The sequence below is a fragment of the Ursus americanus genome, chromosome 18 (assembly GCF_024610735.1).
Source record: "Ursus americanus isolate L20-20 chromosome 18, mUrsAme1.1.p, whole genome shotgun sequence".
In the NCBI taxonomy this organism is placed as follows: Eukaryota; Metazoa; Chordata; class Mammalia; order Carnivora; family Ursidae; genus Ursus; species Ursus americanus.
In genome coordinates this window covers 34739839-34811927 of record NC_142144.1, presented here as the reverse complement: position 1 = coordinate 34811927, position 72089 = coordinate 34739839, and the positions used below count along the sequence as shown (strand labels likewise).

At 42.5% G+C, this 72089-nt stretch overlaps 4 protein-coding genes and 2 pseudogenes across 4 annotated transcripts; all 6 read right to left on the bottom strand.

The window, feature by feature from the left end:
* Window positions 1-10824: 10824 nt before the first annotated feature.
* On the bottom strand, window positions 10825-11719 carry LOC123781200 (olfactory receptor 13C7-like; annotated as a pseudogene).
* A 1802-nt stretch (window positions 11720-13521) lies between these two features.
* LOC123781188 (olfactory receptor 2S2-like) lies at window positions 13522-14481 on the bottom strand. Its single transcript, XM_045780585.2, has one exon. It carries the CDS (start codon window positions 14479-14481, stop codon window positions 13522-13524), a length of 960 nt encoding a protein of 319 aa, XP_045636541.1.
* Window positions 14482-29495: 15014 nt separating this feature from the next.
* On the bottom strand, window positions 29496-31814 carry LOC123781187 (olfactory receptor 13C7-like; annotated as a pseudogene).
* Window positions 31815-33016: 1202 nt separating this feature from the next.
* On the bottom strand, window positions 33017-33976 carry LOC123781186 (olfactory receptor 2S2-like). The gene has a single exon (XM_045780584.2). It carries the CDS (start codon window positions 33974-33976, stop codon window positions 33017-33019), a length of 960 nt encoding a protein of 319 aa, XP_045636540.2.
* Window positions 33977-58388: 24412 nt separating this feature from the next.
* LOC123781145 (olfactory receptor 13C7-like) lies at window positions 58389-59348 on the bottom strand. Its single transcript, XM_045780530.2, has one exon. The coding sequence runs from the start codon at window positions 59346-59348 to the stop codon at window positions 58389-58391; it is 960 nt and encodes a 319-aa protein (XP_045636486.2).
* A 7707-nt stretch (window positions 59349-67055) lies between these two features.
* On the bottom strand, window positions 67056-68012 carry LOC123781144 (olfactory receptor 13C7). The gene has a single exon (XM_045780528.2). It carries the CDS (start codon window positions 68010-68012, stop codon window positions 67056-67058), a length of 957 nt encoding a protein of 318 aa, XP_045636484.2.
* Window positions 68013-72089: the final 4077 nt, after the last annotated feature.

Below are 72089 nucleotides of genomic sequence, written 5' to 3'. Positions count from 1 at the left end.
CGCAGGTGGAGAATGTAGTGGTCAGCAAGAGAGGGAGAGCAGATAATGATGCTTCTACTTTGGGCTTTGTCATTGTCAGGATTTCCTAGGCTGCTAGATAGAGAACTTATTCTAAACAGGTTAATCCCACAATGAAGTGTAATGTTCATACAACTGAGAAGTTGAAGGGGGAATTCAGTCCCGGGCCCATCTGCTCTGCATCCCCTCCCCCACTCCCACATTCCTTCCTGGCATCAGTTGACTGGGTTTCCAGGGAAGTTACCTGTTGGAAGAAGCAGGCAGCTTCTGTTTCACACCTGGTCCTTTCCCACAGTCCAGCATCTAAAATGTTCTGCTTTAACCTATTTGGGTGACTACATTCTTGACCTGTTTTCTATGATCATCTGGGATGTTTGATTTGGTCATGTCAGTAAAAACTTTCATTGGAGACTGTAATATCTTAAAGACTTTAGGGATCATCCTAACCTGAGATAAATGGTCACTAGTTGTAATGAGGTGGAAAGTAATAGGCACATAAGCAGAGCTCTGAAAGCCTCCATTTGTCAGTGGGCTGTTCTAGACTCTTTAGTTACTTTCAAAAGCATGGAGTGAGTTGAAGGCTGGTTTTCTTTGCTTCCAAGATCTTTAGATCAGGGAGGCTACATGTTTGCCTCCAAGCCCTGAGCTTGGACCTTCCCTCCCAGCTAAGAGGCTGGGCCTTCTCTAAGGATGGGAAAGTGGGTGGAGCTGGGTTCATCCCAACCTATTGGCAAGAGGGAGAAAGGCTTTGAAAGAGGGCACTTGGAAGGTAGTTAAATGTCCTGAGGCTTGCATTCAGGGCTTTTCCTTCTTCTAAAGGAAAATATCTTATTTTTCTTGGTACTATATGATCATTGTAAATATATGATATCGATATAGGTCTCTCATAGTTCTTATATATTTTCCACAGGTATTGTAAAGTTTTTGTGACTGCTGAATTATATACAAGCACTCCAGGGTACTTTGTTACTATGTCTCATAGTTTTGGCATTTGAGTTAAATTTTTTTCTAGTTAAACAACCTTATGTGAATAGTTTTCTTTTTTTTCCTTCATTTTAATATTTACGTTCTTTATTTTCCTCATCTCATCTAATTAGCTAGACTGCAACATGATGTAGGCATTGGAAGCTGGTGACCTAATCCATGTTGTAGGCATGCTGCTTGCTGTTGTTTTGATACTTTCTTTCATGTCAAGTATGATTTCTTCTATTCAGGTCTGCTACTTTAAAAAGCCCAAAATCAATGTTAAATTTTATCAAGTGACTTCTCATCATTTGTTAATGCGATCACTTTTCTATTTGAATCTATTAATAAAATGGTTGCAATAGATCTCCTACTCTTTCCTAATGTTAGAAACTTTGAAGCCCCTGAAGAAACTGGGTAGTTTGTATCATGTATTTAATGTACAATGATTTAAATCTTCTCAGGCTCAGTAAGTGGCTTTTTTCATTTGATTAACTTTCTTTTTTAAAAAAATATGTATTTATTTGAGATAGAGACGGTAAGAGAGAGGGGGGTAGTGACAGAGGAGAGAGATTCTTAAGCAGACTCAGTGCTGAGTGCAGAGCTCCATGCAGACCTCAGTCTCACCACCCCAAGATCACGACCTGAGCCAAAACCAAGAGTGGAATGTTTAATTGACTGCTCGACCCAGGCACCCCTGATCCACTTGCTTCGTTCATTCATCATTCTTTAATTCTTTCGAAAGTCTTCAACCTATACTTGTCTACTGGTATTTTCCCTTAAAATTTCAACAAGCATATTAAGACTTTTGTTGTATTTCAGTATCAGTGAGTGCAATGAATTACCCTCATAAGATTCCCCTTCCCGCCACATCCTTCATAAGATGAGACCTTCAGTGCGATGTAATTATACTTTACTTTCTTAATTTCTAGCTTAATAAAGTCATCTAGAGAGAGGAGGAGTTAAGATGGCGGAGGAGTAGGAGACACCGTTTTCAGCCGGTCCTCCGAGTCGAGCTGGATAGGTACCAGACCAGCCTAAACAACCACGGAACCAGCCTGAGACGCAGGAAGACGCATCTGGATCTCTACAAATGAACATCTCCAGCACTGAGTATTGAGGTACGAAGCGGGGAGCCATGAAACTGTGCACAGATATCGGAAGATAAACGGAAGGGGGAGGGAGCCGCCGCGTTCTGGCGCCGGGAAGCGGCAGCCACTTGCACGGGGGAGCGGGCGGGCTCGAGGTCGGCACCCGCAAAACAGCAGACTGAGACCGTGAGCCGGGTGCGCGCCACCAGGCATCTCGCGGAACACCGGAATCCCGGTGCGCTCACTGGATCCAGACTGAGACCGGGAGATCCCGGAGCGCGCGCGGGGCTGCTGGCGGCTGGCGGCATTAGGAACACAAAGGACAGAGACGCGCCGGCCCTGGAGGTGAGGGCTGGGACGCCGGGTGTGGGGCGCACATCCCGGGACGCTCCAGGGTTGAGCAGCACCAACAGAAACAGAGTTAAAGTGGCCAGAACATTAGTAGAGAACGGGCCACAATCCCTCTGTTCTGTGACAGAGGCTGAAATTCGGCCGCTGCTGCTCTGACCCTCAGAAGAGGCACAGCAGACCGCCAGGCAAAGCCGCCAGAGAACAAAAGCCTGGAAATACCGGCTCAGGGAGTGCCCATCCCCATCCCCCCTCGCAGGGGACGCGGAGACTCTACCCAAACAGGGTTGCCTGAGTATCGGCGCGGCAGGCCCCTCCCCCAGAAGGCAGGCTGAAAAATCAAGAAGCCCACAACCCGGGCGCCTGGGTGGCGCAGTCATTGAGCACCTGCCTTCGGCTTAGGGCGTGATCCCGGCATTCTGGAAAGGAGTCCCTCATCGGGCTCCTCCGCTGGGAGCCTGCTTCTTCCTCTCCCACTCCCCTGCTTCTGTTCCCTCTCTCGCTGGTTGGCTGCCACATAAATAAATAAATAATATCTTTAAAGAAGAAGCCCACATCCCTAAGATCCCTATAAAACAAGGGGCACGGCCTGGGACCCAGTCAAGAATTTGGGCTCTGGAAACCCCGCAACCTCTCTTCATCAGAATGACAAGAAGGAGAAGCCCCCCCCAGCAAAGAAAAGACAGTGAGTCTGTGGCCTCTGCCACAGAAATAATGGATATGGATGTAACCAAATTATCAGAAATGGAATTCAGAGTAACGATGGTCAAAATGATGAGAATTGAAAAAACTATTAATGAAAAGGTTACTGAGAATATAGAATCCTTAAGGACAGAAATGAGAGCGAACCTGACAGAAATTAAAAATTCTATGAGCCAAATGCAGGCAAAACTAGAGGCTCTGATGGCCAGGGTCGCAGAAGCAGAGGAACGGGTTAGTGAATTGGAGGATGGGTTAATAGAGGAAAAAATGAAAATAGAAGATGGTCTTAAAAAAATCCACGGCCACGAATGTAGGTTACGGGAAATTACTGACTCAATGAAACGATCCAATGTTAGAATCATCGGCATCCCCGAGGGGGTGGAGAAAAACAGAGGTCTAGAAGAGATATTTGAACAAATTGTAGCTGAAAACTTCCCTAATCTAGCAAGGGAAACAAACATTCGTGTCCAAGAGGCAGAGAGCCCCTCCCAAGCTCAACCATGACAAACCTACGCCACGTCACGTCATAGTGAAATTCGCAAATATTAGATGCAAGGATACAGTATTGAAAGCGGCCAGGGCAAAGAAATTTCTCACGTACCAAGGCAAAAGCATCAGAATTACGTCAGACCTGTCTACACAGACCTGGAATGAGAGAAAGGGTTGGGGGAGCATATTTAAAGCTCTTTCAGAGAAAAACATGCAGCCAAGGATCCTTTATCCAGCAAGGCTGTCATTCAGAATTGATGGAGAAATAAAGACATTTCAGAATCGCCAGTCACTAACCAATTTTGTAACCACGAAACCAGCCCTACAGGAGATATTATGGGGGGTTCTATAAAAGTTAAAAGGCCCCAAGAGTGATACAGAACAGAAAGTCACAGCCAATACAAACAAAGACTTTACTGGCAACATGGCAACATTAAAATCATATCTCTCAGTAATCAGTCTTAATGTAAATGGTTTGAACCATCCCATAAAACGCCACAGGGTTGCAGATTGGATAAAAAGAAATGACCCATCCATTTGCTGTCTACAAGAGACTCATTTCAAACCCAAAGATGCATTCAGACTGAGAGTAAGGGGATGGAGTACCATCTTTCACGCAAATGGACCTCAAAAGAAAGCTGGGGTAGCAATTCTCATATCAGATAAATTGGATTTTAAACTACAGACTATAGTTAGAGATGCAGAAGGGCACTATATTATTCTTAAGGGAAGTATTCAACAAGTGGATATGACAATTATAAATATATATGCCCCCAACAGGGGAGCAGCAAGATACACAAGCCAACTCTTTATTTATTTATTTATTTTTTTAATGATTTTTTATTATATTATGTTAGTCACCATACTGTACATCCCCGGTTTCCAATGTAAGGCTCGATGATTCATTAGTTGTGTATAACACCCAGTGCACCATGCAATACGTGCCCTTCTTACTACCCATCACCGGTCTATCCCATTCCCCCACCCCCCTCCCCTCTGAAGTCCTCAGTTTGTTTCTCATAGTCCATAGTCTCTCATGTTTCATTCCCCCTTCTGATTACCCCCCCTTTCTTTATCCCTTTCTTCCCCTACCGATCATCCTAGTTCTTATGTTCCATAGATGAGAGAAATCATATGATAGTTGTCTTTCTCTGCTTGACTTATTTCACTTAGCATTATCTCCTCCAGTGCCTTCCATGTTGTAGCAAATGTTGAGAACTCGTTCTTTTTGATAGCTGAGTAATATTCCATTGTATATATGGACCACAACTTCTTAATCCAGTCATCTGTTGAAGGGCATCTCGGCTCCTTCCACAATTTAGCTATTGTGGACATTGCTGCTATGAACATTGGGGTACACAAGCCAACTCTTAACCAGAATAAAGAGACACATAGATAAAAATACATTAATAGTAGGGGACCTCAACACTCCACTATCAGAAATAGACAGAACACCCTGGCAAAAACTAAGCAAAGAATCAAAGGCTTTGAATGTCATACTCGACGAGTTGGACCTCATAGATATATATAGAACACTACACCCCAGAACCAAAGAATACTCATTCTATTCTAACGCCCATGGAACATTCTCAAGAATAGACCATGTTCTGGGACACAAAACAGGTCTCAACCGATACCAAAAGACTGAAATTATCCCCTGCATATTCTCAGACCACAACGCTCTGAAATTGGAACTCAACCACAAGGAAAAATTTGGAAGAAACTCAAACACTTGGAGACTAAGAACCATCCTGCTCAGGAATGACTCGATAAACCAGGAAATCAAAAATCAAATTAAACAATTTATGGAGACCAATGAGAATGAAAATACAACAGTCCAAAACCTATGGGATACTGCAAAGGCAGTCCTAAGGGGGAAATACATAGCCATCCAAGCCTCACTCAAAAGAATAGAAAAATCTAAAATGCAGTTTTTATATTCTCACCTCAAGAAGCTGGAACAGCAACAGAGGGACAGGCCTAATCCACGCACGAGGAAGCAGTTGACCAAAATTAGAGCTGAAATCAATCAAGCAGAAACCAGAAGTACAGTAGAGCAGATCAACAGGACTAGAAGCTGGTTCTTTGAGAGAATCAATAAAATTGACAGACCACTGGCAAGACTTATCCAAAAGAAAAGAGAAAGGACCCAGATTATTAAAATTATGAATGAAAAAGGAGAGGTCACGACGAGCACCATTGAAATTGGAAGGATTATTAGAAATTTTTATCAACAGCTATATGCCAATAAACTAAGCAATCTGGAAGAGATGGAATCCTTCCTGGAAACCTATAAACTACCAAGATTGAAACCGGAAGAAATTGATTCCTTAAACAGGCCAATTAATTATGAAGAAATTGAGTCAGTGATAAACAACATTCCAAATAACAAAACTCCAGGCCCGGACGGTTTTCCTGGGGAATTCTACCAAACATTCAAAGAAGAAATAATACCTATTCTCCTAAAGCTATTTCAAAAAATAGAAACAGAAGGAAAGCTACCAAACTCATTCTATGAGGCCAATATTACCTTGATCCCCAAACCAGGCAAAGACCCCATCAAAAAGGAGAATTACAGACCGATTTCCCTAATGAATATGGACGCCAAAATCCTCAACAAGATACTTGCTAATAGAATCCAACAATACATTAAAAGGATTATCCATCACGATCAAGTGGGATTCATACCTGGGATGCAAGTGTGGTTCAATATTCGCAAATCAATCAGCGTGATACATCATATCAACAAGAAAAGACTCAGGAACCATATGATCCTCTCAATCGATGCCGAAAAAGCATTTGACAAAATACAGCATCCTTTCCTGATTAAAACCCTTCAGAGTGTAGGAATAGAAGGTACATTTCTCAATCTCATAAAAGCCATCTATGAAAAGCCTACTGCAAATATTATTCTCAATGGGGAAAAGCTGGAAGCCTTTCCCTTAAGATCAGGAACACGACAAGGATGCCCACTCTCGCCACTATTATTCAACATAGTACTAGAAGTCCTTGCAACAGCAATCAGACGACAAAAAGGGATCAAAGGTATTCAAATTGGCAAAGAAGAAGTCAAAATGTCTCTCTTCGCAGACGACATGATACTCTATATGGAAAACCCAAAAGAAGCCACTCCCAAACTATTAGAAGTTATAGAGCAATTCAGTAACGTGGCAGGATACAAAATAAATGCTAGAAATCAGTTGCATTTCTATACACGAATAACGAGACCGAAGAAAGAGAAATTAGGGAATCCATCCCATTTACAATAGCACCAAAAACCATACGTTACCTTGGAATTAACTTAACCAGAGACGTAAAGGACCTTTATTCTAGAAACTATAAATCACTCTTGAAAGACATTGAGGAAGACATAAAAAGATGGAAAGATATTCCATGCTCATGGATCGGAAGAATTAACATAGTTAAAATGTCCATGCTACCCAGAGCAATCTACACTTTCAATGCTATCCCGATCAAAATACCAAAGACATTTTTCAAAGAACTGGAACAAACAGTCCTTAAATTTGTATGGAAACAGAAAAGGCCCCGAATCTCCAAGGAACTGTTGAAAAGGAAAAACAAAGCTGGGGGCATCACAATGCCGGATTTCGAGCTGTACTACAAAGCTGTGATCACAAAGACAGCATGGTACTGGCACAAAAACAGACACATAGACCAATGGAACAGAATAGAGAGCCCAGAAATGGACCCTCGGCTCTTTGGGCAACTAATATTTGATAAAGCAGGAAAAAACATCCGGTGGGAAAAAGACAGTCTCTTCAATAAATGGTGCTGGGAAAATTGGACAGCTACATGCAAGAGAATGAAACTTGACCACTCTCTCACACCATACACAAAAATAAACTCCAAATGGATGAAAGACCTCGATGTGAGACAGGAATCCATCAAAATTCTAGAGGAGAACATAGGCAACAACCTCTACGACATCGGCCAAAGCAACCTTTTTCATGACACATCCCCAAAGGCAAGAGAAACAAAAGATAAAATGAATTTATGGGACTTCATCAAGATTAAAAGTTTCTGCACAGCCAAGGAAACAGTCAGAAAAACTAAGAGGCAGCCCACGGAATGGGAGAATATATTTGCAAATGACACTACAGATAAAGGACTGGTATCCAAGATCTACAAAGAACTTCTCAAACTCAATACACGAGAAACAAATAAACAAATCAAAAAATGGGCAGAAGATATGAACAGACACTTTTCCAATGAAGACATACAAATGGCTAACAGACACATGAAAAAATGTTCAAAATCATTAGCCATCAAGGAAATTCAAATCAAAACCACACTGAGATACCACCTTACGCCAGTTAGAATGGCAAAAATAGACAAGGCAAGAAACAACAATTGTTGGAGAGGATGTGGAGAAAGGGGATCCCTCCTACATTGTTGGTGGGAATGCAAGTTGGTACAGCCACTCTGGAAAACCGTGTGGAGGTCCCTTAAAAAGTTAAAAATTGAGCTACCCTATGATCCAGCCATTGCACTACTGGGTATTTACCCCAAAGATACAGACGTAGTGAAGAGAAGGGCCATATGCGCCCCAATGTTCATAGCAGCAATGTCCACAATAGCTAAATTGTGGAAGGAGCCGAGATGCCCTTCAACAGATGACTGGATTAAGAAGTTGTGGTCCATATATACGATGGAATATTACTCAGCTATCAGAAAGAACGAGTTCTCAACATTTGCTACAACATGGACGGCACTGGAGGAGATAATGCTAAGTGAAATAAGTCAAGCAGAGAAAGACAACTATCATATGATTTCTCTCATCTATGGAACATAAGAACTAGGATGATCAGTAGGGGAAGAAAGGGATAAAGAAAGGGGGGGTAATCAGAAGGGGGAATGAAACATGAGAGACTATGGACTATGAGAAACAAACTGAGGACTTCAGAGGGGAGGGGGGTGGGGGAATGGGATAGACCGGTGATGGGTAGTAAAGAGGGCACGTATTGCATGGTGCACTGGGTGTTATACAGAACTAATGAATCATTGAGCCTTACATCGGAAACCGGGGATGTACTGTATGGTGACTAACATAATATAATAAAAAATCATTAAAAAAAAAATAAAAAATAAAGTTATCTAGAATTGTAACTGGAGTTACACCGTTGCTTTGTTGTCACTGTTTTCCTTGATGCATTGCCTAATAATTCCTTCATGTATTTGTCTTGGCACATTTGGTATCAAGCATTCATTAGATTTCATGGGTCTTAAGACACTTGACCATTGTCCATTGTGTGTTACATACCATATCTGTCCCAGTCCTTCCATTATTTATTTTTAATTATTTGTTGGGAGAACTTTATAATTTCTTTTTGAGAAAGATATTACAGGGGTATGTGCTGTCTGTGTTTGCACGTGCCAACAATGTCTTTTCAACTCTCATATTTATGCAATGGTCAGGGTGTGTAGAATTCAGACTTGCAGCCCTTGTCCCTCAGAACTCTGTCAACCTTATTCCACTGGCATCCACATTTAGGGCGGCAGAACAGCAGGCCAACAGCAGCCAGATTCCTGTTTCTTGTTGGGAAATACACTTTTTTTCTGTGAAAAAGTCTATAGAAACATTTTGGCATGTATGAGAATCACAACTTATCCTTGGATTGACTGTACACAGGTATGACTTTTGCTACAATTCTTACCTGGTGATCGATAAACATTTATGAATAATATATGCAGAATTTCTGTTCAGTGAAATATTTTTCTCCTCCTTTATTATTTGTCTTTCATCTGTTCTGTTTTCTCCTCCTGAATTACATAATGGATCCCCCTGGTCTACTTTTTATGGCTCTCACCTGTTCTCAAATAACCAAATTATCTCTCTCTCTCTCTGTTTTTTTTTTTCCTCTAAGCCTGGGAGAGAAACTTAAGTTCTTTTCAATTTAAAAATTCATTTTTATGCATTGTTTTATCTACTTTTAAATACTTTCTACTGGATTTTATTTGATCAACAATGTCAATTTTTTCCCATAAGACAAATTTTATCTCCCAGTCACCTTTTCTCCTAGCTTGTCTTTGATAGACTGCTTTTGCTTTATTGGTTCAATAACCTCCTGAATTCCACAGACCATACCACTGAGGCTTTTCTTTTCTGTCTCACCATCTTCCTGCAATAACTCTTTTTCAGGAGAGGCTGTTTGTTTTCATGGTTAGTTTATTTATTTCCTCCCTGTTGAGTTAGAAGTTCATTTCAGCTCTCAGAGGCTTTCTGTTCCGCTCATTCTTTTAACTGGACTTCTAGATTGCTAACAATTGGGAGCTGGCTTGGAATTCCTCACCAGTCATGGGGTGATTCTTAGATGTCTGCTGGTGAACATCACCTCCTTCTCCCTCTGACTGCCATGTAAGGTTGGGTATTCTTAGGTAGAAAATCAACTGACAGTCACCACTTGGCTACATGCTTGGTCAAGCCAGGTCAGGAAGTTAAGAGAATTCATTTGATTCTCTTAAATACATCTCAGCTTCCACATCACTCTGATGACCTATGGGAAGCCTCAGCTATCCAGGGACAGAAGCCAGGGGTGAATAACATCTTCAAAAACGGGAAAGAAAAAAGGCCTGAGTGTTTGACCCTTACATCAGTTTTGCCACAACCTACTCACTCTCCTCTCTGCTCCAAAGGTGTGAATGATTTTCTGGTGGGGACCATGATTGAGGACAGGAAAAGAGGTTAATTATGGAGACATAGATAGAGAACAATTCAAAAAACAGTTTTAGGAATTAATATGAAAATAAAGAGAAAGAAACAATGAGGATAAAGATAAAAATATTACTATTGTTTAATATGGAATAGGACATGTTGAAAGGTAACATGAATGAAGGACCCATCCAAATATGTTCAAAGATAGAGGTCAAGGAGTGATTGAATTACATATCTATAGACTAGCACTTTTTGTAAGTTAAAAATAAAACTTGAAGTGTTATTTTTCCTGGACATCAATTAGTTCAGTATGCATCCCAAAGATAGACAACTCTAAGGCTTGACCAGTGGTATATACTTTTGCAGAAGTGCTTCTAGAACAGGGCAGAGATGTCCCATTAAATGCTTCCTATTCACATAAAGCCTTCCATGTGATCAGATTTGCCATGCATCTTTGATGAAATTGGCCCTTTATCTTATCCTCTGAGACCCTCACGTGAGAGAAACTAGGGAATAGAGATCTCTCAGGACCCCGCACCATCACTGGATGAAGTGGTTGCGAAGTACCAGGTTTCTCACAGCAACCTTCACGTCCTTGTTCCTGAGGCTGTAGATGATGGGGTTGAGCATGGGGGTGACCACTCCATAGAACAGGGAGGTGAGCTTGACTGAAACATCCTGCTTGTCTGCCCCCAGGGGGTCTCTGGATTTGGGCTTTCCATACACAAAGAGCATCGTTCTGTAGAAGATGACCACGAATGTGAGGTAGGCGGAGCAGGTGGAGAAGGCCTTTTTCTCCACTCAGCTGAGGGGACCCTCAGGATGGTAGCAATGATAAACACATAGGAGATGAAAGTGTAGTGAGCTGGAATGCCCAGGAAGATCACATTGGCCACGACCATACTGATCACATTGATGGAGGTGTCAGCCCAGGCAACTTCAGGACAGCCAGGATCTCACAGGTAAAGTGATTGATGACCTTGTCCTCACAGGAGGGTAATCATATCACTAAAGATGTTTGCACCATGGCAGTCATGCTTCCAGCTGCCCAGGAGCTGACAGCCATTGGCACATAGGCAGCTGCGCTCATGACCACTGGGTACCTGAGACGGTTACAGATGGCCAGATAGCGATCAAATGCCATCATTTGATCTACAGATGGCCTAGAAGCACACACTCTGTGGCTCCCATGGCAAATAAGAGAAACATCTGTACAGCACAGGCAGAGGAGGGTATGGTTTTCACGGAGGTTAGGAAGCTGTTGAGAATGAGGGTGACTGAGCAGGTTGTGTAGCAGATCTCCAGGAAGGAGGGATTCCCAGGGAAGAAGTACATGAACATGTGCGGGTGGAAGTAGACACACAGTCACCAGGATGAGGACCCCGCTGCCCAGCAGGAGCACTAGATAGATCATGAGGATAAGCACAAAGACCATTTGGCATAGGAGGAAGCACTGGGGTTGTTTGTAATGCAGGTGACTTAAGAGACCAAAGTAGCTTCATATTCCAGAAGGAAAGAGATTGGATACATCTCATGAAGAGGCACTAAACCCAATAGGAGTGAAGGTAGAAGCTACTAGGGAGTATAGTTAAGCATAATTTGAAGAAGAATTTGCAAGAGCTGAACAAAAAAGCTGAAATCTGGAATTACTGAATTCTTTGTCACTGGGGAAGTCCAAGAAAATGCTGGTTGAATCGGGTCAAGGACATTGGAGAAGAACTGCATGCGTCCTGTACATAGGGTTGAACAAGAAAACCCCCCGAAGCCTCTTCTAAAAATGATATTGCATGGCTCCACTAAGTGTCTAAAGTTTGTTTAAATGGCCACTAGATGTCATTTGTGTACTTGCAATAGCGAGATTGTTCCCCTACTGGGGTAAGTAGAAATCAGGAACAGGACTAACATAAGGATGTGAAATTTTATTAACAAAATATGCATCCTTAGGCAATTCATTCTTAATAAATATATGAAAATGTAAATACCACCTGTAGCACAACCTTCCAATATCTATTCTCAAAATTGTTTCACTTTCTAAATTCTCTTTTTTAAATAAGTCAGCCAATAATCAAAGCATTTCATAATTTGCCATAAAATGCTCCTATTCATCTGCTAACATCTCTGAGTCTCTCATTTACCTTGTGTGTCTATTGCTCTATATAGGGACCATGTCTTACTCTGTTCCACACGGCGCACAGCACTGTGCAGCATTCATGATACCACCACTACTAGTATCACATCGTTCCATTGTGCTGCCATTTATACAGTACTTATCTATAGTAACTAATTCGTGTAAAATCAAGTGGTTAGGTGTAAAATATGAAGAAATAGACTGGGAAAGGTTAAGCAGCCCACCCAAGGTCACAGGGAAGGAAATGCTTCCCAGTTTTTGTCCTGCTGAGCTACGGAGTCTCAGGAAGTGCTCCCGAGTCTCCATGTCTTGGACAGTCACAGGGTACAGTAGCATATGAAAGACGTTGAGAAGTCCTGGAACAAAGAAACATGTCAAATGCTAGCCCCCAAAGTCTTCAAATATGTTTAGCCTCTGTCTGTCTATTTCTCTATCACCTTTCTTTTTTCAGAATGTGAGTTATTATCTCAACAAATACTAGCTTTTCTCGTGGGAATTCCTGTAAATGATGAGTATCAAATTCAAGCTCTATACTCTTTTTGCAGTTAACTTACTAGCATGTTTCATAATGTGAAGTGCATTGAGAAAAAATAGCCTCAGTTTAGTGTATCGGAATAGATTGTTCCCAACTAAAAGCTCTCTACGTGGAGAACTTGTCTTTGTCTCTTCTTAGTACTTTGGGCAAACTGAATTTAATAAAAAAGTCCAAAATGAACATTTCCACTTCCTCCTTGTTCCCGTGACTCTCCTGGGGAATCCAAGAGGGATGGCCACGGTGCTGGGAGCGCCCTCTCTCCTCTGTGTACTGACTGTGTAGCTTCGACATAGCACAGGCCATTCAGCGTGCTGTCATGGTTCTTCTCTCCTCAGGTCTAGCATGTGTTCAGAATGTCTTTGTGTATTCAATTAGAGATTTATTGTCCGGGACCTGTCAAAACTCTCAGATCTATGGCCAAAACTCAGAAGATATACCTTGAAAAGTTACACACTCCCTGAAAATGGACAGAAGGGCAAGAGAGCATTTTGAATAACTTGACTTGTCTTTTGAATAGCAGCTATAATGATCAAAAGTCTTTCTCCCATATGGTGATCCACAGAGAAGCCCTCCATCAATGAGTGAAACATTTCTGAGGCACCAGGTTCCTCACAGCAGCCTTCACATCCTTGTTCCTGAGGCTGTAGATGATGGGGTTGAGCATGGGGGTCACCACCCCATAGAAGAGGGGGATGAGCTTGTCTAAAAGGTCTTCTTTGTCTGCCCCCAGGGCATCCTTAGACTTGGGCTTTGTATACATGAAAAATAAGGTCCCATAGAAGATGACCACCACAGTGAAGTGGGCAGAGCAGGTGGAGAAGGCCTTCTTCCTCCCGTCAGCTGAGGGGATCCTCAGGATGGTAGCAATGATGAACATATAAGAGATAGAGATGATCAGAATTGGGACCCCCAGGAAGATCACATTGGCCACCCCCATGCTGATGACATTGATGGAGATGTCACTGCAGGCCAACTTCAAGACAGCCAAGAGCTCACAGGCAAGGTGGTTGACGATATTGTCCCCACAGAAAGGCAGCTGAATTGTCAAGGATGTGTGTACCACAGAGGCAGTCCCACCAAGAGCCCAGGAGCTGACAGCCATGGGCACATAGGCAGCCTTGCTCATGACCACAGGGTACCTCAGGGGGTTACAGATGGCCACATAGCGATCAAACGCCATCATGCCCAGAAGCACACACTCTGTGGCTCCCATGGCAAAGGACAGAAACATCTGCACGGCACAGGCTGAGAAGGAGATGGTTTTCCTGGGAGTGAGGAAGCCATCCAGGATTAGAGGGACTGAAGAGGTTGTGTAGCAGATGTCCAGGAAGGAGAGGTTCCCCAGGAAGAAGTACATGGGCGTGTGCAGGCGGGGGTCAAGGACGGTCACCAGGATGAGGACGCCGTTGCCCAGCAGGATCACCAGGTACATCAGGAGGATGAGCACAAAGAATATTTTCTCCAGCCTCGGGTAGGCTGAGAGTCCCAGGATAATGAACCCTTCCACAGGGGAGGACCAATTGGCTTTTTCCATGTGCTATCGGTTCTGTCATCAGCAAAGTACAAAGGCAGGATGGCAGGTATTTTTGAGAAGAGTCTCAGCCATCTGGTATACCGTCACTCCGAGCTACATACTAGGAGAGCATATGTGTATAAGAGATAAGTGACTGAAAGAGGCAGTAGGTGGGAGTCTGCTTAGCTGTTCGATGAGAGAAGGTCAGGGCTACAACAGAGCTTACAGATATTGCACTGAGGTCCAGAGCGGGGAAGTGACCTGTCCAAGTCTTCTGAGCAAGGTGGAGAAAGAGACAGGAACTAGCCCATCAGAGCTAATCCCCAGTCAAGGAGGGCTTTTACTGTGCTTTATGATGAGCATGGGAAAATGCTGTAAATTATTTCTTTTTGATGTAAATGCATAGAAATTTCATTTAGTCTGGGCTTTCTTAGATTCTCAGAGAGGAGAATCCCCAAGCTGATCCTTGAAACTACCAACGTTTCAAGGCTCTTTAGACTTTGAGTACATTTGGAAGGTACCTGTTTAAAAGTGTTAATCCACATGCAGGCAGCATAGCCTAGGTGAACGTTCAACGTATGAGGGACACGTCCTTAGTCTGCCCACCCTCAGCAGCACAGACCTGACTGTTGTCAGAATTGGGATCTGCCTGTTTTCATACATATTAAACGCAATGTGTGAGGGAGGTTCCCCCGTGGGGAAGAACGTTATGAAGTCCACAGAAGGAGTTATTGGAGTGAGTGGACCCACACTGTGGATGACAGCCACGCAGCTTACTGACCAGTTAACTCAATTCTTAATAACCAGGCTGACTCTAGTTATCAGACATCAGGATACATGGCATTAACATTTAATTCCAGCTCATTAGAATATTGGTGAAATGATAGCCAGGGGTGAATAAGGACTGTTTTTTCTTTCTCCTCTTATGTTTATCTTTTATTTTACATAATATTCTGGCTCTCTGGCTCCATTATTGTGTGCCACACAAGCAGCTAGCTTACGGGAGACTTACATGCCTTTGTGGAGAGGATTTCCAGTGTCTCAGCTACAGTTGCCCAGACTCTACATTCAGAATTCTCATTTGTTACACATCTGTAGCACATTCTTAATGCAGTGGTGTGTGTACATGCATGTGTGCTCGTGCATGTGTGTGTGTGTGTGTGTGTGTGTGTGTGTGTGTGTGTGTGTAGGAGTGCGTGGACGGTAGAGGATAAATGGTTAGTATTAAGGAGCATCTATTCTGTGCCATTTTCTTTGAAACACCCCACGGAGAAAATATCATCATTCAAGTTTTATAGATAAAAGTAACCAAAGCTCAGTGGAGCCAAAGATTTGGTTCTTAAGATTGAAGGACAGAGCTGGGGTTGGATCACAGGCCCCAAATCTGAGTTCTTTCCACCCAATGGCTGCCTCACTTTCCTGCACAGATGTTTAGGAGAGTCTGTCTCCAGTACCAGCTCTGCATTTCTCTGATCTGTCTCATCGTGCAGCGCGCTCTTGCTTCCGTCACGTTCAGAGTTTATGTCAGGTACCTTGTCAGGCAGAGTAACTCCTGCTCTAAATTGAACCCAGACTCTGTCAGCCTTGGCACCAGTGACCTTGGGGGTGGAGAATTCTTTGTTGTGCGGGGCTGCCCTGTGCATCAAAGAATGTTTAGCACCATCCCTGCCTCTGCCCACCTGCTGCCAGTAGCACTTGCTCCTTGAGTTGTAACCACCAAATATGTCTCCAGACATTGCCAAATGGTTCTGGGAGGAGAAGGGGGTACAGGTTATGCCCAGCAGAAAAGCATTGATCTAAGCCAGGAGAGGTCTCCCCCGTAATGCCACCATGGGTTTCATTGTATTTTCTGTGCGAGCCTATGACCCTTCCCTTATCCCTGAATTCAGCTCATGAGGGTGTTCCCATCTGCTCAGTGCAGGTCCACTCTGGTTGCCCCATCATGAAATTCTGCCCCAGCTTATCTCCCATTCCTCCCAGTGGCTCTCCCAGCCCCTCCCTTGTCCCAGAAAAGGCAAAGTAAACATTGCAGTCAGTGCCACAAGCAGGATTCAATAGTGACAAAGATATGCTATGAACGGAGAGGCCAAGGAGAGTGGCTTCTGTTAGAGAAGCCATCCTGTCCACTCCCGTGAGACAGAGCTGTGCACACAGAAGCTTCTTCCCCTGAACAATGGGCTGTTGGCATGAGTGATGCCTAGGATTTGCCCCACGTGAGAGCTGCAGCCTTGGAAGTCCTTAGTGCCCCGCCATGTAAAAGTTGCTGAATGAGAGCTGGTTCAATGGATATGAACCGAATGGCTTGAAGATCTTTCTCACTGAGCCCAGAGCTGTGGGACCTGCCCCTGCCCGTGACTGGATATTCTGTGTAGCCTGAGCAAGTCCCCAGGCCTCAGTTTCCCCATGTGCATCATGAAAAGGCTGAACAGGTGCTTCCCAGGGCATCCCAGCTCTGTGGTGTTCTGCCCAGCACTGTCCTCACCAGGCAGGGAGCAGTCCTGGGTGAAGGAGACAGCCCCCTCCTGTGTGTGTGTGTGTGTGTGTGTGTGTGTGTGTGAAAGTGTGATCTGAATGGTTGGTTTCCCATCAAGATATGGTGAGTAGAAAATAGTGCTGTGTCAGGTCTTGGAGGAGACTCGGGATGGAAGAAAACAAGGAGCTCTGGCACCTACAGTCCCAGGTGGACAGGAGTCAGTCTGTGACAGCTGGGGACAAAGGGAAATTTTTAGGGGCGCCTGGGTGGCTCAGTCATTAAGCGTCTTCCTTCAGCTCAGGGCGTGATCAAGGCGTTCTGGGATCGAGCCCCACATCAGGCTTCTCCGCTGAGAGCCTGCTTCTTCCTCTCCCACTCCCCCTGCTTGTGTTCCCTCTCTGGCTGGCTGTCTCTCTCTCTGTCAAATAAATACATAAAATCTTTAAAGAAAAAAAGAAAAGAAGAGGAAGGGAACACAAGGCAGTCCAGAGCCCCATACATGGTCATACAGCCTCTCTGGAGAGCAGTGCGCATAGAAAAACGTAAACGTAAAAATCAAAATAACTCGGTAATTCCACCTCTGGGGAAAAAATTCTAAAGGATCAATGAGAGTGGAGGGCCAGAGTCTCTCACTAAAAGTATTCATCACAGCCGTATTTGTGAACGAACATAGGAGACAAAATAACTGTCTACCATTAAATGCTTAATGGTGCATTTCATACTATGGAATGTTAGACATTGAAGTTATATATATAGTTTTTACACAACTGCATCATTACACTTCAATAATAGAAGAGAGAATACAAAATTGTACACACTGTTGTGATCTCAATTAGGTAAACAATGTATCTGGATAAGAGTGACCGAAAAGAAGTTTTAGCAAAATCAACAGAGGAAGGGATTCCTCTTTGTACCTCTTCAACATTATTAAACTTCTTTTTTAAAAAACTTTTATTTATTTTGAGAGAGAGAGAGCAGTTGTGGGAGCAGTACTGGGGGGAGTGGACGGGCAGACCAATTTCAAGCAGACTCCTCACTGACCTCAGAGCCCGAAGCGGGGCTCCGTCTCACAACCATGAGATCATGACCAAGCTGATATCAAGAGCAGGAAGCTTAACCAACGGAGCCCCCAGATGCCCCAATATTATCAGATTTTCTAATACAATGGGCAGAAATTTCTTTGTATTCCGGGAGAAACATGTCAGTACCATAACCGCCCTCATTCACATTTTCTTTCCAAAGCTTCCATTCCTGCCCTGCCATCACCTCCATCTGTGGGTTGGAGCAGAAGATAGCCTTTAGGTCACAAGGTCAAGAGTAGCCTTATGTTGCATCTCAGTGCCTAAGTCACTCACCTCATCAGCTCATCGTGTGGCCATTTTATCATCTTGCATCGTCAGAGGAGAATTCGGGAGTCCAGCACAAAAAGACACCTTGAGGGAGAGACCACATTCACCTAACTTTATATGCTATGTTGTACCTCTCACTGCATCAGATTTATAAATTAAACTTTATCATAGGTACATGTGTATAGGAAGAAACAGGATACAAAGAGTCCAGTACTATCTGTGGTTTCAGGAAACCACTGGGGTCTTGGGGGAGTATCCCCTGTGAATAAGGGGTAGAAAGAAAGTGAGGAAAACAGAGAGAACTAGTCACAGACTGGGAATCACAAACAGAGATGGGTCCCAGCTTGTCTGTCTGCTCACCCTCTGACCCTGAGGAAGGCTCAATCTCTGGGAAATTTCATCAGGATGGGGGTGGAAATCGGCTGCCTTCCTCCCAGGGCTCTGGGCTCCTCCCGGGAAAGACAGAACAACAATGTCAGGGCAGGGGCTTGGTCACTGGTGAGCTCCGTAGAGCAGGAGGGACTGCCTGGGCTTAGCCTCAGCTGTTCCTCCTCTCCAGCATCAGCTGCTCACAGTCGGTTGCAGCTGGAAGGTGCTTGGAGCAGAGGCAGGGTGAGAAGGAAAGTCCATCTTTGGAAAATGCTCTGCAGAAGTCATGGCCACCACCCCTGTCCCCACCACAGCGCAGCCCTCCCCACCTGCATCCTGCTTGCGGCCTCTTCTCTGTGTCTCCTGATCCCAGACACATTTCTCAGCTCCTCACTGTGCCCTGGGCCAGACCCTGGATGCCAGACAAGGACCCCAGACACTCCCCTGCTGGACTTCCTTTACCTCCGAGACCCTCTTTCTCCTTCTTCCCCAAAAGTTACCTCCCTGTGGCAACGTTAGATTCCGGGGGAGGGGGGGTTCTCTCACATCCTTCCTCCTAGACGTGCAGGTTGAGTGGGTGCCTCAGCACAGAGTCTTCATGGAGAGGACCTGTCACCCTGGTCTGAGGCCCAGAAATCCCAAGGGTACATTTTCCCCAGCAGTGAGAGGAGTCCTCTAGCAGCAGCTGTGAACTCCTACAGGGACCCTGATAGTCCCAGAAGCAATTTAAAGTTTGGAATGTCAAATGTGCACAGGGTATGGGCCCTAGGCATACCTGGGACCTCCAGGGATCATCTCCCTGTCCCAATTAGAGGTAACGAGTGGGACACGGTCAAGTGGAGATGGAGAAGAGTGTATAGCAGATGGCGGCTTCCTCCTGAGCTTTCCCCGGGCTCCCAGAGAAGCCAGTGCTCAATTCGGGGCCAGAGTATGTTGTCCGCTCGCTGAGTCCTAGACATCCAGAATGGGGAGGCAGGACGAATGTCTAACAACAGCAACATTAGGATTGGCTCCATTCAGTGAGGCGCTCCCATGTGCCAGTCACTGTACCAAACACTTCACAAACATTCATTTAAACATTTCTCCACTTCCTCGCGAGCACAGGTTATTTCTTGTCATTTTGGTTCTTGGCATCTGACTGTGTGAAGTGGTATCTCACTGTGGGTTTGATCTGCATTTCCCTGATGCCAGTGATGTTGAGCATCCTCTCATGGGTCTGTAGCCATCTGCAGGTCATCTTTGGAGAAACGTCTATTCATGTCCTCTGCCCGTTTTTAATCAAATCATTTGTTTTCTTGGTGTTGAGTTGTGCATTCTTTATATATTTTGGATAGTATCCCGTTATATTGTTTGCAAATATCTTCTCCCATTCTGTAGGTTGCCTTTTCATTTAGCCATGGTTTCCTTCATTGTACAAAAGTTTTTTAGTTGGATGAAGTCCAAGATTTTTTGTTGTCTTTGTTTTCTTTGAGGAAATAAAATCTGAGAAATGTTGTTGAGGCAGATGTGTAAGAGATTGTTGCCTATGTTTTCTTTTAGGAGTTTTACGGTCAGGTCTTACCTTTATGTCTTTAATCTACTTTTATTTCAGATTTTTTTATGCTATAAGAAAGTAGTCCAGTTTATTCTTTTGCACGTAGGTCTCCAGTTTTCACAACACCATTTATTTTCTTTTATTTGTTTAAATGATTTTCTTTATTTATTTAACAGAGAGATGGAGGCAGAGAGCAGAACTGGGGGGAATGGTAGAGTGAGAAGGAGAAGTAGGCTCTGTGCTGATCAGGGTTCCCGATGCAGGTCTCCATCCCAGGTCCCTGGGATTGTGGGCTGAGCTCAAGGCAGATGCTAAGCCATCCAGGTGCCTGTCAACACCATTTATTGAAGAGACTGTCTTTCTCTGTTGTGTATTATTGTCTTCTTTGTTGTAGACAATTGATGAAATGAGCATTAGTTTATTTCTGGGCACTCTATTCTGTTCCATTGACCTGTGTGTCTATTTTTGTTCCATATTGTTTTGATCAGTGCAGCTTTGTAGTATAGCTTGAAATGTGGTATTAACTCCCTAGTTTCTTATTCCAGGGAACAGACGTTAAAAGGTTAAACAATTTACCAAAGACCACATCTTTTGTGAATGGCAGAGCAGGAATTCCAGTCTCAATACCTCTGATTCTCTTTATCATCATTGATCGCATCCTCCTTCTCGACCTCATCATCATGATTGTCACCGCATTAGGAGGTCTTACTTGTACCTGAAGAAAAATTTAAAAGGTATAAACAAATACAGATTAAAAATTAATCCCCTATCTTGTCATAAGTATGTTCCCTTGAGGCAACCAATGTTAGCAATGTCCTTATGCTTTTTTTTTCCAGAGATATTCTATGGATATTGTTCAATGAAAAAAATCAAGATATTAAGACAGTGATAAATTTTGCACAACAATGTCCTATTTTAATATCTTGATTTTCTTACTGAACAATATATCTTGGGTATATGTATCTGAAAACAGTCTGTAATACTGCCTCTATTTTTTTTTAAGATTTTATTTATTAGAGAGAGAGAGCTTGAGTGTGGGGATGGGCAGAGGGAGAGGGAGAAGCAGAATCCCCGATGAGCAGGGAGCCCCATTTGGGGCATGTTCCCAGGACCCTGAGGTCATGACTTGAGCCCAAGGCATATGCTTAACCCACTGAGCCAGACAATAGACGGCCTTATTCTGTTTGATGGCTGCCTATGCTCCATTGTAAGTTTGTGCCATCATTCAATTAACCCGCGCAATACTGATGGACACTTAGATCTTCCAGACTTTCCAATCTTACGCTATTATAATCAATGCTACAACACATTTCCTCACGAATTCATAATTTAGCACATAGAAAAAATATAACTGTTTATGTAGTTTGTAATTTTGATAGGCATTGCCAAATTTACACATTCCTGTCATTAGCATATGAACATGTCTGTTTCTACACTCTGCTAACATACTATTTTAGTCTCTTAAGAGCTCTTTTTGGTCTTTGTCAATCCGAAAGAGTAGAAGTGATATCATGTCTTAGTATTTAATACTTAAGGAATTGAACATGTGAAAAATAGCACAGATATGTAAAAGCATATGAGAGTGCATTGAACTCATACATTTAACTTAAAGAATAACAAAGTAATAATCTCCTAATTTAAGGAGTACAACATTGCCAGTACCTTGGAAGCTCCCTGGGTATTCCTTCCCAGTCCGTGCTCTCCCTGTGCTCCCAGAGATAACCACATTCCTGATTTTAGTTAATCATTTCCTTGTTTTTCTTGAGTTTTATGACCTATGCATGTATCCTTAAATAGTCTAGTTTAGGTTTCCCTCTCTCTAAACCCAATATAAATTGAACCCTTATAGGTATTGTTTTTGACTTGTTTCCTTAGTGAATATTATGTGAGATTCATTCATATTTATGAGTATAGCTAAATGCATTAATTCGTATTGCTAAATTCCATTATATGAATGTAGCACAGCTTATGTAATGATAGATTACTACTTTGATGGGTAATTGAGTTGCCTCCTAGCTGAATGCTGCTCTAAATATTTTATACATTTCTCCTTGGTACAGATATGTCTAGTTGTCCTGCTTCCATTTGTGACCTACCCTTTCTCCAGTGATCTGTACAAATCTGTTATATATCAAATCTCTAAACATGCATGGGTCCATTTCTGAGATCTGTATTCTTTTAAAAATTTTTTTATTTTATTTAAATTTGATTAATAACATAGAGTGTATTATTAGTTTCAGAGGTAGAGTTCAGGGATTCATCAGTTGCATATAATACCCAGTGCTCATTATATCAGGTGCCCTCCTTAATGCCAATCACGCAGTAACCCCATTCCCCCCACCCATCTCCCCTCCCACAACCTTCAGTTTGTTTCCTACAGTTAAGAGTATCTTATGGTTTTTCTCCCTCTCTGTTTTTGTCTAATTTTGTTTTTCCCTCCCTTCCCCTATGATCCTCTATTTTGTGTCTTGCAATCCACATATGAGTGAAATCACAGGATAATTGTCTTTCTCTGATTGACTTATTTTGCTTAGCATAATACCCTCTAGTTCTATCCACATCATTGCAAATGGTAAGATTTCTTTTTTCTTGAAGGCTGAGTAATATTCCCTTGTATATATATACCACCTCTTCTTTTCCATTCATCTGTTGAGGGATGTCTGGGCACTTTCCATAGTTTGGCTATTGTGGACATTGCTGCTAAAAATATTGGAGTGCATGTTTGTATCGTTGGGCAAATACCTGGTAGTGCAATTGTGGGGCATAGGATAGCTCTATTATGAACTTTTTGAGGAATCTTCAAACTGTTTTCCAGAGTGGCTGTACTAGGTTGTATTCCCACCAACAATGTAAGAGGGTTCCCTTTTCTCTCATCTTCACCAACATCTGTCATTTCCCGACTTGTTAATTTTAGCCATTCTGACCAGTGTGAGGTGGTATCTCATTGTGATTTTGATCCGTACTTCCCTGATGCCGAGTGATGTTGAGCAGTTTTTCATGTGTCTGTTGGCCATTTGTATGTCTTCTTTGGAGAAATGTCTGTTCATGTCTTCTGCCCATTTCTTGACTGGATTATTTGTTCTCTGGGTGTTGACTTTGATAAGTTCTTCATAGATCTTGGATACTAGCCCTTTAACTGATACGACATTTGCAAATACCTCTCCCATTCTGCAGGTTGTCTTTTGGGTTTTGACTGTTTCCTTTGCTATGCAAAAGCTTTTTGTCTTGATGAAGTCTCAATACTTCATTTTTGTTTTTGTTTCCCTTGCCTTTGGAGACATTTCTAGCAAGAAGTTGCTGCGGTTGAGGTTGAAGAGGTTGCTGCCTGTGTTCTCCTCTAGGATTTTGATGTGTTCTTGTCTCACATTTAAGTCTTTCATCCATTTTGAGTTTATTTTTGTGTATGGTATTAGAAAATGGTCCAGTTTCGTTTTTCTGCATGTGGCTGTCCAATTTTCCCAGCACCATTTGTTGAAGAGACTGTCTTTTTTCCATTGGATATTCTTTCCTGCTTTGTTGAAGATTAGTTGATCATAGAATTGAGGGTCCATTTCTGGGTTCTCTATTCTGTTCCATTGATCTATGTGTCCGTTTCTGTGCCAGTACCGTACTGTCTTGAGGGTTAAAGCATTATTATATAGCTTGAGGTCCAGAACTGTGATGCCACCAGCTTTGGGTTTTTTTTCAACATCCTTCTGGCTATTCAGTGTCTTTCCATAGAAATATTAGGATTATTTGTTCCAGCTCTGTGGAAAATGTTGATGGTATTTTGATAGAGATTGCATTGAATGTGTAGATCGCTCTGGGTAGTGTAGACATTTTAACAATATTTGTTCTTCCCATCCACAAGCATGGAATGTTTTTCCATTTCTATGTGCCTTTCTCAATTTCTTTCATAAGTGTTCTATAGTTTTCAGAGTATGGATCCTTTGCCTGTTTGGTTAGGTTTATTTCTATGTATCTTAAGGTTTTTGGTGCAGTTGTAAATGGGATCGATTCCTTAATTTCTCTTTTTTCTGTCTCATTGTTACTGTACAGAAAAGCAACTGATCTCTGTGCATTGATTTTATACCCTCCACTTTGCTGAATTCCTGTATGAGATCTAGCAATTTTTGGGTAGAGTCTTTTGGGTTGTCCACGTAGAGTATCACGTCATCTGCAAAGAGTGAGAGTTTGACTTCTTCTTTGGTTATTCGGAAGCCTTTTCTTTCTTTTTGTTGCCTGATTGCTGAGGCTAGGCCTTCTAGTACTATGTTGAACAACAGTGGTGAGGGTGGACAGTGCTGTCATGTTCCTGACCTTAGGGGAAAAGCTCTCAGTTTTTCCCCATTGGGAATGATATTCACTGTGGGCTTTTCGTGTATGACTTTCATGATATTGAGGTGTGTTCCTTCTATCCCTACATTGTAGAGAGTTTTAATCAAGAAAGGATGCTATATTTTGTCAAATGCTTTTTCTGCATCAGTTGAGAGGATCATATGTTGTTGTCGTTTCTCTTCTTAATGCGATGTATGGGATCTCTAATCTTTTCCATTGGTTTATTTGCCTGTTGCCGTGTTGATGTTATGCTGCCCGAATCAATATTGCTTTATAGTATAGTTTGGTATCTTGTAGAGTAAGTCCTTTTTATCCCCACCCAATACACCGTCACAGGTGTTATGGCTGTTTTTAGTCCATTTTTTTCTCTATTTTTTATGGAGCCAACTTCTTAAATTATAGAATAATTATTTTGGGGATTTAAAAATTGGCATTACATTGAATATGTAGATCAACTTGAGGAGAACTATTATGTCCATAGTGAAGTTTCTGGCCCATGAATAGGAAATACTCCTCTGTTTTACCATTATTCAAAACATGTTCTTATTAAAAATTCACACATAAAGGTCTTGGAGATCTTTTGCTAGATTTACCTCTGCATGATGATATTTATATTTACATTTAAATATGAATATATCACAATTTTATATTTAAATAGGTAAACATGCATGTTTATATTTAAATTTATAAATATTTAAATATTTAATCATCATTTTTAAACTTAAATATTTCTATTTCTTGATATGCTTTAAAATATTTCATAACCTGTTGCTGGAATATACAAATGCAATAGATGTTTTTTGTACATGCATTTAGTGTTGAGGAGCACTCTATCAAATATAATATATCTCAAAGCTTTTTTAGATTTTGTATTTAGTAGGCAATAATAACACCAGTGAAAATGACAACTTTCATCTTCCTTTAAAATTGATAGACTTGTCTCTTTTCTGGCTCTACTGCACTGACAGGACCTCCAGTTCAATGCTGAGCTTTTTTCGTTTTGTTTTGTTTTATCTGAATGGGTGCTGTTTTTTGAAAAGTTTTGCCTGCTTCTCTTGATGTAATCATGTGATTTTTCTTATTTAGCCTGTTAATGTGCTGATTGCACTGACTGCTCTTTGGCTGTTGAACCAGCCTGTCATTCTGAGTGAAGGAGAGCCTCCTTGCTGCCGGAGAGCAGGAGTTTCAGCTCCCCACTAGGGCTCTGCTGATTCCCTGCTGACTGGCAAGGGCAGGGGTACATTTTTACTACGGCCATGTCCTCTGCTGACATCATGGGAAGAGTGGCCTCACTGCCACAGGCACAGTCCTGACTCTCCTTTAGACCGTTTCTGATACCACCCAAGTGGGAAGGATCAGGGGCACCTCATTACACAAGGTAGAGGGTGAAAGTGCAGGCTTCCCACATGGTCTCCACTGACACCTGGAGTGGAGATTTGTTACCGTGCAGTGGAGATAAAAGTCCCACCTCCCTGCTCAGCCTCCTCTGATGCCACATTCGATTTAGGACTTTTGCGTCAGTGTTCATGGGCAGTGTAGACCTGAAGAGAGTTTATTGCTTTTCTTTTATTAGAAAAAGAGCCTGGCATTTGACCAAGACTGGTTTGCAGTTTCTTGTATGTCAACTGAGAATGATCTACCATGTAAGAGAAATTGCAGGTGGAGAATGCTGGTCAGCAAGAGAGGGAGAGCAGATAATGATAGTTTAATTTGGGTTTTGTCATTGTCAGGATTCCCTAGGCTGCTAGATAGAGAACTTACTCCAACCAGCTTAAACCCACAATGGATTGTGATATTCATGCGACTATGTTCAAGGGTGGATTCAGTCCCAGGCTCAGCTGGAATTAGGGACTCAACATGTCATTAGGACTTGGGTCCCTTCATCTGTTTCTTCCCTCTATTGTCTTTTCCTGGCTTCATTTTACACTCTGGTGGGCAGACTTCCTCAGTCTTCCCTGGGAGGGAAGAGGGTTGTCGGCAACCTGATTCAGGTTCTTCTGTTGGAGTCTCCAGATGAGAACCGAGCCCTGGCCAACACCTAGACTGCAGCCTTGTGGAGGACTTGGTCAAACTCCTGACTTACAGAAACTGCAAGATGATAAGTGTGTGCTGCTTGAAGCTAATAAGTTGGTGGTGATCTGCTGAGCAGCACAGAAAGCTAATAAGGACCCTTTTCTCTGCTTGCTCCAATTACAAGTGTCCTGAGGAATCGCTCTACTTAGTTTGATTAGGTTACATGCCTTCCATTAGACCGATTGCTGTGCCAAGAGTTGGTGTTCTATGATTGGTAGCTGCACTGAATGACATAAGAGTGAGAGGGAGCAGATTCCTCCCCCCCAAAAAAAAACCAGTAGGTGTACTGTGCAGGATGTAGCTGACTCCTGTGATGGCATTCCTAGGGAGTCCAGCTGTGAGTTGTGAGTGCTAATGGCAGACGTTGCAATTCGGCAGCCTCTAGCCAAATCTGGCTATGGAACAAATATTGTGTGGCCCTCATAACACTTACAGTGATACCAGAGGTAAACATGGAACCTGCAGCTGGGACAGCTGCTCTGCATCCCCTCCCCCACTCCCACATTCCTTCCTGGAAGCACTTGACTGGGATCCAGGAAGGTTATCTGTTGGAAGAGGCAGTCAGCTCCTGCTTCACACCTGGTCCTTTCCCACAGTCCAGCATCTAAAATGCTCTGATTTAACCTATTTGGGTGACTACATTCTTGCCCTGTTGTCTGTGACCATCTGGGATGTTTGATTTAGTCCTGTTGGTAAAGACTTTCATTGGAGACTGTAATCTCTTCAAGATTTTAGGGATCATCCTAACCTGAGATAAATGGTCACTAGTTGTAATGAAGTGGAAATAATCAGCAGGTAAGCAGAGCTCTGAAAGCCTCCATTTGTCAGTGGGCTGTTCTAGAGTCTTTGGTTACCTCCAAAAGCATGGACTGAGTTGAAGGTTGATTTTCTGTGCTTCCGAGATCTTTAGATGAGGGAGTCTTCGTGTTTGCCTCAGGGCTTGGGCCTTCCTTCCCAACTAAGAGATGGGCCTTCTCTAGGGTTGGGAAAGTGGGTGGAGGTGGGCTCATCCCAACCTGTTGGCAAGAGGGAGAAAGTCTTGGTATGAGGGCACTTGGAGGGTAGTTAAATGTCCCAGGGCTTACATTCAGGGCTTTTCCTTCTTCAAAAGAAAATATCTTATTATTTCTCCTGTTACTATATGATCATTATACATATAGGATACTGATAGAGGTCTCTTGTAGTTCTTATGTATTTTCCATAGGTATTGTAACGTTTTTGTGACTGCTGTGAATTATATACAGCACTCCAAGTGTTTTTTCTTACTACTTATAGTTTTGGCATTTGAGTAAAATTTTTAAACAACTTTTGTGAATAGTTTTCTTTTTTTCCCTTCTTTTCAATATTTATGTTCTTTATTTTCCTCATCTCATCTAATTAGCTAAACTGCAACATGATGTAGATGTTGAAATCTGGTGACATATTCCAAGTTGTAGGCATGCTGCTTGCTGATGTTCTGATTCTTTCTGTCAGGTCAAGGGTAGTTTCCTCTATTCAGGTCTGCTATTTAAAAGAGTCAGAAAAAGGGATGCCTGGGTGACTCAGTTGGTTAAGCGTCTGCCTTCGGCTCAGGTCATGATCCCAGGACAATGAGATCTAGTCCCGCATTGGGCTCCCTTTTCTGCGGGGTGACTACTTCTCCCTCTGCCTGCTGCTCCCCCTGATTGTGCTCTCTCTCTCCGACAAATAAATAAATATATCTTTAAAAAAATTAAAAAGTGAGAAATCAATGTTAAATTTTATCAAGTGATTTCTCAACAGCTGTTGAAGGGATCACTTTTTCTTCTTGAATCTGTTCATGAAATGATTGCAATAGACCTCCTAATCTTTACTAGTGATGGAAACCATGAAGCCCCTTAAAAAACTGGGTAATGTGTATCATGTGTTTAATATACAATGATTTAAATCTGAGGTTCAGTAAATGAGTTTTTTTCATTTGATCAACTTAATTTGCTCATTCATCCTCCTCTTATTCTTTCAAAAGTCTTCATGCTAATACTTGTCAGCTGGTATATTCTCTTACAATTTCCACAAAGTTCTTTTTTTTTAAAGATTTTATTTATCAGAGAGAGAGAGAGGGAGAGCAAGTGGGGGAGGGCAGAGGGGCAGGAAGAAGGAAACTCCACATTGAGTAGTTGAGCAGGGAGCCTGAAGCTTGGCTCTATCCCAGGACCCTAGGATCATGACCTGAGCCTAAGGCAGCCACTAACTGAGTCACCCAGGTTCCCCTCAACAAGCATATTAATACTTTTGTTATTTCAGTATCAATTCAATGAATTATAGTCATAAGTTTCCCCTTCCTGCCACAACCTTCATGAGATGAGACCATCAAAAGAGGAACTATACTTCTTTTTCTAAATTTCTCAGCTTAATAAAGTCATCTAGAATTGTAACTGGAGTTACACCATTGTCTTCTTGTCACTGTTTACCTCATAGCATTTACTAATAATTCCTTCATATATTTCCCTTTGCACATTTGGTATCAAGCATTCATTAGATTTTATCGGTCTTCAGACATTTGACCTTTCTCCACTGTCCCATACAGATATTCTCCATATCTGTCCCAGTCCTTCCATTACTTATTTTTAATTATTTGTTGGGAGAACATTAAAAATAGAATATCTTTTTGAGAAAGAGATTACATGGGCATGTGCTGTCTGTGTTTGCATGTGCCAACAATGTCTTTTCAACTCTCGTATTGGTGCAATGGTCAGGGTAGCAGAATTTGGGAATCGCACTCCTCTGTGGGCTAGAACTTTTTGTAAGTCAAAACTAAAACTCAACATGTTATTTTTCCTGGACATCAAGTAGTTTAGTATTCACCGGAAAGATAGACAACTCTAAGGCTTGACCAGTGGTATATACTTTTGCAGAAGTGCTTCTAGAATGGGGCAGAGACGTCCCATTAAATACTTCCTATTCACATAAAGCCTTCCGTGTGATCAGATTTGCCTATGTACCTTTGATGAAATTGGCCCTTTATCTTGCCCTCTGAGACCCTCAGGTGAGTGAAACTGGGGAATAGAGATCTATCAGGACCCCTCCACCATCCCTGGATGAAGTGGTTGCGAAGTACCAGGTTCCTCACAGCAGCCTTCACATCCTTGTTCCTGAGGCTGTAGATGATGGGGTTGAGCATGGGGGTGACCACCCCATAGAAAAGGGAGGTGAGCTTGACTGAAACATCCTGCTTGTCTGCCCCCAGGGGGTCTCTGGATTTGGGCTTTCCATACACAAAGAGCATCGTTCTGTAGAAGATGACCACGAATGTGAGGTAGGCGGAGCAGGTGGAGAAGGCCTTTTTCTCCACTCAGCTGAGGAGACCCTCAGGATGGTGCAATGATGAGCACACAGGAGACAAAAATGAACAGAAATGGAATGCTCAAGAAGATCACATTAGCCAGTGCCATATTGATCGCACTGATGGAGATGTCAGGTCATCTTCAGGACAGCCAGGATCTCACAGGTAAAGTGGTTGATGACATTGTCCCCACAGAAGGGCAGTTGCATCGCTAAGGATGTTTGCACCATGGCAGTCATGCTTCCAGCTTCCCAGGAGCTGACAGCCATGGGCACGTAGGCAGGCTTCCTCGTGACTACAGGATACCTAAGGGGGTTACAGATGGCCACATAGAGATGAAATGCCATCACGCCCAGAAGCACACACTCCATGACTTCATGGAAAAGAGAGAAGCATCTACTTGGCACAGGATGAGAAGGGCATGCTTTTCTTGGATCTTAGGAAGATGTCAGGAATCTGCGGGACTGAGAGGGTTGTGTACCAAATCTCCAGGAGTGAGGGCTTCCCCAGGAAGAAGTACATGGGTATGTGCTGGTAGGTGGTAGACACAGTGACCAGGATGAGAACGGCATTGCCCAGCAGGATCACTACATACACTGAGAGAATGAGCAGAAAGAAGAATTGGCATAGGAGGAAATACTGGGTCCCTTGGCTGGAGGGGACTCAGAAGAAGAGTTTGGGTGCATCGTCTGCTGTGGCATGAAGCTGAATTAGGAGTGAAGGTAGAAGCTACTTGAGGGTATAGTTAAGCATAATTCAAGGAAAAATTTGTTAGGGCTGAGTGAAAAATCTAGAATCTGATGTATTGAATTCTTTGTCACTGGAGGTGTTCAGCGATTGCGCATTGACTGGGGTGAGGGGCATTGGAGAGGAACTGCATGCGTCCTGTCCATAGGATTGAACAAGAAACCCCCCCGAAGCCTCTTCTAACAATGATATTGCATGGCTCCCCTAAATGTCTGAAGTTTGTTTAAATGGCTACTAGATGTCATTTGTGGATTTACAATAGCGAGATTGTTCCCCTACTGGTGCCAAGTAGAAATCAGGAACAGGACTAACATAAGGATGTGAAATTTTATTAACAAAATATGCATCCTTAGGCAATTCATTCTTAATAAATACAAGAAAATGTAAATATCGCTTGAAGCAGAACCTTCCAACTTCTAAGATCTATTCATTTTTTTTTTAGATTTTATTTATTTTATTTGAGAGATACAGCCAGTGAGAGAGGGAACACAAGCAGGGGGAGTGGGAGAGGAAGAAGCAGGCTTCCAGAGGAACAGGGAACCAGATGGGGGGCTCGATCCCAGGACTCTGAGATCACGCCCCGAGCCGAAGGCAGATGCTCAATGACAGAGCCACCCAGGCGCCCCTCTAAGATCTATTCTTAAAATTGGACTCACTTTCTATTTTCGCTTTTTTTTCTTTTTTAAAAGTTCTTTATGATTTAAATTTTTTCTTTTTTTTTATTATGATATGATGTGTCACCATACAGTACATCATTCATTTTTGATGTAGTGTTCCATGATTCATTGTTTTTGTATAACACCCAGTGCTCCGTGCAATACCTGCCCTCCTTAATACCCTTCACCAGGCTAGGCCATCCCCCCCCTCCTCTGAAACCCTCAGTTTCTTTCCCAGAGTCCATAGTCTCTCATGGTTGATTCCCCCTTCTGTTTACCCCCCTTCATTCTTCCCTTCCTTCTCCTACCGATCCCCTGCTACATACGCTTTTTAAATAAGTCAGCCAATGATCAAGGCATTTCATAGAACTTGCCATAAAAATCCTTCTATTCATCTGCTAACATCTCTTGAGTCTCTCATTTACCTTGTGTGTCTATTGCTCTATATAGGGACCATGTCTTACTCTGTTCCACACGGCACCCAGCACTGTGCAACATTCATGATATCACTACTACTAGTATCTAATCGTTTCATTGTGCTGCCATTTATAAAATACTTATCTATAATAACTAATTTGTGTAAAATCAAGTGGTTAGGTGTAAAATATGAAGAAATAGACTGGGAAAGGTTAAGCAGCCCACCCGAGGTCACAGGGAAGGAAATGCTTCCCAATTTTTGTTCTGCTGAGCTACGGAGTCTCAGGAAGTGCTCCCAAGTCTCCATGTCTTGGACAGTCACAGGGTACAGTAGCATATGAAAGATGTTGAGAAGTCCTGGAACAAAGAAACATGTCAAATGCTAGCCCCCAAATTCTTCAAATATGTTTAGCCTCTGTCTGTCTATTTCTCTATCACCTTTCTTTTTTCAGAATGTGAGTTATTATCTCACCAAATACTAGCTTTTCTGGTGGGAATTCCTGTAAATGATGAGTATCAAATTCAAGCTCTATACTCTTTTTGCAGTTAACTTACTAGCATGTTTCATAATGTGAAGTGCATTGAGAAAAAATAGCCTCAGTTTAGTGTATCGGAATAGATTGTTCCCAGCCAAAAGCTCTCTATGTGGAGAAATTGTCTTTGTCTCTTCTTAGTACTTCAGGCAAACTGAATTTAATAAAAAAATCCAAAATGAACATTTCCACTTCCTCCTTGTTCCTGTGACTCTCCTGGGGAATCCAAGAGGGATGGCCACGGTGCTGGGAGCGCCCTCTCTCCTCCGGGTACTGACTGTGTAGCTTAGACACAGCACGGCCATTCAGCGTGCTGTCGTGGTTCTTCTCTCCTCAGGTCTAACATGTGTTCAGAATGTCTTGTGTATTCAATTAGATATTTATTTTACAGGATCTGTCGAAACTCTCAGATATATGGCCAAATCTCAGAAGATATACTCTGGGGGCATCTGGGTGGCTCAGTTGGTTAAACATCTGCCTTTGGCTCAGTTCATGATCCCAGGGTCATGGGACTGAGCACTAGTCAGGCTCCCTGCTAGTGGGGAGTCTGCTTCTTCTTCTCCCTCTGCCCCTCCCCCTGTTTGTGTGTGCACTCTCTCTCTCTGTGTGTCAAATAAATAATCTTAAAAAAAAAACAAACAATAAACTCTGAAAAGTTAACATTCCCTGAAAGTGCACTGAATGCCAGGACACCAATCTGGATAACTGGATTTGTCTTTTCAAAGGTAGTTATAATGATCAAAAGTCTGTCTCCCACGCGGTGAGACCACAGAAAAGACATCCTATATCAATAGGTGAAGCATTTCTGAGGCACCAGGTTCCTCACAGCAGCCTTCACATCCTTGTTCCTGAGGCTGTAGATGATGGGGTTGAGCATGGGGATCACCACCCCATAGAAGACGGGGATGAGCTTGTCTGAAAGGTCCTCTTTGTTGTCCCCCAGGAGAGCCTTAGACTTGGGTTTCCTATACATGAAAAGTAAGGTCCCATAGAATATGACTACCACAGTGAGGTGGGCAGAGCAGGTGGAGAAGGCCTTCTTCCTCCCCTCAGCTGAGGGGATCCTCAGGATGGTGGCAATGATGAACACATAAGAGACAGAGATGAACAGAACTGGGACCCCCAGGAAGATCACATTGGTCACCCCCATGCTGATGACATTGATGGAGATGTCAGTACAGGCCAACTTCAAGACAGCCAGGAGTTCACAGGCAAGGTGGTTGACGACATTGTCCCCACAGAAAGGCAGCTGAATTGTCAAGGATGTGTGTACCACAGAGGCAGTCCCACCAAGAGCCCAGGAGCTGACAGCCATGGGCACATAGGCAGCCTTGCTCATGACCACAGGGTACCTCAGGGGGTTACAGATGGCCACATAGCGATCAAATGCCATCATGCCCAGAAGCACACACTCTGTGGCTCCCATGGCAAAGGAGAGAAACATCTGTACGGCACAGGCTGAGAAGGAGATGGTTTTCCTGGGAGTGAGGAAGCCATCCAGGATTAGAGGGACTGATGAGGTTGTGTAGCAGATGTCCAGGAAGGAGAGGTTCCCCAGGAAGAAGTACATGGGCGTGTGCAGGCGGGAGTCAAGAATGGTCACCAGGATGAGGACCCCATTGCCCAGCAGGATCACCAGGTACATCAGGAGGATGAGCACAAAGAATATTTTCTCCAGCCTCGGGTAGGCTGAGAGTCCCAGGATAATGAACCCTTCCACAGGGGAGGACCAATTGGCTTTTTCCATGTGCTATTGGTTCTGTCATCAGCAAAGTACAAAGGCAGGATGGCAGGTATTTTTGAGAAGAGTCTCAGCCATCTGGTATACCGTCACTCCGAGCTACATAATAGGAGAGCATATGTGTATAAGAGATAAGTGACTGAAAGAGGCAATAGGTGGGAGTGTGCTTAGCTGTTCAATGAGAGAAGGTCAGGGCTGCAACAGAGCTTACAGATATGAGGTCCAGAGAGGGGAAGTGACCTGTCCAAGTCTTCTGAGCAAGGTGGAGAAAGAGACAGGAACTAGCCCAACAGAGCTAATCTCCAGTCAAGGAGGGCTTTTACTCTGCTTTATGATGAGCATGGGAAAATGCTGTAAATTATTTCTTTTTGATGTAAATGCATAGAAATTTCATTTAGTCCGGGCTTTCTTAGATTCTCAGAGAGGAGAATCCCCAAGCTGATCCTTGAAACTACCAACGTTTCAAGGCTCTTTAGACCTTGATTACATTCGGAAGGTACCTGTTTAAAAGTGTTAATCCACATGCAGGCAGAATAGCCTAGGTAAACGTTCAACGTATGAGGGACACGTCCTTAGTCTGCCCACCCTCAGCAGCACAGACCTGACTGTTGTCAGAATTGGGATCTGCCTGTTTGAATACATATTAAACGCAATGTGTGAGGGAGGTTCCCCCTTGGGGAGGAACTTTATGAAGTCCACAGAAGGAGTAATTGGAGTGAGTGGACCCACACTGTGGATGACAGCCACGCAGCTTACTGACCTGTTAACTCAGTTCTTAATAACCAGGCTGAGTCTAATTACCTGACATCAGGATACATGGCATTAACATCTAATTCCAGTTCATTAGAATATGGAGAAATCTTAGCCAGGGGTGAATAAGGGCTGTTTTTTCTTTGTCCTCTTATGTTTATCTTTTATTTTGCATAATAACCAGCTCTCTGGCTCCATTATTGTGTGCCACACAAGCAGCTAGCTTACGGGAGACTTACATGCCTTTGTGGAGAGGATTTCCAGTCCAGCAGCTACGTTGCCCAGACTCTACATTCCCTAATTCTCATTTGTTACACATCTGTAGCACATTCTTAATGCAGTGGTGTGTGTACAGGCATGTGTGCTCGTGCATGTGTGTGTGTGTGTGTGTGTGTGTGTGTGTGTAGTGGGTGGAGGGTAGAGGATGAATGGTTGGTATTAAGGAGCATCTATTCTGTGCCATTTTCTTTGAAACACCCCACGGAGAAAATATCATCATTCAAGTTTTATAGATAAAAGTAACCAAAGCTCAGTGGAGCCAAAGATTTGGTTCTTAAGATTGAAGGACAGAGCTGGGGTTGGATCACAGGCCCCAAATCTGAGTTCTTTCCACCCAATGGCTGCCTCACTTTCCTGCACAGATGTTTAGGAGAGTCTGTCTCCAGTACCAGCTCTGCGTTTCTCTGATCTGTCTCATCGTGCAGCGCGCTCTTGCTTCCGTCATGTTCAGAGTTTATGTCAGGTACCTTGTCAGGCAGAGTAACTCCTGCTCTAAGTTGAACCCAGACTCTGGCAGCCTTGGCACCAGTGAGCTTGGGGCTGGAGAATTCTTTGTTGTGCGGGGCTGCCCTGTGCATCAAAGGATGTTTAGCACCATCCCTGCCTCTGCCCACCTGCTGCCAGTAGCACCTGCTCCTTGGTTCTAAAATAAATATTTTAAAAAGAAATGGAAGGGAACACGATGCAGTCCAGAGTCCTATGCATTGTCATACAGCCTCTCTGGCGAGCAGCTTGAATAGAAAAATGTAAACTTGAAAAACCCGTATAACTCAGTAATTCCACCTCTGGGAAAGAATTCTAAAGGAACAATGAGAGTGAAGGCCGGTGTCTCTCACTAAAAGTATTCATCACAGCTGTATTTGTGAATGAACATAGGAGACAAAATAACTGTCTACCATTAAATGCCTAATGGTGCATTTCATATAATGGAATATTAGACATTGAAGTTATATTTATAGTTTTTACACAACTGCATCATTACACTTCAATAATAGAAGAGAGAATACAAAATTATACACACTATTGTGATCTCAATTAGGTAAACAATGTATCTGGATAAGAGTGACTGAAAAGAAGTTTTAGCAAAATCAATAGATGTAGGGATTCCACTTCGTACCTCCTCAATATTATAATTTTCCTTTATTTAAAACTTTTAATTTATTTATTTTGAGAGAGAGAGAGCAGTTGTGGGAGCAGTACTGGGGGAGTGGACGGGCAGACCAATTTCAAGCAGACTCCTCACTGACCTCAGAGCGCGAAGCGGGCTCCGTCTCACATCCATGAGATCATGACCAAGCTGGTATCAAGAGCAGGAAGCTTAACCAATGGAGCCCCCAGATGCCCCAATATTATCAAATTTTCTAATACAATGGGCAGAAATTTCTTTGTATTCAGGGAAAAACATTCTCAGTATAATAACCATCCTCACTCACATGTTGTTTCCAAAGCTTCCATTCCTGCCCTGCCATCACCTCCAGCTGTGGGTTGGAGCAGAAGATAGCCTTTCTGATATATGGTGACAAGGTCAAGAGTAGCCTTATGTTGCATCTCAGTACCTAAGTCACTCACCTCATCAGCTCATCGTGTGGCCATTTCATCATCTTGCATCATCACAGGTGGATGGGGGAGTCCAACACAATAAGACACCTTGAGGGAGAGACCACATTCACCTAACTTTATATGCTATGTTGTACCTCTCACTGCGTCAGATTTATAAATGAAACTTTATCATAGGTACATGTGTATAGGAAGAAACAGGATACAAAGAGTCCAGTACTATCTGTGGTTTCAGGCATCCACTGGGGGGTCTTGGGGAGTATCCCCTGTGAATAAGGGGTAGAAAGAAAGTGAGGAAAACAGAGAGAACTAGTCACAGACTGGGAATCACAAACAGAGATGGGTCCTAGCTTGCCTGTCTGCTCACCTTCTGACCCTGAGGAAGGCTCAATCTCTGGGAAATTTCAGCAAGTTGGGGGTGGAAATCTGGCTGCCTTCCTCCCAGGGCTCTGGGCTCCTCCCGGGGAAGACAGAACAACAATGTCAGGGCAGGGGCTTGGTCACTGGTGAGCTCCGTAGAGCAGGAGGGACTGCCTGGGCTTAGCCTCTGCTATTCCTCCTGCTCCAGCATCAGCTGCTCACAGTCGGTTGCAGCTGGAAGGTGCTTGGAGCAGAGGCAGGGTGAGGAGGAAAATCCATCTTTGGAAAATGCTCTGCAGAAGTCATGGCCACCACCCCTGTCCCCACCACAGCGCAGCCCTCCCACCTGCATCCTGCTTGCAGCCTCTTCTCTGAGTCTCCTGATCCCAGACACATTTCTCAGCTCCTCACTGTGCCCTGGGCCAGACCCTGGATGCCAGACAAGGACCCCAGACACTCCCCTGCTGGACTTCCTTTACCTCCGAGACCCTCTTTCTCCTTCTTCCCCAACAGTTGCCTCCCTGTGGCAACGTTAGATTCTGGTGGGGTTTCTCTCACATCCTTCCTCCTAGACGTGCAGGTTGAGTGGGTGCCTCAGCACAGAGTCTTCATGGAGAGGACCTGTCACCCTGGTCTGAGGCCCAGAAATCCCAAGGGTACATTTTCCCCAGCAGTGAGAGGAGTCCTCTAGCAGCAGCTGTGAACTCCTACAGGGACCCTGTTAATCCCAGAAGCAATTTAAAGTTTGGAATGTCAAGTGTGCACAGGGTATGGGCCCTAGGCATACCTGTGGCCTCCAGGGACCATCTCCCTGTCCCAATTAGAGGTAACGAGTGGGACACGGTCAAGTGGAGATGGAGAAGAGTGTATAGCAGATGGCGGCTTCCTCCTGAGCTTTCCCCGGGCTCCCAGAGAAGCCAGTGCTCAATTCGGGGCCAGAGTATGTTGTCCGCTCGCTGAGTCCTAGACATCCAGAATGGGGAGGCAGAATGAATGTCTAACAACAGCAACATTAGGATTGGCTCCATTCAGTGAGGCGCTCCCATGTGCCAGTCACTGTACCAAACACTTCACAAACATTCATTTAAACATTTCTCCACTTCCTCGCGAGCACACGTTATTTCTTGTCATTTTGGTTCTTGGCTTTCTGACTGTGTGAAGTGGTATCTCACTGTGGGTTTGATCTGCATTTCCCTGATGCTAGTGATGTTGAGCATCCTCTCATGTGTCTGTTAGCCATCTGCAGGTCATCTTTGGAGAAACGTCTATTCATGTCCTCTGCCCATTTTTAATCAAATCATTTGTTTTCTTGCCTTTGAGTTATGCATTCTTTTCATATTTTGGATTGTATCCAAATGTATTATCAAATATATTTTTTGCAAATATCTTCTCCCATTCAGTATGTTGCCTTTTCAATTAGGTGGTGGTTTCCTTTGCTGTACAAAAGCTTTTTATTTCAGTGAAGTCCAAGAGTTTTTGTTGCCTTTATTTTGCTTGTCTGAGGAACATATCCTGAATAATGTTATTGAGGCAAATTTGCAAGAGATTGTTGCCTATGTTCTCTTTTAGGAGTTTTATGGTCAGGTCTTACTATTAGGTCTTTACTCCATTTTAATTTTACATTTCGTATGATATAAGAAAGTAGTACTGTTTCATTCTTCTGCATATAGATCTCTAGTTCTCTGGATAACATTTATTGAAGAGACTGTCCTTTCCCAATTGTGTATTCTTGTCTCCTTTGTTGTAGATTAATTGATGAGATAAGCATCAGTTCATTTCTGGGCACTCCATCCTGTTCCATTGATCTGTGTGTCTTTTTTTGTGTCAGCATCAAACGGTTTTGATTACAATAGTTTGTCGTATAGCTTGAAATGTATTATCTCCCTAGTTTCTTATTCCAGGCAATAGACTTTGAAAGGTTAAACAGTTTACCAAACACCACATCTTTTGTGAATGGCAGAGCAGGAATTTCAGTCTCAATGCATCTGATTCTCTTTATCATCATTGATTTCATCCTCCTCCTTGACCTAATGGGATTTTCATCCCATTAGTAGGTGTTACTTGTGTGTGAAAAAATATTTAAAAGGTATAGAAGAATATAGAATAAAAATTAAGCCTTTATCTTGTCACCTAGTTAAGTACTCTTGAGGCAACCAATGTTAACAATGTCCTCATGCTTTTTTTTTTTCAGACATATTCTACGGATATTGTTAAGTGAGAAAATCAAGTTATTAGGACAGTGACAAATTTTGCACAACAGTGCACTGTTTTAATACCTTGATTTTCTCACTGAACAATATACCTTGGATGTATCTGGGAAAAATGTGTAATACTGTCTCATTCTTTGAAATGACTGCATTTATTCCATTGTAAGGATGTGTCATCATTTCTTTAACCTGTCTAATATTAATGGACATTTAGATATTCCAGTATTTTCCAATCTCATTCTGTTACAATCAATGGTACAACAAATATCCTTGCATATTCATAATGTTGCATGTGGGAAAAACATCCCTGTTTACGTACGTTTGTAATTTTGAGAGTTATTGCCAAATGTATACATTCCTATCATCAGCGTATAAGCATATGTGTCTTCCACACTCTGCTTACATACTATTTTAGTCTCTCGGGTACTCTTTTTGGTCTTTGCCAGTCTGAAAGATGAGAAGTGATATCACGTTGTAGTGTTTAATACTTTAGGAATTTAAAATTATTTAAAATGTGAAAAAAAGCATGCATATGAAAATACATTAAACACATATTTTTAATTTAAAGAATAATAAAGTAATAATCTCCTACTTTGAGGAGTAGAACATTGCCAGTACCTTGGAAGCTCCATGGGTATTCCTTCCCTGTCAATCCTCTCCCTCTCCTCCCAGAGATAACCACATTCCTGATTTTATTTGTTTTCCTGAATGTTATCACTGTATATACATTCTTAAACACTATAGTTCAGGCTTTCACCTTTTTAAACTTATATACATGGTGCCTGGGTGGCTCAGTTGGTTGTCTGAATACCTTAGGCTCCTGGGGTGATCCTGGGGTCCTGTAATCCAGCACATTGTTGGTCTCCTTGCTCGGCAGGGAGTTGGCTTCTCCCTGTCTCTCTCCCTCTCTCTCTGCCCCTTTCACTGCTCGTGCTCTCTCTCTCTCTCTCTCTCTCTCTCTCTAATAAAGGAAAAATTTAAACAGCATAAATTGAGCCCTTATAAGTATTCTTTTTGACTTGTTTCTTCAATGTTCGTGAGCTTTATTCATGTTTATGAGTTTAGCTAAATTCATTAATTTGTATCGCTAAGTTCCATTATATGAATGCAGCCCAGCTTATTTACACATTCTACTTTGATGGACGATCGGATTGCCTCCTAGTGGAGAGCTGCTGTAAATATTTTGTACATTTTTCCTTGGTACACGTTTTTCCAATTGTGGTGCTTGCATTTATGACCCATCCTTTCTCAGTGATGTGTAATACATCAAATGTGTTATATATCAAATCTCCAAACATGAATGGGTCCATTTCTGGGATCTCTATTCTTTTCCATTCATTTATTTTATTTTATTTTTTTGGTATTCATTTGGTACTTTATTTTTTTTATAATAATATTTTTTATTATATTATGTTAGTCACCATACAGTACATCCCTGGTTTTTGATGTAAAGTTCGATGATTCATTAGTTGCATATAACACGCAGTTCATTAATTTTTCTGTTCATGTGTCAATGCTATGCTGTTCCAGTCATTAAGCTTTACAGTATACTTTGATATCTTGTAGGGTAAGTCCTTTTATCCCCATCTAGTACATCTTCAAATGTGTCATGGCTGTTTTTAGTCGTTTGTTCATCTCTGTAATTATGGAACCAACTTTTTAAATTGTACAATAATTATTTTGGGGATTTAAAAATTGATACTACTTTGAATCTATATATCAATTAGTGGAGAACTAATATCTCCATAACAAATTTTCTGACCCATGATTGGGAAACATTTCTCTGTTTTACTATCATTCAAAACATGTTATAATTAAAAATTTTATGCATGAAGGCCATGGAGATCTTTTGCCAGATTTCCCCCTATATGATGATATTTATATTTTAATAGGAATGTATTAGACTTTTATATTTAAATATATAAATATGTATGGTTATATTTCTTGGTATGTTTTAAAATATTTCGTAACCTGATGCTGGAATATAGAAATACAGTAGACTTTTTTATACATTGATTTAGTGTTGAGGAACACTCTGTTAAATATACCTCTCAGTTATCTTAGATTTTGTATATAGTAGGCAGTAATAACAGCAGTAAATAATAACAACTTTCATCTTCCTTCAAAATTGACAGACTTGCCTCTTTTCTGGCCCTACTGCACTGGCGGGACCTCCAGTTCAATGCTGAGCTTTTTCTATTTTGTTTTGTTTTATCTGAATGGGTGCTGTTTTTTGAAAAGCTTTTCCTGCTTCTCTTGATATAATCATGTGATTTTTCTTATTTAGCCTGTTAATGTGCTGGTTGCACTGACTGCTCTTTGGCTGTTGAACCAGCCTGTCATTCTGAGTGAAGGAGAGCCTCCTTGCTGCCGGAGAGCAGGAGTTTCAGCTCCCCACTAGGGCTCTGCTGATTCCCTGCTGACTGGCAAGGGCAGGGGTACATTTTTACTACGGCCATGTCCTCTGCTGACATCATGGGAAGAGTGGCCTCACTGCCACAGGCACAGTCCTGACTCTCCTTTAGACCCTCTCTGATACCACCCAAGTGGGAAGGATCAGGGGCACCTCATTACACAAGGTAGAGGGTGAAAGTGCAGGCTTCCCACATGGTCTCCACTGACACCTGGAGTGGGGATTTATCATCGTGCAGTGGAGATAAAAGTCCCACCTCCCTGCTCAGCCTCCTCTGATGTCACATTCGATTTAGGACTTTTGCGTCAGTGTTCATGGGCAGTGTAGACCTGAAGAGAGTTTATTGCTTTTCTTTTATTAGAAAAAGAGCCTGGCATTTGACCAAGACTGGTTTGCAGTTTCTTGTATGTCAACTGAGAATGGTCTGCCATGTACGTGAAATTGCAGGTGGAGAATGCTGGTCAGCAAGAGGGGGAGACCAGATAATGATGCTTCTACTTTGGGTTTTGTCATTGTCAGGATTCCCTAGGCTGCTAGATAGAGAACTTACTTCAACCAGCTGAAACCCACAATGGATTGTGATGTTCATGCAGCTACACTCAAGGGTGGATTCAGTCCCAGGCTCAGCTGGAATTAGGGACTCAACATGTCATTAGGACTTGGGTCTTTTCATCTGTTTCTTCCCTCTATTGTCTTTTCCTGGCTTCATGTTACACTCTGGTGGGCAGACTTCCTCAGTCTTCCCTGGGAGGTAAGAGGGTTGTCGGCAGCCTGATTCGGGTTCTTCTCTTGGAGTCTCCAGATGAGAACCGAGCCCTGGCCAACACCTAGACTGCAGCCTTGTGGAGGACTTGGTCAAACTCCTGACTTACAGAAACTGCAAGATAATAAGTGTGTGCTGCTTGAAGCTAATAAGTTGGTGGTGATCTGCTGAGCAGCACAGAAAGCTAATAAGGACCCTTTTCTCTGCTTGCTCCAATTACAAGTGTCCTGAGGAATCGCTCTGTTGAGTTTGGCTTAGGTTACATGCCTTCCATTAGACCGATTGCTGTGCCAAGAGTTGGTGTTCTATGATTGGTAGCTGCACTGAATGACATAAGAGTGAGAGGGAGCAGATTCCCCGCCAAAACAGTAGGTGTACTGTGCAGGATGTAGCTGACTCCTGTGATGGCATTCCTAGGGAGTCCAGCTGTGAGTTGTGAGTGCTAAGGGCAGACGTTGCAATTTGGCAGCCTCTAGCCAAATCTGGCTATGGAACAAATATTGTGTGGCCCTCATAACACTTACCGTGATACCAGAGGTAAACATGGAACCTGCAGCTGGGACAGCTGCTCTGCATCCCCTCCCCCACTCCCACATTCCTTCCTGGCATCAGTTGACTGGAATCCAGGAAGCTTATCTGCTGGAAGAGGCAGTCAGCTCCTGCTTCTGGTCCTTTCCCACAGTCCGGCATCTAAAATGCTCTGATTTAACCTATTTGGGTGAATACATTCTTGCCCTGTTGCCTGTAACCATCTGGGGTGTTTGATTTGGTCCTGTTGGTAAAAACTTTCATTGGAGACTGTAATCTCTTCAAGATTTTAGGGATCATCCTAACCTGAGATAAATGGTCACTAGTTGTAATGAGGTGGAAAGTAATCAGCACGTAAGCAGAGCTCTGAAAACCTCCATTTGTCAGTGGGCTGTTCTAGAGTCTTTGGTTACCTCCAAAAGCATGGACTGAGTTGAAGGTTGATTTTCTGTGCTTCCGAGATCTTTAGATGAGGGAGTCTTCGTGTTTGCCTCAGGGCTTGGGCCTTCCTTCCCAACTAAGAGGATGGGCCTTCTCTAGGGATGGGAAAGTGGGTGGAGGTGGGCTCATCCCAACCTGTTGGCAAGAGGGAGAAAGGCTTGGAATGAGGGCACTTGGAGGGTAGTTAAATGTCCCAAGGCTTACATTCAGGGCTTTTCCTTCTTCAAAAGAAAATATCTTATTATTTCTCCTGTTACTATATGATCATTGTAAATATATGATACTGATAGAGGTCTCTTGTAGTTCTTATATATTTTCCACAGGTATTGTAAAGTTTTTGGGACTGCTGTGAATTATATACAAGCACTCTAGGATACTTTGTTACTATGTCTCATAGTTTTGGCATTTGAGTAAAATTTTTTTCTAGTTAAACAACCTTTTGTGAATAGTTTTCTTTTTTTCCTTCTTTTCAATATTTATGTTCTTTATTTTCCTCATCTCATCTAATTAGCTAGACTGCAACATGATGTAGACGTTGAAAGCTGGTGACCTAATCCAAGTTGTAGGCATGCTGTTTGCTGATGTTCTGATACTTTCTTTCATGTCAAGAGTAGTTTCCTTTATTGAAGTGTGCTACTTTAAAAAAGTCAGAAATCAATGTGAAATTTTATCAAGTGACTTGTGAACATCTGTTGATGGATCACTTTTCTTCCTGAATCTATTAATAAAATGGTTGCAATAGATCTCCTAATCTTTCCTAAGTTAGAAATTTTGAAGCTCCTTAAGAAACTGGGTTTAAATGATACTTTGTATCATTTAATATACAATGATTTAAATCTACTGAGGTTCAGTAGATGACTTTTTTCATTTGATCAACTTAATTTGCTCATTCATCATGCTCTTATTCTTTCAAAAGTCTTCATGCTAATACTTGTCTGCTGGTATTTTCTCTTAAAATTTCCACAAGCATCTATTTTTAAAAAGATTTTTATCCATCCTAGAGTGAGAGAGAGAGAGAGAGAGATGGAGAGAGAGAGATAACAAGCAGGGGAGGTGGGAGAAGAGGGAAAAATAGGCTCCAAGTTGAGCTTTTGAGCAGGGAGCCCAACGCTTGGCTCCATCCTAGGACCATGGGATCGTGACCTGAGCTGAAGGCGGCTGCTAACTGACTGAGCCGCCCAGACACCCCTCAACAAGCATATTAATACTTTTGTTATTTCAGTATCAATGCATTACACTCATGTATTATACTCATAAGATTCCCCTTCCCACCACATCCTTCATAAGACGAGACCATAAATGGGATGTAACTATACTTCTTTTTCTAAATTTTTCAGCTTAATAAAGTCATCTAGAATTATAACTGGAGTTATGCCATTGCCTTGTTGTCACTGTTTACCTCATTGCATTTCCTAATAATTCCTTCATATATTTGTCTTTGCACATTTGGTATCAAGCGTTCATTAGACTTCATCGGTCTTCGGACATTTGACCATTCTCCACTGTGTGTTACATACCATATCTGTCCCAGTCCTTCCATTATTTATTTTTAACTATTTGTTGGGAAAATTTTATAAATAAAATTTCTTTCTGCAAAAGAGATTACAGGGGTATGTGCTGTCTGTGTTTCCACGTGCCAACAATGTCTTTTCAGCTGTCATATTTATGCAATGGTGAGGATGTGCAGAATTTGGAACTCACAGCCCCTTTCCCTCAGAACTCTGTCAGTCTTTTTCCACTGTCATCTACATTTAGGGAAGCAGAGCAGCAGGCCAATGGCAGTCAGATTCTTGTTCCTATGTTACGTTAGTCACCATACAGTACTTCATTAGTTTTTGATGTAGTGTTCCATGATTCATTGTTTGCATAGTGCTCCATGCTATACCTGCCCTCCTTAATACCCGTCACAGGGCTAACCCATCCCCCCCTCCTCCTCCCCTCTGAAACCCTCAGTTTGTTTCCCAGAGTTCACAGTCTCTCATGGTTCATCTCCCCCTCTGATTTCCTCCCCTTCATTTTTCCCTTCCTTCTTCTAATGTCCTCCATGCTATTCCTTATGTTCCACCATAATAAGTGAAACCATATGATAATTGTCTTTCTCTGCTTGACTTATTTCACTTAGCATAATCACCTCCAGTTCCATCCATATCAATGCAAATGGTGGGTATTCTGTCTTCCGATGGCTGAGTAATATTCCATTGTATATAAGGACATATCTTCTTTATCCATTCATCCATTGAAGGTCATCTCGTCTCCCTCCACAGTTTGGCTATTGTGGACATTGCTGCTAGGAACACTGGGGTGCATGTGCCCGTTCTTTTCACCACATCTGTATCTTTGGGGTAAATATGCAGTAGTGCAATTTCTGGGTCGTAGAGTAGCTCTATTTTTAACTTTTTGAGGAACTTCTATACTGTTTTCCAAAGTGGCTGTACCACCTTGCATTCCCACCAACAGTGTAACAGGGTTCCCCTTTCTCTACATTCTCTCCAATATTTGTTGTTTCCTGCCTTGTTATTTTTTGCCATTCCAACTGGTATAAGGTGGTATCTCAATGTGGTTTTGATTTGAATTTCCCTGATGGCTAATGATGTTGAACATTTTTTCATGTGTCTGTTAGCCATCAGTATGTCTTCTTTGGAGAAGTATCTATTCATGTCTTCTGCCCATTTTTTGACTTGATTATTTGCTTTTTGGGTTTTGAGTTTGAGAAATTCTTTATACATCTTGGATACCAGTCCTTTATCTGTAGTGTCATTTGCAAATATCATCTCCCACTCCATGGGTTGCCTCTTTGTTTTGTTGACTGTTTCCTTTGCTATGCAAAAGCTTTTTATCTTGATGAGGTCCCAAAAGTTCATTTTCACTTTTATTTCCCTTGCCTTTGGGGACGTGCCTTGAAGAAGTTGCTGTGGCCAATGTCAAAGAGGTTACTGCCTATGTCCTCCTCTAGGATTTTGATGGATTCCTGTCTCACATTGAGGTCTTTCATCCACTTAGAATTTATCTTTGTGTATGGTGTTAAGAGAACGGCCGAGTTTCATTCTTCTGTATATAGGTGTTGAATTTTTCCAGCACCATATATTGAAGAGACTGGTTTTTTTTTTCCATTGGATATTTCTTCCCTGCTTTGTCGAAGATTAGTTGACCATAGAGTTGAGGGTCCATATCTGGGCTCTCTTTTCTGTTGCATTGATCTATGTGTCTGTTTTTGTGCGAGTACCATGCTGTCTTGGTGATCACAGCTTTGTAATATAGCTTGAAATCAGGCAACAAAACAACAAAAAGAAATAAAAGGTATTCATATTGGCCAAGAAGAATTCAAACTCTCTTCGCAGATGACATGATACTTTATGTGGAAAACCCGAAAGACTCCACCCCCAAATTACTGGAACTCATACAGCAATTCAGTAACGTGGCAGGATACAAAATCAGTGCACAGAAATCAGTTGCCATTCGTATGTCTTCTACACTTACTAACAATGTAACTGTAGAAAGAGAAATTAGGGAATCAATTCCATTTACCATAGCACCAAAAACCATAAGATACCTTGGAATAAACCTAACCAAAGAGGGAAAGGATCTATACTCTAGAAACTACAGAACACTTATGAAAGAAATTAAAGAAGACAGAAAAAGATGGAAAAACATTCCATGCTCATGGATTGGAAGACTACATTGTTAAAATGTCTTGCTGCCCAGAGCAATCTATACTTTCAACGCCATCCCAATCAAAATACCAATGGCATTTTTCAAAGAGCTGAAACAAACAATCCCAAAATTTGTATGGAGCCAGAAAAGATCCCGAATCTCCAAGGAAATGTTAAAAAAGAAACACAAAGCTGGGGGCATCACGTTTCAAACTATATTACAAAGCTGGGAAATACACTTTTATGCTGTGGAAAAGTCTATAGAATTATTTTGGCATATATGAAAATCAAACTTATCCTTGGATCAACTGTACATAGGTATGTCTTTTGCTACAATTCTTATCTGGTGATTGATGAACCTTTTATGAATAAATATGCAGAATTTCTGTTCAGTGAAATGTTTTTCTCCTCCTTTATTGTTTGTCTTTCATCTGTTCTGTTTTCTCCTCCTGAATTACATAATGTATTCCCCTGGTCTACTTTTTATGTCTCTCACCTGTTCTCAAATAACCAAATTATCTCTCTCTCTCTCTCTCTCTCTCTCTTTTTCCCTCTAAGCCTGGGAGAGAAACTTAAGTTCTTTTCAATTTAAAAATTCATTTTTATGCATTGTTTTATCTACTTTTAAATACTTTCTACTGGATTTTATTTGATCAACAATGTCAATTTTTTCCCATAAGACAAATTTTTATCTCCTAGTCACCTTTTCTCCTAGCTTGTCTTTGCTAGACTGCTTTTGCTTTATTGGTTCAACAACCTCCTGAATTCCACAGACCATACCACTGAGGCTTCTCTTTACTGTCTCACCATCTTCCTGCAATGAGTCTTTTTCAGGAGAGGCTGTTTGTTTTCATGGTTACTTTATTTATTTCCTCCCTGTTGTGTTAAAAGTTCATTTCAGCTCTCAGAGGCTTTCTGTCCCGCTCATTCTTTTAACTGGACGTCTAGATTGCTAACAATTGGGAGCTGGCTTGGAATTCCTCACCAGTCATGGGGGTGATTCTTAGATGTCTGCTGGTGAACATCACCTCCTTCTCCCTCTGACTGCCATGTAAGGTTGGGTGTTCTTAGGTAGAAAAGCAACTGACAGTCGCCACTTGGCTGCACGCTTGGTCAAGCCAGGTCAGGAAGTTAAGAGAATTCATTTGATTCTCTTAAATACATCTCAGCTTCCACATCACTCTGATGACCTATGGGAAGCCTCAGCTATCCAGGGACAGAAGCCAGGGGTGAATAACATCTTCAAAAACGGGAAAGAAAAAAGGCCTGAGTGTTTGACCCTTACATCAGTTTTGCCACAACCTACTCACTCTCCTCTCTGCTTCAAAGGTGTGAATGATTTTCTGGTGGGGACCATGATTGAGGACAGGAAAAGAGGTTAATTATGGAGCCATAGGTAGAGAACAATTCAAGAAACAGTTTTAGGAATTAATATGAAAATAAAGTGAAAGAAACAATGAGCATAAAGATAAAAATATTACTATTGTTTAATATGGAATAGGGAGAGGAGTTAAGATGGCGGAGGAGTAGGGGACCCCTTTTTCAGCCGGTCCCCTGAGTCGAGCTGGATAGGTACCAGACCAGCCTAAATAACCACGGAATCAGCCTGAGACGCAGGATGATGCATCTGGATCTCTACAAATGAACATCTCCAGCGCTGAGTATTGAGGTACGAAGAGGGGAGCTGTAAACCGTGCACAGATATCGGAAGATAAACGGAAGGGGGAGGGAGCCGCCGCGTTTGGGCGCCGGGAAGCGGCAGCCACCTGCACGGGGGAGCGGGCGGGCTCGAGGTCGGCACCCGCGAAACAGCAGACTGAGACCCTGAACCGGGTGCGCGCGCCACCAGGCATCTCACGGAACTCCGGAATCGAGGTGTGCTCACCGGGCATAGACTGAGACCGGGAGACCCGGGAGCGCGCGGGGCGGCCGGTGGCTGGCGGGCCACCTGCACAGGGGAGCGGGCGGACTCGCGGTCGGCACCCGCGAAACAGCAGACTGAGACCCTGAACCGGGTGCGCGCGCCACCAGGCTTCTCACGGAACTCCGGAATCGAGGTGTGCTCACCGGGCATAGACTGAGACCGGGAGACCCGGGAGCGCGCGGGGCGGCCGGTGGCTGGCGGCATTAGAAACACAAAGGACAGAGACGGGGCGGCCGGTGGCTGGCGGCATTAGAAACACAAAGGACAGAGACGCGCCGGCCCTGGAAGCGAGGGCAGGGTCGCCGAGTTGGTGCGCACATCCCGGGACGCTGCAGGGTTGAGCAGCACCAACAGTAACAGAGTTAAAGTGGCCAGAACATCAGTGGAGAACGGGCCGCAATCCCTCTGTTCTGCGACAATGCAGCCTCTGCTGCTCTGACTCTCAGAAGAGGCATAGCCGGCCGCCAGGGAAAGCCGCCAGAGAACAAAAGCCTGGAAATATCGGCTCAGAGAGTGCCCATCCCTATCCCCCCTCGCAGGGGACACGGAGACTCTACCCAAACAGGGTTGCCTGAGTATCGGCGCGGCAGGCCCCTCCCCCAGAACACAGAAGGCAGGCTGAAAAATCAAGAAACCCACAACCAGAGGCGCCTGGGTGGCGCAGTCATTGAGCGCCTGTCTCCGGCTTAGGGCGTGATCCCAGCGTTCTGGAAAGGAGTCCCTCATCGGGCTCCTCCGCTGGGAGCCTGCTTCTTCCTCTCCCACTCCCCTGCTTCTGTTCCGTTCTTGCTGACTGTCTGTCTCCCTCTCTCAGATAAGTAAATAAATAAAATCTTTAAAGAAGAAGCCCACATCTCTAAGATCCCTATAAAACAAGGGGCACGGCCTGGGACCCAGTCAATAATTTTGGGCTCTGGAAACCCCGCAACCTCTCTTCATCAGAATGACAAGAAGGAGAAGCCCCCCCCCCCCAGCAAAGAAAAGACAGTGAGTCAGTGGCCTCTGCCACAGAAGTAACGGATATGGATGTAACCAAATTATCAGAAATGGAATTCAGAGTAACAATGGTCAAGATAATGAGTAGACTTGAAAAAAGTATTCAGGAAAATATTACTGAGAATATAGAATCCCTAAGGGCGGAAATGAGAGCGAATTTGACAGAAATTAAAAATTCTATGAGCCAAATGCAGGCAAAACTAGAGGCTCTGACGGCCAGGGTCACGGAAGCGGAGGAAAGGGTTAGTGAATTGGAGGATGGGTTAATAGAGGAAAAAATAAAAATAGAAGATGGTCTTAAAAAAATCCACGCCCACGAATGTTGGCTACGGGAGATTACTGACTCAACGAAACGATCCAATGTTAGAATCATTGGCATCCCCGAGGGGGTGGAGAAAACAGAGGTCTAGAAGAGATATTTGAACAAATTGTAGCTGAAAACTTCCCTAATCTAGCAAGGGAAACAAAAATTCGTGTCCAAGAGGCAGAGAGGACCCCTCCCAAGCTCAACCATGACAGACCTACACCACGTCACGTCATAGTGCAATTCGCAAATATGAGATCCAAGGAAACAGTATTGAAAGCGGCCAGGGCAAAGAAATTTCTCACGTACCAAGGCAAAGGCATCAGAATTACGTCAGACCTGTCTACACAGACCTGGAATGAGAGAAAGGGTTGGGGGAGCATTTTTAAAGGTCTTTCAGAGAAAAACATGCAGCCAAGGATCCTTTATCCAGCAAGGCTGTCATTCAGAATTGATGGAGAAATAAAGACATTTCAGAATCGACAGTCACTAGCCAATTTCGTAACCACGAAACCAGCCCTACAGGAGGTATTACGGGGGGTTCTATAAAAGTAAAAAGGCCCCAAGAGTGATACAAAACAGAAAGTCACAGCCAATACAAACAAAGACTTTACTGACAACATGGCAGAATTAAAAGCATATCTCTCAGTACTCAGCCTGAACATTAATGGTTTGAATTCTGGTTTCAAACGCCACAGGGTTGCAGATTGGATAAAAAGAAATGACCCATCCATTTGCTGTCTTCAAGAGACTCATTTCGAACCCAAAGATGCATTCAGACTGAGAGTAAGGGGATGGAGTACCATCTTTCACGCAAATGGACCTCAAAAGAAAGCTGGGGTAGCAATTCTCATATCAGATAAATTGGATTTTAAACTACAGACTATAGTTAGAGATGCAGAAGGGCACTATATTATTCTTAAAGGAAGTATTCAACAAGTGGATATGACAATTATAAATATATATGCCCCCAACAGGGGAGCAGCAAGATACACAAGCCAACTCTTAACCAGAATAAAGAGACATATAGATAAAAATACATTAATAGTAGGGGACCTCAACACTCCACTCTCAGAAATAGACAGAACACCCTGGCAAAAACTAAGCAAAGAATCAAAGGCTTTGAATGCCACACTCGACGAGTTGGACCTCTTAGATATATATAGAACACTACACCCCAGAACCAAAGAATACTCATTCTATTCTAATGCCCATGGAACATTTTCAAGAATAGACCATGTTCTGGGACACAAAACAGGTCTCAGCCGATACCAAAAGATTGAAATTATCCCCTGCATATTCTCAGACCACAACGCTCTGAAATTGGAACTCAACCACAAGGAAAAATTTGGAAGAAACTCAAACACTTGGAGACTAAGAACCATCCTGCTCAGGAATGACTCGATAAACCAGGAAATCAAAAATCAAATTAAACAATTTATGGAGACCAATGAGAATGAAAATACAACAGTCCAAAACTTATGGGATACTGCAAAGGCAGTCCTAAGGGGGAAATACATAGCCATCCAAGCCTCACTCAAAAGAATAGAAAAATCTAAAATGCAGTTTTTATATTCTCACCTCAAGAAGCTGGAACAGCAACAGAGGGACAGGCCTAATCCACGCACGAGGAAGCAGTTGACCAAAATTAGAGCTGAAATCAATCAAGCAGAAACCAGAAGTACAGTAGAGCAGATCAACAGGACTAGAAGCTGGTTCTTGGAGAGAATCAATAAAATTGACAGACCACTGGCAAGACTTATCCAAAAGAAAAGAGAAAGGACCCAGATTATTAAAATTATGAATGAAAAAGGAGAGGTCACGACGAACACCACTGAAATTGGAAGGATTATTAGAAATTTTTATCAACAGCTATATGCCAATAAACTAAGCAATCTGGAAGAGATGGAATGCTTCCTGGAAACCTATAAACTACCAAGATTGAAAAAGGAAGAAATTGATTTCTTAAACAGGCCAATTAATTATGAAGAAATTGAGTCAGTGATAAACAACCTTCCAAATAACAAAACTCCAGGCCCGGATGGTTTTCCTGGGGAATTCTACCAAACATTCAAAGAGGAAATAATACCTATTCTCCTAAAGCTATTTCAAAAAATAGAAACAGAAGGAAAGCTACCAAACTCATTCTATGAGGCCAATATTACCTTGATCCCCAAACCAGGCAAAGACCCCCTCAAAAAGGAGAATTACAGACCGATTTCCCTAATGAATATGGACGCCAAAATCCTCAACAAGATACTTGCTAATAGAATCCAACAGTTCATTAAAAGGATTATCCACCACGATCAAGTGGGATTCATACCTGGGATGCAAGCGTGGTTCAATATTCGCAAATCAATCAGCGTGATACATCATATCAATAAGAAAAGACTCAAGAACCATATGATCCTCTCAATTGATGCCGAAAAAGCATTTGACAAAATACAGCATCCTTTCCTGATTAAAACCCTTCAGAGTGTAGGAATAGAAGGTACATTTCTCAATCTCATAAAAGCCATCTATGAAAAGCCTACTGCAAATATTATTCTCAATGGGGAAAAGCTGGAAGCCTTTCCCTTAAGATCAGGAACACGACAAGGATGCCCACTCTCGCCACTATTATTCAACATAGTACTAGAAGTCCTTGCAACAGCAATCAGACAACAAAAAGGGATCAAAGGTATTCAAATCGGCAAAGAAGAAGTCAAAATGTCTCTCTTCGCAGACGACATGATACTCTATATGGAAAACCCAAAAGAAGCCACTCCCAAACTATTAGAAGTTATAGAGCAATTCAGTAACGTGGCGGGATACAAAATCAATGCTCAGAAATCAGTTGCATTTCTGTACACGAATAACGAGAACGAAGAAAGAGAAATCAGGGAATCCATCCCATTTACAATAGCACCAAAAACCATACGTTACCTTGGAATTAACTTAACCAGAGACGTAAAGGACCTTTATTCTAGAAACTATAAATCACTCTTAAAAGACATTGAGGAAGACATAAAAAGATGGAAAGATATTCCATGCTCATGGATCGGAAGAATTAACATAGTTAAAATGTCCATGCTACCCAGAGCAATCTACACTTTCAATGCTATCCCGATCAAAATACCGAGAACGTTTTTCAAAGAACTGGAACAAATAGTCCTTAAATTTGTATGGAACCAGAAAAGACCCCGAATCTCCAAGGAACTGTTGAAAAGGAAAAACAAAGCTGGGGGTATCACAATGCCGGACTTCGAGCTGTACTACAAAGCTGTGATCACAAAGACAGCATGGTACTGGCACAAAAACAGACACATAGACCAATGGAACAGAATAGAGAGCCCAGAAATGGACCCTCAGCTCTTTGGGCAACTAATATTTGATAAAGCAGGAAAAAACATCTGGTGGGAAAAAGACAGTCTCTTCAATAAATGGTGCTGGGAAAATTGGACAGCTACATGCAAAAGAATGAAACTTGACCACTATCTCACACCATACACAAAAATAAACTCCAAATGGATGAAAGACCTCGATGTGAGACAGGAATCCATCAAAATTCTAGAGGAGAACATAGGCAGCAACCTCTACGACATCAGCCAAAGCAACCTTTTTCATGACACATCCCCAAAGGCAAGAGAAACAAAAGATAAAATGAATTTATGGGACTTCATCAAGATTAAAAGTTTCTGCACATCCAAGGAAACAGTCAGAAAAACTAAGAGGCAGCCCACGGAATGGGAGAATATATTTGCAAATGACACTACAGATAAAGGACTGGTATCCAAGATCTACAAAGAACTTCTCAAACTCAATACACGAGAAACAAATAAACAAATCAAAAAATGGGCAGAAGATATGAACAGACACTTTTCCAATGAAGACATACAAATGGCTAACAGACACATGAAAAAATGTTCAAAATCATTAGCCATCAAGGAAATTCAAATCAAAACCACACTGAGATACCACCTTACGCCAGTTAGAATGGCAAAAATAGACAAGGCAAGAAACAACAATTGTTGGAGAGGATGTGGAGAAAGGGGATCCCTCCTACATTGTTGGTGGGAATGCAAGTTGGTACAGCCACTCTGGAAAACCGTGTGGAGGTCCCTTAAAAAGTTAAAAATTGAGCTACCCTATGATCCAGCCATTGCGCTACTGGGTGTTTACCCCAAAGATACAGACGTAGTGAAGAGAAGGGCCATATGCACCCCAATGTTCATAGCAGCAATGTCCACAATAGCTAAATCGTGGAAGGAGCCGAGATGCCCTGCAACAGATGACTGGATTAAGAAGTTGTGGTCCATATATACAATGGAATATTACTCAGCAATCAGAAAGAATGAGTTCTCAACATTTGCTACAACATGGACGGCACTGGAGGAGATAATGCTTAGTGAAATAAGTCAAGCAGAGAAAGACAACTATCATATGATTTCTCTCATCTATGGAACATAAGAACTAGAATGATCAGTAGGGGAAGAAAGGGATAAAGGAAGGGGGGGTAATCAGAAGGGGGAATGAAACATGAAAGACTATGGACTATGAGAAACAAACTGAGGGCTACAGAGGGGAGGGGGGTGGGGGAATGGGATAGACCGGTGATGGGTAGTAAGGAGGGCACATATTGCATGGTGCACTGGGTGTTATACACAACTAATGAATCATCGAGCCTTACATCGAAAACCGGGGATGTACTGTATGGTGACTAACATAATATAATAAAAAATCATTATTAATTAAAAAAAAAAAAAAAAAAAAAAAAACAAAATTAAAGCTGAAATCAATCAAGCAGAAACCAGAAGTACAGTAGAGCAGATCAACAGGACTAGAAGCTGGTTCTTGGAGAGAATCAATAAAATTGACAGACCACTGGCAAGACTTATCCAAAAGAAAAGAGAAAGGACCCAGATTATTAAAATTATGAATGAAAAAGGAGAGGTCACGACGAACACCATTGAAATTGGAAGGATTATTAGAAATTTTTATCAACAGCTATATGCCAATAAACTAAGCAATCTGGAAGAGATGGAATGCTTCCTGGAAACCTATAAACTACCAAGATTGAAAAAGGAAGAAATTGATTTCTTAAACAGGCCAATTAATTATGAAGAAATTGAGTCAGTGATAAACAACCTTCCAAATAACAAAACTCCAGGCCCGGATGGTTTTCCTGGGGAATTCTACCAAACATTCAAAGAAGAAATAATACCTATTCTCCTAAAGCTATTTCAAAAAATAGAAACAGAAGGAAAGCTACCAAACTCATTCTATGAGGCCAATATTACCTTGATCCCCAAACCAGGCAAAGACCCCCTCAAAAAGGAGAATTACAGACCGATTTCCCTAATGAATATGGACGCCAAAATCCTCAACAAGATACTTGCTAATAGAATCCAACAGTTCATTAAAAGGATTATCCACCACGATCAAGTGGGATTCATACCTGGGATGCAAGCGTGGTTCAATATTCGCAAATCAATCAGCGTGATACATCATATCAACAAGAAAAGACTCAAGAACCATATGATCCTCTCAATCGATGCCGAAAAAGCATTTGACAAAATACAGCATCCTTTCCTGATTAAAACCCTTCAGAGTGTAGGAATAGAAGGTACATTTCTCAATCTCATAAAAGCCATCTATGAAAAGCCTACTGCAAATATTATTCTCAATGGGGAAAAGCTGGAAGCCTTTCCCTTAAGATCAGGAACACGACAAGGATGCCCACTCTCGCCACTATTATTCAACATAGTACTAGAAGTCCTTGCAACAGCAATCAGACAACAAAAAGGGATCAAAGGTATTCAAATCGGCAAAGAAGTCAAAATGTCTCTCTTCGCAGACGACATGATACTCTATATGGAAAACCCAAAAGAAGCCACTCCCAAACTATTAGAAGTTATAGAGCAATTCAGTAACGTGGCGGGATACAAAATCAATGCTCAGAAATCAGTTGCATTTCTGTACACGAATAACGAGAACGAAGAAAGAGAAATCAGGGAATCCATCCCATTTACAATAGCACCAAAAACCATACGTTACCTTGGAATTAACTTAACCAGAGACGTAAAGGACCTTTATTCTAGAAACTATAAATCACTCTTAAAAGACATTGAGGAAGACATAAAAAGATGGAAAGATATTCCATGCTCATGGATCGGAAGAATTAACATAGTTAAAATGTCCATGCTACCCAGAGCAATCTACACTTTCAATGCTATCCCGATCAAAATACCGAGAACGTTTTTCAAAGAACTGGAACAAATAGTCCTTAAATTTGTATGGAACCAGAAAAGACCCCGAATCTCCAAGGAACTGTTGAAAAGGAAAAACAAAGCTGGGGGCATCACAATGCCGGATTTCGAGCTGTACTACAAAGCTGTGATCACAAAGACAGCATGGTACTGGCACAAAAACAGACACATAAACCAATGGAACAGAATAGAGAGCCCAGAAATGGACCCTCAGCTCTTTGGGCAACTAATCTTTGATAAAGCAGGAAAAAACATCCGGTGGGAAAAAGACAGTCTCTTCAATAAATGGTGCTGGGAAAATTGGACAGCTACATGCAAAAGAATGAAACTTGACCACTCTCTCACACCATACACAAAAATAAACTCCAAATGGATGAAAGACCTCGATGTGAGACAGGAATCCATCAAAATTCTAGAGGAGAACATAGGCAGCAACCTCTACGACATCGGCCAAAGCAACCTTTTTCATGACACATCCCCAAAGGCAAGAGAAACAAAAGATAAAATGAATTTATGGGACTTCATCAAGATTAAAAGTTTCTGCACAGCCAAGGAAACAGTCAGAAAAACTAAGAGGCAGCCCACGGAATGGGAGAATATATTTGCAAATGACACTACAGATAAAGGACTGGTATCCAAGATCTACAAAGAACTTCTCAAACTCAATACACGAGAAACAAATAAACAAATCAAAAAATGGGCAGAAGATATGAACAGAGACTTTTCCAATGAAGACATACAAATGGCTAACAGACACATGAAAAAATGTTCAAAATCATTAGCCATCAAGGAAATTCAAATCAAAACCACACTGAGATACCACCTTACGCCAGTTAGAATGGCAAAAATAGACAAGGCAAGAAACAACAATTGTTGGAGAGGATGTGGAGAAAGGGGATCCCTCCTACATTGTTGGTGGGAATGCAAGTTGGTACAGCCACTCTGGAAAACCGTGTGGAGGTCCCTTAAAAAGTTAAAAATTGAGCTACCCTATGATCCAGCCATTGCACTACTGGGTGTTTACCCCAAAGATACAGACGTAGTGAAGAGAAGGGCCATATGCACCCCAATGTTCATAGCAGCAATGTCCACAATAGCTAAATCGTGGAAGGAGCCGAGATGCCCTGCAACAGATGACTGGATTAAGAAGTTGTGGTCCATATATACAATGGAATATTACTTAGCAATCAGAAAGAATGAGTTCTCAACATTTGCTACAACATGGATGGCACTGGAGGAGATAATGCTTAGTGAAATAAGTCAAGCAGAGAAAGACAACTATCATATGATTTCTCTCATCTATGGAACATAAGAACTAGAATGATCAGTAGGGGAAGAAAGGGATAAAGAAAGGGGGTTAATCAGAAGGGGGAATGAAACATGAGAAACTATGGACTATGAGAAACAAACTGAGGGCTACAGAGGGGAGGGGGGTGGGAGAATGGGATAGACCGGTGATGGGTAGTAAGGAGGGCACATATTGCATGGTGCACTGGGTGTTATACACAACTAATGAATCATCGAGCCTTACATCGAAAACCGGGGATGTACTGTATGGTGACTAACATAATATAATAAAAAATCATTATTAAAAAAAATAATATGGAATAGGACATGTTGAAAGGTAACATGAATCAAGGACCCATCCAAATATGTTCAAAGATAGAGGCCAAGGAGCGATTGAATTACAGATCTATAGACTAGCGCTTTTTGTAAGTTAAAAATAAAACTTGAAGTGTTATTTTTCCTGGACATCAATTAGTTCAGTATGCATCCCAAAAATAGACAACTCTAAGGCTTGACCAGTGGTATATACTTTCGCAGAAGTGCTTCTAGAACGGGGCTGAGACGTCCCATTAAATGCTTCCTATTCACATAAAGCCTTCCGTGTGATCAAGTTTGCTATGCATCTTTGATGAAATTGGCCCTTTATCTTATCCTCTGAGACCCTCAGGTGAGAGAAACTAGGGAATAGAGATCTCTCAGGACCCCGCACTATCACTGGATGAAGTGTTTGCGAAGTACCAGGTTCCTCACAGCAGCCTTCACGTCCTTGTTCCTGAGGCTGTAGATGATGGGGTTGAGCATGGGGGTGACCACCCCATAGAAGAGGGAGGTGAGCTTGTCTGAAACATCCTGCTTGTCTGCCCCCAGCGGGTCCTTGGATTTGGGTTTCCCATACATGAAGAGGATGGTTCCATAGAAGACGACCACCACTGTGAGGTGGGCAGAGCAGGTGGAGAAGGCCCTTTTCCTCCCCTCAGCTGAGGGGATCCTCAGGATGGTAGCAATGATAAACACATAGGAGACTAAAATGAACAGAACTGGAATGCCCAGGAAGATCACATTGGCCACTGCCATACTGATCACATTGATGGAGATGTCAGCACAGGCCAACTTCAGGACAGCCAGGATCTCACAGGTAAAGTGGTTGATGACGTTGTCCCCACAGAAGGGCAGTTGCATCGCTAAGGATGTTTGCACCAATGCAGTCATGCTTCCAGCTGCCCAGGAGCTGACAGCCATGGGCACGTAGGCAGCCTTGCTCATGACCACAGGGTACCTCAGGGGGTTACAGATGGCCACATAGCGATCAAATGCCATCATACCCAGAAGCACACACTCTGTGGCTCCCATAGCAAAGGAAAGAAACATCTGCACAGCACAGGCAGAGAAGGGTATGGTTTTCTTGGGGGTCAGGAAGCTGTCAAGAATGAGGGGGACTGAGGAGGTTGTGTAGCAGATGTCCAGGAAGGACAGGTTCCCCAGGAAGAAGTACATGGGCGTGTGCAGGCAGGAGTCAAGAATGGTCACCAGGATGAGGATGCCGTTGCCCAGCAGGATCACCAGGTACATCAGGAGGATGAGCACAAAGAATATTTTCTCCAGCCTCGGGTAGGCTGAGAGTCCCAGGAGGATGAACCCCGCCACAGGAGAGGTCCAGTTGGACCTGTCCATGGTATATCTTCCCTGTCACCTGTGGGAACTCAGGAAGCCAACTTCAGGATTCTTTGATACCTAAAGTGGCCAGAAAGCCATTGAGGATACTTTCGTTGCTAAGCAGCTGGAGAACAGCTCTGGCAATCTGGGGGCTCTTTACATTGATCTAATTAAATGCAGAGAAATTGGTCAAAATCTACTTTGTGATATTTGGCCACCCATAGAGGTGTTTGACATTTCACAAAATTGGATTTAATTTTCCTAAGCACATTTACAATTACCATCACACATTTACCTCAGCTTATACCATATGTGGCTGATTCATTCTAATCAATTTTATGAGAATTGTTATACTCCATTTGTATGAATTTTTTTTTCTTTTGGGACATAAGACTGGTGGAAATAACTGATCTTAATTCTCAATTCCTGATCATTTTCCTCTCCAAGTAATTTTGGATATGACTTCCCTCCTCTTTTATAGTTCTCTCTCACAGTCCACAGACCCTTGGGATATTCATTCATTCATTTCTTCACTCACCTTCCAAACTCCTTGGAGCACTTACCAAAGAACTGACTTTCACCAATAATTCAATGTATGGAGATTATCAAGTCCCTTTTCCTCTCTGGGCTCTGTTTCCCTAATACTCATTTTGGAATGGATTATGTTTTGAGATTTTCTATCCAGGGACTAACTGATCTCATGAATTTCTCATTCTAGGACTTTCTGTCCTACCACTGAGATGTCCTTCTCTCTTTCCTTCCAGTTCACCCAGTGCCACATAGTCACAAGGAATGAAGCCAGGAATCTGGCTGGGCCCACAGAGTTTACATTCTCTTATACAAGTTCTCTCTTACCTTTTCTGTAAATAGGGCAATGACGAAAACCACTTGTCTGAGGTCCGGGAAATGTCCAGAGTCTGAAATTAGCCAATCTGATCTGAAAGTAGCAGCCAGAGGAGTTAGCCCCTAAAATGGATGAGAGCTAAGTTCTCTGGTCTTTGTTGTATGTTTAGGTAAAATCCACAAAGGACCATGCATTGCCTATATGAAGCCAGTTAAATTCCACCCTGCTATTGGGATTATTCCAGTCCCAGAAGTGATTTAAAGTTTTGAAAGTAAACTGACAAAGTTTAGAAACTTTATACATCTGGGATTATGTCCCCATGATCCAATTATTTTGAAGTCCTTCCAGAAATACTTTCTTCTCCCTTCCTCCCTTTATACCCAACCTGTTGAGCTATTGGAAAGCATTAGAAAGGAAGGGTCATTCTGGTCCTGCCAGAATTAACATAAACCCCCAGTCAATGAGAATACTCAGTAGAGTCCACGATAGTTCTAGGAGAGTGTGAAACTCACTGCACAGGACAAATCCTTACAGCTCAGTATCACTGGCATTTCCAAATTCAGGATGTTGGGGTTGGAAAGAGGCAAGTGACCTAGAAAATTCCTTCTTGTCTGTGTCCCACCATATAGATTCGGAGCTCCTGCCATAGGCCAGGCCTTTATAAGGCATTGGGAGAGCCACAAATGAATCTGGTTCTAGCTCTTGCCATGAGAGTTTCACAGGTATAGAAGCTGTGGACTTGAAAAAAGCCAGTTGATTGCAAAAGTGATGTCCTGCTGTTTGAAGTCTTTCTTATGCTTATTTGTTTTATCCTTTCCAGAGAATAAACTTTTTTGGGGGATGGCTAGGAGACAGTTAGCCAATGTCATGGGTTGAGCAAGGGGGTGTGGGGACTCTGTTTCTTATACTTTTTTTTTTTTTTGGCCTAATCTTCCTTGTTTTAGCAGCAGCCCTTCACCCTGGGACCTAGAGGGACCTGGTACAGTGGCTTCTCAATGCTGGAGATCTGATTGCAGCACAGCACTCTCCCCGTTTCTGGCTCAGGATTTAGCTCTGTCAGATCTGCCTTAGCAATGACCACTAGTTTATCCACTTTCCAGCCTTCAAAACGTTATCACTCTGATGTCCCCCTTCTTCTTAAGCTTGCGGTTTGTCGTTTTTAAAAAAATGAAACAAAACAAAAAAACTGTAGTTTTTGTGTGTTTCGGGAGCGAGCAAATTTAGGTGCATGTGTTCAGTCCTCCTGTATGCCTCAGTCCTGATTCTGTGCAGTTTCTAACATCCCCTATTATTTTCTTATATGTGTTAGTCAATTGTTTCTTGTCTGTTTCCATCTGCTAGAATGCAAGTTTCACAAAAGCAAGGACTTTTTTCTACATTGTTTATAAATGTACCCTAAGTATAAAAACTGGACCTTGTTTACAGGAAGCATTCAATGAAGAGTTGCTGAATAAATCAATAAATGAATTTGTGACCTACTCTTGTTTTCTTCTTTGCTCTGTGGAAGCTCTTCTTTTTGTATTTTTACTTTTATTCCATCTTTTTAAAGTTTTATTTTGTAAACATTTTATAACGTATATAACATATTGGTACAGTAGAACATTTATGCATTTTATAAATAAATAACCAGACAGTGTAAACTGAAAGGAAGCATGGCTTTAAAACCTAGGGGACCATTGTCCCCAGATACCTAGCTTCTGGCTATGGCTCCAGCCTTTCAGATATGTAACAAATCTCTCTTTTCTAAGTGGCTCTTAAATACTGGAAACATCTACCTTGAGTAGAACAAGCTCGCAGAACTCAGGACTTTTGGCCCTATTGAAAGAGAATCTGCCATCTCACTTGTCTGTACCATGTACATTTCTTTGTTGGAGGCCATCCATGGTGAACAGGGGTGGGTGCTCCTGTTTTCGAAAGTCACCTCTGAGCTTCGAGATGCCTTGAGGGTCTAGTTTGGAGTCTCTCTCTCTCCTAACTTCGGTTTCTCCTGCAACTCTTCTACAGTCTGTCACCCCTCAGTATTCCACTCATGAGCTTCGGTCTCCTGTGGAAAGCTCAGGAACAAGTGGGAGGGCCCACACCATTGCCTAAGCTCTTAGGATTGGCCCCAGTACTGCCAGGCACACAGGAATCGGGACACATATCATAGTGACAACCTGATTCACTTCTGCTCTTTACAGGAGCTTTGCCCACATTCGCTCTTAACATCTTATTACGTTGGTGTGACTTTGTTGCTGGGTGAACTGGGGATACCTTGAGCTCCAAGGCCTTGACACAGCCCATCTAAAAGATATTGTGGGGGGCTCTTGGTCTTATCATGAGAAAGAATTCAAGGACAGACACAACACAGCTGATGAGCAGTACAAACAGGAGAGTTTATTAAGTCTCGTTATTCACTCTCTAGATGTGAGAGTGGGCGAGCTCAAGGGAGTGCTGCACCCATAGGGGTTTGGATTTCTATCTGTAATCGACAGTTTTTAACAAAGAGGTGGAATATTCTTTACTCAAAGGTGGAAATTTTCTTCAAAGCAGGTGGTCTCTTCCAGGAATATGGGTTATGTGCCTTTTCTTCCTTACTTGGTCAGGGGTTTTCTGTCATGGCACCCTTAGGGAGGAGACTTTGTCAGCCATCTTGGGCCTGTCTGGTTTAATATGGTTTCCTGTGGTTTTGTTTTGGAGTGCTGTCAGGATAGACCCCTGACTTTAGTTAGCTGTGACTTTCTCTTTGCTGGCTTCCAGGCATCCTGTCAGAACCTAACTAACTGCCTCTAACAACTTTAAGCCCTCTCCATACTTTCCTGGAATGAGATTGTATGTGGGAAGAGATAACCTTAATCAATAGGTTAAGTAAAAATTCTGTAGAAATTGTAGGTATAAATTTTATATATGTATAAATATTTTATATTTACATATATTTCCTCTTTCCACTGAAAGGCCTAGAAACTATGATAAACTCAATAGCACCCTTGGCACCCAGATTGTGGTTTCTAAATACCAGTCCCCGGTAAAGGAAACAAGAACTCCTTAGAGAAAATAACTATTTCCATGTCTGTAAAGGAACTACAAATGTTGAGCCTATAATATCTTTACCAGAAAGCAAGGAAGCCATCAAAGATACTAGGGTCATATCAGAAGAACTCAGGAGCCATGAGCTCATAACTGCACTAAAACATAAACCTTTCAAGTATCTAGACCTAATCATCAACTTATAGGAAATACAGGGACAGACACTACAGAACAGTAATCAGTAGATTGTAGTAATGTACTAATGAATCATCGAGGCTTACATCGAAAACCGGGGATGTACTGTATGGTGACTAACATAATATAATAAAAAATCATTATTAAAAAAAAAGTAGATTGTAGTAATGTGAAACAGATAAGAGGTATATATTTGTTCATTCAGATGACCAAAATATATTTCTCATATATATATTTGGTCTTTGTCAAGAATTCCTGGTTCACAGCTCCCAAAACCTCCGGAATTTCCAGAACAAGAGCAATGGGAGCACCTTTGTTATAATGTCTGGTCTCTTGTCCTCAGTTCCTGAGAAACACTTCAGAGCCATAAAGGTGAAATGGTGTCTCATTATTTATTACAAGCCCCTTTCAAAGACACCAGAGTTTATGTTAATGAGGTGACTTTTGGAAAGCATATAAGAATGGAGGCTGTTTGTCAGGGAGACCAACCTTGAATAGAGTGTTGGAACTTTCAGTCCCACCTTCTCTATCCCCATCCCCAGTTTCCAGGGCAGGGAAAGGAACTGGAAATTGAACAACCACTAATGGCCAATGATTTAGTCAATTGTGCCTATGTAGTGAATCTTCCAAAAAAATCAAAAAGGTCGGGGTTCAGGGAACCTCCGGGTTGGTGAACAGGGAACATGGGGGAGAGTGGAGAGGGCATGGAAGCTCTGCACCCTTACCCATACCTTGCGCTATGCATCTCTTCCGTCTGGCTATCCTTGAATTACATCCTTTTATAATAAACCAGTGGTCTAATAAGTAAAATGCTTCTCTCAGTTCTGGAAGCTGCTCTAGCAAATAAAGAGGAAATTAAGGAGTGGATGGGGGGTGGAACAGGAGGGGAATGGGAGAGGGAAAAGGGACTTGCAGAGTAAAATACACTAATCATAATGCATAGTCTTATTTGGATTTTGGCTCAAATAAACAAATTGAAATAATTACAGCATTTATAAGACATTTGGGGAAATAGAAAATGCTGGATAATTGATGATTTCAAGGAATTAGTGTGAGTTTTAGGTAGGATAATGGTTACTTATTTATATTTTACAAGAGTGCTAGTCATTTTTAGAGGTAAAAACAGAAATATTTAAGGATGATATGCTTCGACTATCTGGGATTTGTTTCAAAATAATTCAGGAGAGAGAGAAATAATCCTTGGAGTTATAGATGAACAAGATTCTTCAAGATAAAAAGCTTCTGCACAGCCAAGGAAACAGTCAAAAAAACTAAGAGGCAGCCCACAGAATGGGAGAAGATATTGGCAAATGACACTACAGATAAAAGACTGGTATCCAAGATCTACAAAGAACTTCTCAAACTCAATACATGAGAAACAAATAATCAAATCAAAAAATGGGCAAAGGATATGAACAGACACTTCTCCAATGAAGACATACAAATGGCTAACAGACACATGAAAAAATGTTCAAAATCATTAGCCATCAGGGAAATTCAAATCAAAACCACATTGAGATACCACTTTACGCCAGTTAGAATGGCAAAAATTGACAAGGCAAGAAACAACAATTGTTGGAGAGGATGTGGAGAAAGGGGATCCTTCTTACACAGTTGGTGGGAATGCAAGTTGGTACAGCCACTTTGGAAAACAGTGTGGAGGTCCCTTAAAAAGTTAAAAATAGAGCTACCCTATGATGCAGCAATTGCACTCCTGGATATTTACCCCAAAGATACAGACGTAGTGAAGAGAAGGGCCATATGCACCTAAATTGTGGAAGGAGCTGAGATGCCCATCAACAGACAAATGGATAAAGAAGATGTGGTCCATATATAAATGGAATATTACTCAGCCATCAGAAAGAATGAGTACCCAACATTTGCAGCAACATGGACGGGACTGGAGGAGATTATGCTAAGTGAAATAAGTCAAGCAGAGAAAGACAATTATCATAGGGTTTCACTCATTTATGGAACATAAGAAATAGCAGGGAGATCAGTAGGAGAAGGAAGGGAAGAATGAAGGGGGAGTAAACAGAAGGGGGAATGAACCACGAGAGACTGTGGACTCTGGGAAACAAACTGAGGGCTTCAGAGGGGAGGAGGTGGGGGAGTGGGATAGGCCGATGATGGGTATTAAGGAGGTCACATATTGCATGGAGCACTGGGTGTTATACGCAAACAATGAATCATGGAACACTACATCAAAAACTAAGGATGTACTGTAGGGTGACTAACATAACATAATAAAAAATTATTTTTTAAAAAAAGATACATCATGAATGGCTCATTTTTGGATCTGGGACATGAATACCTAAGGATTCATTTTATTATCTTTTCTACTTTTCTGTAGATTTAAATTTTTCCATAAAATGAGAGAGAAATTCTCCATGTCTTGGGTAATATATTGTAAAGTTCTCTTTTGATTTGTCATTTCTCTGCAGACCACCTTTCTCTTTCTGGCAAGGCACATAGCCACATTCGTCCTGCATTTATGTGAGACAGGAATAGCCAAAGAGACTGTTTAAGGGCCCACACAGGCAGTGACCAGCAACCACGTTTCTGCCCAGTGTGGACAGGAGAGTGCTGTAGGGCTGAAGGGGGTGGCTGGCCACATCTCAGATGGGAGAAGTCCAGGACACCCAAGCAAGGCAAGCAGGGAGCATTTGTTTTTATCAGGAAATTTTGATTCTCAGGAAAAAATAGACATCCAGTTACCTCAAGGGAAGAGAGACATTCAGAGTTCACTGCCTCACAGAATCTTTGTCCCTTTTTATGTCTCTAGTAACTGAGATCCTGAGATCCACATTACACCTGTGGACCCCTTCTCAGGTGCTCCGTGAACTGGTTCTGCCTTTCAGTTTTATCATTCCACTTCTCCTCGGTCAGCCACCTTGCCCCATCTTCTGCTGGTCCTGTGGTGCTCCTGCTCTGCTCTTGCCCATAGGTCCTCCCTCTAACTCTCCGGACTACAGGGCCAGACTATGTACTTAAATATGTAAGACTTACTGAGGGCAGGAAAAGGAAGCTTAAAACCAGATACCAGCTATGAGTGTTCCTGGGCTAAGATCTTCCACATGCATTTGTAAGACCAGCTTTCTTGCCCTCAAAGGAAATACTCTACATGGAATCTACATGATCCCAGCTCCTCTGAGTATCAGGGGAAAGAAAGAGCCAACTTTGTTCTCATCCCCAATCTCAGCCCTGCCACTAAGAAAAACAACATTGAAAGATGTGCCATTTCATCTCCAATGTGAACAGTTTTTTATACTGTTATGTCATGAAGTTTTGCCCCACACTGTCTTCCACGTCTTCTTTGCACAAAAGGATCATGGATCTTAATGTAACTCAAAAGAACACTAAGCTGTTTTTCCCAAAACAATGAAGCAACTGCTCACAAGGGTGAATTCAGATGTGCCCAGAAGGAAACCAGAAAATCACTACTTGTTTTTTCAGCAGCACCCACTCCATCCCCTCAAGTCCCACCCCATCAGGTTTTAGGTTTCATCCTTTTTAGAACTTGGGTCCAGTAATAGCCAAAGTTCTCCATTATGTATGTGATTATATTTTCTGGTAATCATTCTTCACATATCTTTTCTTTGGGGGCATGTTCTTCTGAGATTCATGGGTGCGAGAGCCAAGAGCACAGAACTATAGGGATAGTTGTCCTCCAGATATGACTAGGTGAAGCATTTCTGACTCACCAGGTTCCTCACAGCAGCCTTCACATCCTTGTTCCTGAGGCTATAAATGATGGGGTTGAGCATGGGGGTGACCACTCCATAGAAGAGGGAGGTGAGCTTGTCTGAAACATCCTGCTTGTCTGCCCCCAGCGGGTCCTTGGATTTGGGTTTCCCATACATGAAGAGGATGGTTCCATAGAAGACGACCACCACTGTGAGGTGGGCGGAGCAGGTGGAGAAGGCCTTCTTCCTCCCCTCAGCTGAGGGGATCCTCAGGATGGTGGAGAGGATGAAGATGTAGGAGACAAAGATGAACAGAACTGGGACCCCCAGAAAAATCACATTTGTCACTCCCATACTAATCACATTGATGGAGATGTCAGCACAGGCCAACTTCAGGACAGCCAGGATCTCACAGGTAAAGTGGTTGATGATGTTGTTCCCACAGAAGGGAAGCTTCATTGCAAGGGATGTTTGAACCGTAGAGGCAGCACTTCCAGCTGCCCAGGAGCTGACAGCCATGGGCACATAGACAGTCTTGCTCATGACCACAGGGTACCTCAGGGGGTTACAGATGGCCACATAGCGATCAAATGCCATCATGCCCAGAAGCACACACTCTGTGGCTCCCATGGCAAAGGAAAGAAACATCTGCACAGCACAGGCAGAGAAGGGTATGGTTTTTCTGGGGGTCAGGAAGCTGTCGAGAATGAGGGGGACCGAGGAGGTTGTGTAGCAGATGTCCAGGAAGGAGAGGTTCCCCAGGAAGAAGTACATGGGTGTGTGCAGGCGGGAAACAGACAGAGTCACCAGGATGAGGACCCCATTGCCCAGCAGGATCACTAGATACATCAGGAGGATGAGCACAAAGAACGTTTTCTCCAGCCTTGGGTGGGCTGAGAGTCCCAGCAGAATAAACTCTGTCACAGAGATGGTCTGGTTGGCACATTCCATGGTATGTCTCTTCTTTCAACAGAGGAAAACACTCAGAGATCCAAACTCAATATTCTTTGCCTTGCTTAGGTCCAGGGCACCTGGTCTGGAGTTCCGGTTAGGCTGAGTGATTAGAAAATAATCTTGAAAGCCCACAGTCTCTATTTCTTCCAAGAAAAAGAAGCGATAAAATCATGAATTACTTTGGGCCCATAGAACATCAAATTGCAATATTTAAAATGGTGATTCTGATAATTTAATGCATTTCATCAGAGATAAGACATATAACACATTCATTTTTATGATTCTATGTCCATATGGCAGTTCATCTCATTCAACTTCGATCAGAAAAGTGACGTTAAGTTTGCCTCATGTTCTCCAACTTTGTGCCAGTTACTAGTGAAATGATTAGTTGTGGCTGCATACTTTCTTTCTTCTCTCCAGATCATTCTCACAGAAACCATACTCTTGTTGTTCCTAAGATTTCCTTTCTCATGGGCCCCACCTGCTCCAGGACCTTCCATCCATCTGTATTTCCATTCATCCATCCATCCATCCACCCACGCACCCACCCATCCACTCATCCATTAGTGTCTGAACATCCTTCCACTAAAATATTTGTTGATCAACTAGTATGTGGGTATGACAGTACCTATGGGAAACAGGGGTGCCCCATAGTCCAGACTTAAGTATGCTCACAACTTAGCAGGAAAGGGAAGCAGAAGGATTCAGGAGAGGCTAGAGTATCTGAAAGGGCATCCAGGGTATTGATGGGAATAGATTTACAGAAGTCTTCTTTGATGATACAGAATCCAGCTGGGCTTTCAAGGACAAAAAGAGACTGGGCATGCTGAGCTGGAAATAGAAGTTGTGTGTGTTTGGTGGGAGGGGGTCTCCAAAGTAACTTCATGCTCTGGAAATGCTGGTATGTCCCAATAGTTGAATCTAATGTTCCATGGAGATAGAGGACTGGCTCTAAAAATGCACAGTGGATCACAGCTTCTGGAAATCTAGGTCTCTTAGATAACTAAAGCAATGCTTTTTTTCTTATTCTCCTGGGTCCCCCTTCCTCTGAATGAGCACCCTTATAGGAATCAATGGACATTAGTAGTCCTTGAGCCTTTTGACGCAGCTGCTAGATATGTCACCCAGACTAATATTCTGTCACTGATTATGCTCCCCAAGTAATCTAGTCCAGTCCTCTCTCCCACTCTAGATCATTTTCTGCACTGCACTGATGCACGGCTTTCAGTTTCAGTTTGCTTTTATTTTTTTATAATAATATTTTTTTATTATATTATGTTAGTCACCATACAGTACATCCCTGGTTTTCAATGTAAAGTTCCATGATTCATTAGTTGTGTATAACACCCAGTGCACCATGCAATACGTGCCCTCCTTACTATCTTTTAATAACGAAGAGCTCACTATATTCCCAAACAGCATACTGCATTATTTGCAGGCTCTCGAGTATTAGAAAATGTTTCTTCATGTTGAACCAAGCAGGCAATTTTCTAAGAGTTCCTTATTCATATGATGGTAGTCAGCTTCCTTCTGGAACTGCGTTGAATCTGTGGAAAGTCATCAGGTCTGTAAGGCAGAGATTTGGACTTCTCACCTGCTATGTAGACTTCAGTACTTCCTTCCCTCTCTTACATCCTCAGTTTACCCTAATCTGTATTGGGATTATAAGAGATCAAGGATGTTCAAACTATTTAGGAAAGAGAACTTTCATTTTCTTAAATTTAGAACCCCGAATATAAAGCAGAGGTGCTCTTGTTGAAATAGGGAAAGAGGGCTGGGAAAGTCTGGGCTATCCGGCCAGTGAGGCGCCTTCAAGGCATTGCAGGCAGTTTAAATGGCGCCCTCTAGAGCCTAACTCTGGGACAACTCCAGCTTTTCCATGGCTACTATGTGAATGATGCTCCCCGGAGTTATACAAGAAGGGGCTCTGAAACCATGGGCCCATCTCATTTCTGAGAGTGTCTCTAAAGTTAGATGAGTCCATTAAATGAGGCTGATAAGTTTCATAGGCTTCTCGCCATCTAGGTTTTTCTAATCCAGGAAGAAGGGGTTTGTGTTGCCCTCAGTCTTTGTGAGACTGAAATTGCTTCATCTCTTCTCTTTTCAAGCTCCAACCCCTTTGAAAAATCAAGTTAGAAGCTGGAAATGTTACTGTGCTAACAAATGGTTGAGGATTACTCTGATAAGAACCCTCACTTACCTTTATCAGGAACCTACTGAGAAAGGATCCCTACAGTTTGGGAATAGTGCATGGGCCAGAAATGGCAACACTAGTTTGAAAGGCCCAAGCTGAAATGTCCACCTCGGATTTGAAGAAGGGGTGAAAACCAGTACTTCCCATCTGTCTTGATTGTGTGTTGTAGGCAAACTCTCCAGAGGAACAGCCAGTACATGCAGAAGGCAATTTGAAATCAGTGGAGTAATTGGGACTGTTGTGTTCCCTGAAGTGATTAAAAGTTTGGAAACGGAATCAAACAAAGTAAGAAAACTTTTTATACTTCTGGGACAATGTCCCCAGGATCTAATCATGCTGAAAACACTCTAAGAGGACTTCTTTTTCTCTTTCCTTCATTCCTGCTGGAACTTCCCACTCTTAAGCCACTGAAGGACATCAAGGGAGGCATTTCCATGTCCTGCTTGAATTTCTACAAACTTCAAAAGGCTTAAAATTCTTGAAAAAAGCAGCCAGAGGCATTATTTACAAACATTCTATGTTCGTGGCATTATGGAACCAGCAGCTGTGGGCACAGTGCTTCTAAGCCAAGTGCTCAAGGCATGGCAGTGGACACTTGGGGGGACTTCCACCGAGAACCCTGAGAAGACTTCAAGGAGCAGGAGATTTGTGGCCAGGACTTGAACAATGGAGGGGAATTTACACATGAAGAGATAGGAAAGAGGTGGGAGAAAGGGAAAACTATCTTGGGGACAGAGCTTGGCAGGTCTTGGGCTTGAGTATTTCTTCCATAGCCTCAACAAGTCATTTGTTTGAAAAGCATCATGAAACAGGAGGTATAGAACAAAGTCCAGGGGAGATATTCTATGCTGGTGGAATCCGGAATGTGGTGGCAGCCTCTAGGATTCCCCTTGCTGATTCTTTCCTCCTATTATTCATGGCCTTGTGTAATTCCCTTCCTTTTAGTGGCTTGCTTCTGACCAAAAGGCTACACTGTCTTTCTGGGTTTGATGAAGCAAACTGTCATATTGGAGAGGACTTGTGGCAAGGAACTGAGGGAAGTCTCTGGCTGACAGGCAGTGTAAAACTGAGGTCCTCAGACCAACTACCCTCAAGTTACATGGCCAACAACCATGTAAATGAGCTTGGAAATAAAGCTCTTCTCTCATCCCCAGTGAAAACCCCAGAAGAGATCTCAGCTCTAGTCAACATCTTGACTGCAGTCTTGTGAAAGACCCTGAAGGGGAAGACCCAGCTAATCTGTGTTCAGGTTTTCGACCTACAGAAACTATGAAACAATACACGTATGTTCTTCTAATCAGTAAATAACTGACTCATGGAGTATGGTTATGAGCTGTGAGGAAGAAGCTAGGAAAAGAAAGAGGTGACACATCTAGGAAAAAGTCATTCAGTGAATGGGACCCTTCTACTTTCCCAAAAGTCTGTCTCACTGCCAGAGAACATTGGTGATCAGGATTTTCCTCATTCTGGACCAAAGTTTGCTTATCTGTCTACCTGGGTCCTTGCTTAGCTCTTGGGGGACACGCAGGACACGGTTGCTCCCTCTTGTGTATCAGCCTTTCCAAAAAAAAAAAAAGTGAGTCATTGTAGACATGATCAGTTACACTGAAGATGTGAGCCTGAACTAAGCACAACATTCCTTCCACAATAATTTTGCAGGTAACTAACAGTAACTAAACAATAACTCAATAAACATATGATGAAATCATGACTGAGAACCATCCTGGGAAGCCAGTCCCTAGCATCAGACCCCATGGCAGAAGGAATCTTGGGCCCTCAAATGACCTGCTTGTGAGAGGAACTTTTCACATGATTAAGAGCAAAGAAATGGTAACAAATACAGTAACAAGCTCCCAGTAGAACACACCTTCCTATGGTGT

What these genes read in the sequence shown, in the direction of transcription:
- LOC123781144 (XM_045780528.2), bottom strand. Translation starts at nt 68,012, where the DNA reads ATGGAATGTGCCAACCAGACCATCTCTGTGACAGAGTTTATTCTGCTG.
- LOC123781145 (XM_045780530.2), bottom strand. Translation starts at nt 59,348, where the DNA reads ATGGACAGGTCCAACTGGACCTCTCCTGTGGCGGGGTTCATCCTCCTG.
- LOC123781186 (XM_045780584.2), bottom strand. Translation starts at nt 33,976, where the DNA reads ATGGAAAAAGCCAATTGGTCCTCCCCTGTGGAAGGGTTCATTATCCTG.
- LOC123781188 (XM_045780585.2), bottom strand. Translation starts at nt 14,481, where the DNA reads ATGGAAAAAGCCAATTGGTCCTCCCCTGTGGAAGGGTTCATTATCCTG.